Source organism: Cyanistes caeruleus, chromosome 1 (assembly GCF_971803275.1).
Source record: "Cyanistes caeruleus chromosome 1, bCyaCae1.hap1.1, whole genome shotgun sequence".
Lineage (NCBI taxonomy): Eukaryota > Metazoa > Chordata > Aves > Passeriformes > Paridae > Cyanistes > Cyanistes caeruleus.
In genome coordinates this window covers 62,794,130-62,866,218 of record NC_141701.1, presented here as the reverse complement: position 1 = coordinate 62,866,218, position 72,089 = coordinate 62,794,130, and positions in this window count along the sequence as shown.

The following is a 72,089-nucleotide window of genomic DNA, read 5'->3' as shown; positions in this document are numbered from 1 at the left end:
CCGGGTAGAGCTTTGAACCATTTCCATATGTCCTATCACTGAATACAGAGAATAATCAGTAGAAGAGATGATTTCTTGCCTTTCAGAAGAAAACATTTAATGTAGACATGCCACTGTGTATGCAGGACACCTTGAATCCCCTTAGAATATTTTATTATAGAATTTAGAGGGGAACATATGGTGATATGCAGTAACAGTAATAGATCTTTCCATCCCACATTGACTATGTTATTAGCTTGAAGCCCATCTAATATGGCTTTAAAAGCTTAAGCTTCATAGCTGGAATATCTATGAAGGTAGCTGGTCATTGGGTTATGGTTGCCACAGATGACATTCCTTTCAGTTAAATTTAAAAATCAGTAATGACCTGCAGTTGATAGAATAATTCAATGATGAAATGTTTTTATTGCCCTGAATGTATTGTTAAGCTAGATATGTTTGAGGTCTTTTTCTGATTTGTGAAAAACAAAAAAAAAATTATTTCACAGTCATACCAGTCTTGGCAGAGCAGTAATAGCTTTTTTTCTCAGTTATCAGCAGACAGTAGTCCCCTTAGCTTGCTTCCATTGGACACCAACAGCACCTATACATACATATATATATATGCATAGTCAATGTTTTATAGAAAAACTAATTTATAGAGACTGGATTGCTTTGGCTTCCCTAGCAAACAATTCTGAGTTGATATTTAGTAGTTTATAACATTGAATGAGAGCTGGATATTAAAAAGGCTTTTTGTTATCCTGGACAGAGCTTGCTGAAATTTTACATTACAACATTTCAAGGCCTCAGGTAAGCTTGTATCATAAAGACTGTAATTATTGCCAAAATAATCAAATCGTCACATGGGTACTCAGTCTTTATTTTAGTACTTTCTCAAAAACTAGCCTGCTGTTCTGGTTTTGACTGGGATGAAGTTAATTTTCTTCCTAGCAGCTGGTACAGAGCTGTGTTTTGGTTTAGTATGAGAAAAATATTGGTAGCACACTGATGGTTTAGTGGTTGCTCAGCAGTGCTTACCTAAAGTCAAGGACTTTCCAATCTCACATGCTCCCAGAGTGAAGAGCTGCACAGAAACCTAGGAGGGAGTGTGGCCAGGACAGCTGATCTGCAAAAGGGTATTCCCAGTATATAAACTTGGGGAAGTTGGTCAGAAGGAGCTGATCATTGCTTGAGAATGATCTATTCATCAGTCAGCAAGTGGTAAGCAACTGTATTGTGTATCACTGGTTTCTCTTGGGTTTTATCTCCCTCATCTCCTTTATTTTCCTTTTTTTTCCTTTTTCTTTTTTTTTATTTATTATTATATTTTACTTTGTTTCAATTATTAAACTGTTCTTATCTCAACCCACAAGTTTTATTTCCTGTCTCACTGGGAGCAGGGAGTAAGCAGGCAGCTGTGTGGTACTTAGGTGTTGGATGAGGTTAAACCACAACACCTGCACACAGAAATTAAATCAATGGGAAAACAGCAGCTGAGATTTGCAGGACTCTCAGGAGCTAGCACTCTTCAAAGGACAAATCTGGGACACCACTGTGTTTCACCATCCGATGCACTGTGTCATTGCAACCCACTATCAAAACGCTATAATTACATGTCAGCATGCTATGCCAGTGAGATATAGCTATGCTGACCCATCTGTAGCTAAGTTTAGAGGCTTCTCAGTTGTCTGCAATCCTTGCTGCTTCAGTAGACGAGTCTACTCCAGTGATATTGGATCACTTGGAACAGGTAGCAGCAGCCTAGAATTTCTGACTTGAACAAATATGTTACCAATGCACTACTGGATGCATCAATTTTGGTTTTGTTGTTTTGGTTTTTTTTAAGTCATTTACTCAAGGCTAGGTTTGGGGAATAGATGTGAAAAATGTCTGTATTTGGGAAGATGTCTTTTGAGTCAAAGTTCACTACGTAATAGAGTCCTACCAGGAGGGCACTACACAGGTTTGTTGTGAACAGTTGAAATGGAGCCTATAGTCTTTCTGTCCACAAATTCAATACAACTGTAAATGAATAATAAAATGACTTGCAGATTTTAAAATTTCTCTATATGAATCATACCAAATAGAACTACTATCTGATATAAATCTGGGGTAACTTCATTAACTGCTTTTACCTTTGAAGAAACATTGCATAGGGAATGAGAGTTCCTAGTCCACACATACCTGTAACTCAATCTGTAGCTGGTGCAGCTGTAAGGTTGATTCAGTGCTTCAAAGACCCTCCTCTGCTTATGGCTTTAATCATGCACATGGATGAAGAAGGATAATCTGACTGTAGATTTTTTGTCAAATAGGCCACCTCTGTCTTTTACTTCACTCACATCCTGGAAGCTCAGCAAGTCTTTAAATTCCTTGTTTAATTGAGGGCTCTGTACCATATGCTCACAAGTCAGTTTCACTCAGAAAAGTGACCAATATCATAGAAATGATAAATGGCTAGGAAGCTCTCAATGAAGATCATTTATCTTCTCAGTTGCTGAGACTTTTTAGAAGATACATTTCCAAGATACGCATCTGCACTTTGAAACTTGTTATGCCCATTTCTGTTAAGAGTCTTTTCTTGTTATTGTTTCCTCCACTGTTTTTAGAAATTTTAAATAACTAAGTCAAAGGTGAGGATCCTGCCATGCAATGACAGGCCTAAAAATGTATTTTGTTCTATCATATAAAAATGTATTTTGTTGTATCTATGTACTTTAAAATATCGTATTTCATTATTTCAGTAAGAAGATGACACATATGTTTCCAAGAGCTTGCAAGTGAAGATTCTGAGCAACTGCGGTTTAAAGTTGAGATGTAAACTTCTTAAGATAAATAATTCAAACAGAATTTCCAATACTTTCTTCTTGAAATTAAACATATAATAAAAGGAGGTTCCTGTGTAGATGATAAGTTATATTGCCAAATATTGCTTTTTCTCTTTTGTTACTTCATACACTGTTTCACTTAAGTTAAATAACTCGTACTTAATAACATTTTCTTATATAAGAAGATGTTCATGAAATACATTATGATCAAATGAATGCTTCCACTACTCTTTGCATTTTAGAATAAGTTTCTCTTTATCAGATTTGCTGGACACAGTATAGGCACCATAATACCCTAAAGGCATGCAACCTTCTTCCACAGAGACACATGGTAGTGGGGGAAAATAAAGTAATTAAATCAACATGGAATTGGACATGGATCAGGATTAAATTTTGAAAAAACAAACCAAGTACAAATAAATATAAAAATCTTTATCTATTCCTTCTCATATTAGCCAAACCATGCTTCATAATAAACATGGTTTATATAAGGCACTCTCTGCAAATTCCCATGCGCCCCAGAACCACTGCAGAGAAACAATGTCCTGTGGTTTTCTTCCCATAAACAATAATCAGCCTGTCCTGTGACATTTGTCTCATATTCTTTCTATCTCTAATGTGCTGTTGAATGCTCTAGAAGTCTTTTCTGTTACTAACACAGACCTCTATAGGACTTTGTATGACTAGGACCTGAGCTATAACTGAGGCTTTTGCCAGATATATGAGTAGAGGGAGAAGGGGAAGCAGCAAGTAGTTGGGGTTAGCAACACAGTTACTTGGTTCTGAGAACTGAAAATCCTGTTTCCTGCCATTGTTTATTTCACCTAATTATTCAACTATATCAAGAGGCAATCCAAGCAATCATAACTAATCAGGAGTATCTACATGCTTTTCTTAAAAATACAGTTACTGCCCCAAGCACTTTTGAATTAGGTGGCTTAAGTTTTGAAAAACCTTGAGCAAAATCATGTAAATCTGCTTTTGTGATGGACACATCATTACAAGAGCTTTGTTGCAGAGAAAGAAAATGCCCTTATAAAATAAGATTCTTGAAAATTGAAATCGCTTTGTTAAAGTATATACATGTCCAAAAAAAATGATCTGTGGGTTTGGTAGGGGAAAAAGTACCTTTCTTTTTTGCACATAACTTTTTCTGAAAATCATCTGAAAACTGAATAATTCCTTTTCTGTTAATAATCATAATCCTAATTTCATCTTAAATTTGGAAAGGGAACAAGAACCAGAAAAACATTTCTTGAGAACTGAAAACTTGGTATTCCATCAAGTACTGTTACTTGAACATGATAAATGCCTTTGTTTCATCAGTCTCGTGGCTCATCTGTTTTGAGAAGGTATAGTCTTTCCCTTCTCTGATCTCAGCAGCTTCAAGTTTCTTTTGCAGAACATGGAAGAAAGGTTCCTGATTTTCATTCTGTGTTCCAGGCCAAAGTACCAAACTTCCTAAGAGCATAGAACAACTTTACATGATACTTGGCACTAGTTTTAACCCTTCAGTCCCTTTCTAGGTGAGCACTGAAGAAATGAATCCATGGCTTTCTTTGTTTTTTATTCCAAGAGGGCAGCAGTCTCCTAAACCACTCTCACAGGCTTTTTATCTTCGCTGTGTTAATCTGTATGTAACTTCCTCAGGTATCACTGGAGGTCTAACACAGCATAACTATTTTTAGTTATACCCTAAGGGCTTCTTAGTGTGCAGCACATTGGGATATGAAAGCATAATCCAACTGTAAATGAAAGCATAATCCAAATACACTGTATGGAGTATCAATGAGTACTTTCCACAGCAAATACTGGACTTCAAAATGTTGACGTCTCTGTATGTGTCAAGCAGATACCCTTCTTGATTACACATTGATTCCTAAAAGAAACTCTAGAAATTGTTGCCCATTGGCAGTTCAGCAAGGGACTGAACATAATGTGTCTGAATCTATATTGGCTGAAGGACAGCTCCAGTTGAGCACTTCAAGCCCAGCCACCAGATCAACCCTAAGATAACTCAGGTCCTTCCTCACCCAGTACCTCAATCCCCTAATGTAGGATCTGACTCCTTCAAGTCAATTTTGTACAAAGGATGTTTTGAACCACTAGGCGAAATGCTCTATTCTATATTCTAACTTGATGAATAAGACACTAATTCACATTCACCAGGCACATATGCTGATATCCAGCAGCAGAAATACACATCTGGTGAGACACAAACATATCTATTAGTTGTTCTGAGGGAATATACCAGAATGTTGGAGCTATAAAGGCTGTTTCTTGGTATTCTAGTCAACATACTTGGTTGCATGAAAATCTATGAGTGTGTCACCAAGTGTCATGATATTGAAAGACTAACAGAAATATTTGTTGGGTTTTTAATTGTGATTAACCTCACTGCTGTGCTCAGATCATGCAGAAACCAAGTACTGACACTTTGCAAGTGTCACTTGTCAGCTGCTCATTCCACAGGTCTTTCCTGGGAGGAGATTTCAGTAAATTGATGCTGATCACAGATAGACTATGGCATAGATCAGTGATACTAAGTCTATACAGTTATATGCCATAACACCAAACTCCAGAAGATTTTCCATAAAAACAGAAGCCACTACCTTGCTCATTGTGAAGAGGCTATCCTGCTTTAGCAATTCTTCCAGTCTACAGAGGCTTCTGTCAACACTCTGAAATCTGAGATTATGAAATTTCAGTTTAAGTGCCTGCTCTTAGGAGGTTCTGTCTTTTCTATAAGTATTGGTTTATTTTATTTCCTTTACAAAAAATGAGAAAACTAATTTTTTCCCCAGTATTTTGGTATGTCCCTTGGCCCAGCTTTTCTGTAGGTCAGGAACGAAGTGAGTTTCTGATTCTGATAGGATAAAAAGCGGTGACTTCATCTTCCTAGCTGTCAGTCCCTGTTTTCCTAGGAGACAAAATAGTGTCGATAAGACCCTCAGTCTTCTACTAGGCTCTGTCCAATTATAGACTAGTGTAAACTGTTAACCAGCAGATGAAGAAGGGTAAGAATAAACTGTCGTTACCCAAGAGATTTGAACTTTGGAACTCCTGCTATGTAAGGGCGGATTCATGAGGCAGGAGGCAAAGTGAGATTCTAGGTTTTGTTAGCATTTTAGTTGTGGTAAACCTTCCCTCTGGCCAGGATAACCTTTTGTGATGTGGTCTTGCTGGCTTAGAGACACATTAAAGACATTAGAAACAGTTTTCAGGGTGTAGGTGATCAGTCCTTTGTAAAAATTCAGCAGAAATTTTGATTTGTCTTGAGACCACCACCATAAAATGAAGATCCCCAAGACTGTAGTCACTTTTTGAATGTAGGCCAAATTTCCATAGGAGCAATCTGTTCATGCTCTGGTGGTTTTGCCATACATTTCTTTACTTGCTATGTATCAGCACTGTTTTCACAGGATTTTGCTTCAAAACACCCAGATAAAATATCTCTGGAGGACTTTCACTGATACTAGTGATGAAATCACGGAATGATCATTGGATCAAGTCTTCAATAAAAAAAAAATAAAAGTTTTGGTGCTGTTTGTAGACTCCGTTGGAAAAGAAAGTTAAGTAACATATTTGAAATGAACAATTAAAGTAAGATAAATGGTTGCCAATATGTCAGGATGTTGAAAAAATACCGTTAATAGGTATATTATATAAATTGTTGCACAGTACCAGGTCACTTACACATGGCTTGATTTATGGTTTTTCTCAAAGCATTCTCACTCATTTTGAGCTTTAACATGCTCATCAGAATTACTTAAGCTAATCTGTTTGATTGCTGCTATAGAAGCTCTTGGCTTGATGTCTGCTTAGTTTCAGACTTTGTATTCAACAGGCTCTCTAGTTGCCCTAGCAGTATGACTCACATACAGTACAAGGCAAATGCCAAGGTGCTGCCAGTCACAAGAAACCCATAGAAATGGAAGTGAAGTATTTGGTAGTTTCTTTTTCTGACCACAGGGTGTTGATGGAAAGAAACAAGGCAGGACAATCATGCTGCTTTCACATTTTGCTCAAGTGCCAGGAGGCGGTTCTTTCACAGTCACTGCAATTGTTCCTGTTTAACATGGAAGCCTTAAGCCAGACATAATTAGACTTTTTCTTGACAAATCATTTGTGCAAAGTCTTGACAGGTTGAAAACTGAAACGGTTGTGCTGCATTCTTCAGGGTCTGAAACAGACAAGATTACAGAAAAATGAAAGCAAGTACTGTGAAAGGTATAACTTGCAGAAATATGTGTCTAGCGCGAGTACAAAGTCTATGTCATGTTTGATCAAAACAATTAGACAGAATATTGTCTCGTGCCTTGCTGGTGTTATACTACAGTATATTAGTAATAAATAAGGGCTCTTTTTCACTAGATAAATTCTTTGCCAAATGAGATGCAAACAAACACACCAAAAAATATAATATGCACATATCTGATATTACTGCAGAGCAAAGCAAGTGTGTAAGTATTGCAATTTGAGCTCATGTAACAACTGAAAGCTTCTCCTAGTAAGGTGAGCTATTGCACTGGAGAAAGAAAAGCTCCATGCAGCTGTTATCATATATTGTCAGTACACTTACAGAAATATTCACAGAATTATAAAATCATTTAGGCTGGAAAAAAACCTTAATGATTTGCTGCGTCTGAGATATTCATATTCTTCTTATGCAGGCTAGTATCAGTAATAAGACTTGTTCAATGATATCATGATTAGATGGTGCGCATGCAGACGTTCTGAAATATTTGAAATTTTTTAATTACTGCATAATGAACAAAATCCTCAAACATCTTAGTTTCTACTCTTGCTTGCAAATACTATGATTTTCATGAAAATGCATAATTGTAGCTAGGGTTTAACAGCAGATTTATAGTTATAATGAAGGGTTTCATGCAACATGCTACAGGAAGCTCCTCAGTAACGTTAGAATGCAAACTGAATCAGTGCTTTTCATAATGAGTCCTGATTGGCTGGTGAAATAGAACTACTGATTATTCCCTGTAACATTATTTTAGTGTTACTTCACAAAATGTAGCAATTTGTAATAAATGTGTTTGGTAAGCTAGTTCTAAAGCATCACACCAGATCTTTTCCACTTTCCAAGATCTTTTCCAAGGCATTATCAAGAACACTCTGTACAATATAAATGCAGGAAAAATACATTCGCAGTCGTAGGTGATCTTCCAGCTTCTTTATGGATGGACAAAACTCTCTCAGAGATTGTCAGATCTTAGTGTCATGTTCTGCACAGAAAAACAACAAAAGAAGAGAGCGCCTCCTCTTGTAATAAAATAAATCATCAGCTGAAGCTTTCAAGTTGGCTTCAAATTTCTCAATCACACCATGATGTGGTTCTGGTGTACCATCACATGTATGTGCAAAACCAAAACAATATTTCCCCAGTAAAGTGGTATATATGTCTGTTCAAATGTAAGTCATCTCCATCATACACAGTACATGTGCATTCAAAAGTTCTCAAAGGAAATGTGCTTGCAGAGGTCAAAATGCATGTGGAAATTCTGAGTTCCTGCATATCTTCATGTTCTTTGCTCTTTCATCAACTGTGTGGTGAGAGGGAGCATCATGTTCTTCTTATGGCTTTCTTTGACAGACTGTATTAGTAATCATATTTCAGAATTACCTCAGCAATAGACAGCATTTCTTGTTCAATACTTAGAGAGGAATAATGTCTCTAACTCAGTTAATCTTTCTGTTGTCCTGTCCTCTATCAATTCACTATGTGGTTTAGGAATCATGCTGAGTTGTGCCTGTATACCTTTTATCTCACATGACTCTGTCTTAAACTCAATCATCTGCACTTCTTAAACATAAACCAACTAATTCTCAAAAGATTATAATTAACAATAAAAATTCAGGTAGTAACCCAAATTAAATTATTTCTGCCATAAACATTATGTCTTTTCCTTTTGCAGCCGCACAAAAGTGAAATTCTTGTTCATATGAACAAATTTTACCTTTGGCAGCTTGGAAATGTATTCTTTTTGTTGCATTTTTACTGTAATCCAAACTTGTTTAAGAGACAAAAAAAATTTTGCTAAATCTGTTTGACTCAGAACATATGTTTTAGTCTTTGTTGTAGCTCACTCAGGAGTGCTTTTGTGTGTGGCAGAGTGGATTAGTTAGATGCAGCAAAATGTAGTAATCAGTAAAATTATTTGTGATAGTATGTAATTTATTAAAGATTTACTTAAAAACCACATGTTAAAAAGCATTAGGACAATCTCTGCTTTATTATTTTAAGCAGTGCTTTTCACTTTGATTGCAAGTAGTAACTTCTCAGCTTCAGAAGAGATCTTATTTTTTCATGACAAATCCCTCCTGTACTTTTACTCTGAACGCTGCCTTCTGCTGCATTTCTAAAGTTCAATTCTGTAGAGTTGCACTTCCCACTCCTCTTTCTAATGTTTGTTAGCATGGCTGTTCTTAAACATATTGAATTATAGAAACAATGAAAGCAAGGGTGCCTATAGGCAGCTCAGTCATGTATGTCCATGTGAAAGTTGCCAGCACACTGCCTGGGGGAAAGCAACCCTTCTGCCTTGAGATACCAAGATATGCTGTCAGCATTTTCTGGGAGGAAATGTGTTTCTGTTTTAAGTACAATAATGAAAAAAAAAAGAAAAAATAATATGAACATTGAGCTCTGAGGATAGCATAGGGGTATGTTTATAAGCACACCTGGTAAGTCATTAGACCTCTATCATTTGAGTCTGTGACAAATACTCTAGCTTTAAAATATAGAAATATTTTTCATGCCTAATGATTGACATTGTACCTCAGAGTGTCTGCCTACCTGGGGGGAGGTGTAAAAGTTGTGGGAATGGTCCTGTGAAAAGAAAAATAAGAGTAAAATCAAAGTGGCATTGGCTGGGGTTGCAATTAATGGTCAAAGTGATGTCTGTGCATGAAGAGTCACTGAGAATGGCATCTCCTTTATCAAAGACATTGAGTGAATAGGAAAAAATACAATGAATTCTGTACTGAGATATAGATATTCTCTTGGCAGTTTGTAACAGTTATGACTTTCTTGCCAGTGTAGCAGAAGCTAAAACCAAGTTGCTTGGATTAATAAAAAATAAATTAAAAAGGTATTATGGGCTTGATTCATATTATTTTTTTTTTTATATTAATGAAACCCAGTATTTTTTTAAAAAAATTAACTCCTCTCAAAAATAGCTAAGCAAATACACATCTGACCACAGCCACCATTGGAGACTAAAAAATTGTCATTTTCTAGTATGGTCCAGCACAAAGAGTTGCTGTCACTCTTCTGCTGAGCAATGCACCTGTGGATGCTTAACACCAGGACACAAATCCATGGGTTACAGCCCTGCTCATGTGCTTTTCTGCCCTCTGCAGCCAGTGAATTCTATGAGCTATAAAGCTCCTCTGCCATTAAACTGCTGGCCCTGTGAAACAACCATACACCAAGAGGAATGATTTTCATTCCTTAGAAAGCTGCCTGAAGTCTCATTTCTGTCTTCTATCACATCTCACTGAAGGTAGCCTGAATTGGTGTTAAAACTTTGCTGTGGAAAACTGGCTCTCAGTGAGACTCACTCATTGTATTATCTTTTATTTTTATGAGCCTAGTGTTAAAGAAAAAACTTCCTTTCATGTAAAATGATGATATGGTTAATGTGAATGGAGAAGGATGGAAACAGACAGCAAGAGTGTAAAGGAGTAAAGGAAATTATATTGTTTGAAATACAACCCAGTAAATGGGTATACTTAAACCCACTGTTGCATGAAAACTCATCCAGTTTTCCTCATAAGTAAGCTTTAGGAAAATAAGGACATAAATAAATACTAATTTTTTATTTATATGCTATAGTCACCAGGTAGAAGGCAAATTTTCAAAAGCAATATGAACACCTTTGTAAATACAGACAAAATGCCCTGAAATTAATTGGGACGACAGAAACAAATTTCTGTTGATTCTAATGGATTTGGGATTAAGCCCTAAACACAGCCTTTTAACAGAGACAAGAAGGCAGCACAGACTCCAGAGAAAGACAAAAAGACTTTTTTCAGCAGAGAAAATAGGAAAGATTAGTGGAACCTTAGAAACATAAGAAAGTCTATCTAGTAAAATGCTGGTGTGTTAATTTCCATTTTTGTGAGGAAACCTTTCCATAAATAAAAAGGAGAGGGAACAAAGTGGGGATGCTCACCTGTGGCAGGAAGTTGTACTGGTCCCTTGCACACACTACTGGAGTGATTAATTTTGACTAATTTGAAATGTAAAATCAAAAATAAAAACTGATATATCTATGGTCATATATCATGTGGCTATAATAGTTGGACTGCCTGGGATTTGGGAGATTCCAGCAGAAGTCGTGTCCCAGAACTCCCATCATTATGATGTGCTGAGCCAGGAATGGGGAATTCCTGCTCAACACACACTGCAAGAAACATTGTGATTAAGTTTTTGTGGTCTTTTCTCATGCTCCCACCTTATCTGAGCTCGTTCTCTGACAATTAATATTCTTCCAAGCCTGACACAAAGTCAAACCTTAAGAAAGCAAATCATACAGTTGTATCGGTGACAGAAAATGAGTCAGAGCAGGGTGTATTCTGCGTTCTATAGCTCAACTCTGTCCTCTGTAACAGCTCATACATCTGACTGCCAGGGAAGTAAAATATGGACATCCTTAAGGCTGCTAATGACAACAAAAAATTGCTTTATCATAGCTCCTGCAGAAAAATTACTAGCCAAAAGTTAAACCATCTTCTCAGCCTCAAATATAACAAAATATAATTAAATAGTTAAATAAACTATGTTTGACTGGTTTAAAATCATGATATGCATAGTCTATCATTATGCATCATCAAGCAATTGGGCAACAGTGAAATCAATACAGTGTCCAAGGCTCTCTCAAGTAAAAACATTTTTGGAAGAAATTAACACATCTGTACAAGATGTGTCCAATTTTTTTCTAATCTAATGTATTTCGTAAGCATATTTATTAGCAAGTTAGTATTAACTGATGGGAATATATGCATCTGTTGATATGAGCAGTAATGATGCAGGAATCACTAATTCTCCAGTGAATGGTTTGCATTAGCACCTGTGGGTCCTCTTGAATAATCAGTGTGATTAGCTTTTGATAAACTGCTATACTTCCCCAATCTTTTAGCCAGTGGCTTACTCAACCTACATACTGCCTCCTATAAACACTTCAATCTGAAACAATTTGAGGAAAAATATTATTCCCATGGTAGTAGCTCAGTTTGCATTGCTTCTACCAAATAGTTTTCTGAAAGGCATCCCCTGAGCTTACTGCAGTCTGCTTGCAACATTTCAATTGTTTTCTGTTTTCTTTTTTCCTTTCTTTCTTGTTGCTCTAAATTAAACTCTATTGGAGACTGCAGCATTTCATATTATATGAATGCCTGTCAGGAGTTCTTTACTGTGCATGATAAAATGTAAACTCTTTAATTAGCTCTTTTTGTAATAAACATTGGAAACTACTTTAGCATCTTAATCAGTAGAGTTTCAAAGTTTTGGGTTTTTTTTTTACTTGCCTCTGCTGCTCTTTGTTTGCTATGCTCTGTTACTCTGTTGAAAGCTATCATTGCAGTTTATCCCACTTTTTACCAGTTTATCGATGAGCAGTGTGTTTGCCTTTGCTATTTTTAAGTATAATCAAGTTTTTTTTTAAAAATCTCCTAACATCATATCTCACACACTTTGTCAGAAAAAAAATGTGGAAGCACTCTACGGTGAGTTTGCTGGAAACAAGTTGCTCTAATTTATTTAACCCAACAGCAGCAATTAGATATCACAAAATACCCAAGACATTCCAAAAACAAGCATTTACAAAGGGGCTGCTAAGTGGATTGCTGGCTGCTGAAAAATATCAGACATGGCTCTTACCCACAGTTTTAGTAAGCTGACCTGTTTTTACTATGAATGGAATTTGGAACACAGTTACTCTGGTCTTCCATGCTAGCACCCAAAGCAGCAATATGGTGCTAAATACAAGGAGGAAAAGTCAAACAATAAAAGGCGTTTGGAAAAAAAAGCTCATGCCCTAGATGCTTTTTTTTAATAGCTTTTATTCCCTGTACATTTCCAGGCTTGAGCAGTAAGAAAAGAAAAGAATCTGAGACTTTTACAAAGGCCATGCCTTACATATAGTTATGCTGTCTCCAAGAATCAGTTGTTTAGCTGCTGGGATCCACGAGCTGCAGAAGCCCACAGAGGGAACCATCCACCTCGAGATGCTCCTCCAACAACCTGCTGGGCAGACAGGAAGCTGCAGCTGCATCCTGGCCTGCAGCTGCCTCAGAGACAGCTGTAGCACGGCCATGTTAATCTTTTTCCTGTGCTGTCTGAATGCCTGTTGAGCAGGAGAAAACTGGGGTTGAATAACAACTTCTATTTCATTTCATGGCTTACTGACAGAGGCTAAAAATCTGATGCCAAATTAAAAATATTAAAAATAAAATTACTTCTTTGGAATTCTCATTTTTTATGTTCTGCTACCCAAAGCACCTGAAGGAATGAAGGCATTTATATATATATATTATAAGTAGGGAGGGCTTTTTTATTAGTTTGGGGTTTGTTTTTGGTTTGCTTTGGCATTTGTCATTTTTTTTAATATTTTTTTTAATTACAGTGTTTAATATGAAGCATTTAGTGCCTCTTAAGGATTGTCTTAAAAAGCCCAGCAGAAATCAAGTTCATTATTCAGGCCTTCTGCAACTGATAATTGAATAATTACAGTTGAGAAGGGATGTTCTTTCATGGAAATGTATGATAGTATTTGAAAGTGGGAAATTATCCTCATGAAGTTCATCTTATATGAATTAGACTGTCTCTAATTCCTGCAGTGTTGGACAGGGTGAAGACTAGGAGATCATATGAAAGAGACTCCCTAGATCTGTAGCAGCACCACTGTGCCACTTAATACTCTAAAAGACTTAATATTAAACCTCTTGGAATTGTATTTTCTTTTTGTAAAGATTACATTATTCATTTATATCTTGAATATTGTTAAGATAACAAAGGCAAGTTTTTATAGTAAATATAAAAATCTGCTACTTGCTAAGCCAGAAAGCATTTTTTTACTAAGGGATGATCAGTAACCAAATATTCCTGGTCTGTGATATAACAAATACCTCAGCTTTATATATACCTTTCACCTAAGGATTGCCTTCTATTGTGTGACATTACTTCAGCAGTTTGTTCAGAGATGTTGAACCAAATGTGATATTTGAACAAACAAAATATTTTTGGCAATATTATTTCAAATACATAGTTAAAATTACCACAGCTACAAAATTGCTGATGTGTCCTTATAACTCAAGTTCTTCTATCTATTCTATCTATATTATAATACAGTTTTTAATTAGATGTTGATATCACAACTATTTGTTTTCATTAAAAAAAAGACCTAGTGAAAGCCAAGAGTCTGCCAAGCAGTCTGCTTTCCATCAAATTCCTTCTTTTCAAATGGATGTATCTACTGGAATACATGATGGAGTACATAAAAGGCCATCAGAATTCCCCATACTGTTTTGGCTGAAACTGTCCAAAATTATTCAGTCTGAAGCAAATATTTATATGGATGCTTTCGGTCTGAAAATATAGAGTCAAGAAACTTAAATATACCTAATATCTGGAAGGCTTTTCTCTCAGTCTATATTAATAAGCAATGATATGCTTGTCTTTGTATTAACCAGGACTTGACTGACAGGAAAAATTAACCAATTCAAACTTTAGAGCTAATAAATAAAGACAGCATCAAGCCTTTATTCGGAATTCCCTCACAAGGAAAGTGAAACTGAACTTTCTACTGTTCCATTTTTCCTAGTCCCAAAATTAGCATCATAATTTTAGGTTTAGCTGTGATCTGTGGCTTCATCAAGAGCACTTGCTGTTTAGCTGTTTTCACTTGTCAGTGGGAGCATGTAGCATGCAGGCACTAGACATGGGTTATTTGGTTGTTCACAGATAGACATACTTGCCATTCCTAAAATATTCTTCAATGGAAGTTTTGTTTTCTCTTTTTCCTGAGGCTTTAACTCTTGCACTTCAAATTGCCATTTAACTCTTATGCCTCCTTCTACCTTCAGTTTAGAGTGGCTCCTTTTCCCATGAATGTTTAGTACTGGTTCAGAATTTTATATGTTTACAGTTTTAACATGCCCCCCACTTCATGACATCCTCCTTTTCAGCAGGTGTGTCTCCCAAACACAACGAAGTAACACATTTCAGCACTGCCTATTAATTACCATATTCAACTCCTGTACACCCTGCTGCATTTCAACACAGCTGTCTCAGAGATCTAGGGGCAAAGGAGGTAGACTGATTTCTCATTTCATTCTGAGCTTTCATAGCTACACCTTGGTTTAAGTCTCTAAATGTAGACCCAGAAAAGTTATTTCCATAGGAGCTTTAGCATGAGCTGCTGAAAATACACATTGCTGTATTCTTCCTCCCTTTCCCTTCTCTCCAAGGAGAAATGTAAGAAGCCATCGTCTCTAGAACCATGGTAATGTTTTAAAAGCAATAACCACTTCCAGACATGCGCTCAAGACTTAAGGAAGGAACCAGTGATAGACACCCTGAGTTAAATCTTTACATCTCTTATTATGCTTACAGCAACATCTTCACAAGCCCCCTTCCTGTAGTCTGACTATCCAAAGGTGACAGAGAGCCATTTTGTGTCAGTAGGGGGTGCACAATGAAGGATACTTCACTTGAGTAATTAGTCAGTGTTAAGGATGCAAACAGTGTTTTGTTTTAATAAGACCAGAATATTATTCTGAGTTTTACATTTCCTTCATTTACAGATGAAAATTATAACTCATTCCTTATACACATGATTTTAAGTTCATAGCAATTGCTTTTGAAATAGCTACAGTTCATTTTCCTTGTCTCCCAGTTTGCTACTTCTTGCAGCTTTGAGGATACACAGAGTTATCTTCAGGGAAGAGACTGTGAGACAGTGAGAGTTTTGAGGTAGATATTGCTCTTACTACAAGCATGCCAAAAAACATCCAATCAACCTTGAAATTCTAGTCTATTTTAGCCCAGTCTAAAACAATGGACCTTTATAAAGAGACAAGTAAGGCCTGCTTAAGTAAGACAATGAAAGTAAGAGAATACAAAAATAAATCTTCCTTTGCCCACTGTATCCGTGCTTTTTTTGAGCTTTGTTCTGAATCCAACAACTTTCAAGGGCGTCTTGAACCAAACTCAATGCAATCCTTTCTTGAGAAAAAGGGAGTTTTCTTTGGGTTTTTTTCTCTTTTTTCTTCTTTTTTTTTTTTTTTTCCTGTCTTCTTGTATCTTTTACCCTGATCTCCTCAAGAAATCGCTGTTCCTGCTGAAGACTCTGTTTGTTGGGTTTCTCACACTGCTTACCCCACAGGTTTCATCACAGTTTTTCCCATCTATAGACACTCATTGCTCACAGGTAAGACACAGAAGGGAACCCCTTGACCCAGAGCATTCTTTCTGATTCGTGTGAGTTACTGAAGACCAGATGAATATCAGCTTGCCCCTGCTGCTGGCCATCATGCTTTTTGGAGAGCATAACACAAAATAAATCACAATCAAACATGGCACATTGTTGCATCTGTTCTCTTCCTCTTCAAATTCCACGCATAAAGTTCAATGTTACGCTATCATCAGGGGCCTACTCATAACAGAGGCAAAATTGGCATTGTTCATAATGAATTAATATAAACCTCAAAGAGAAATTAAGTTCTTTCCATTTTCTGTCACTCAGGGATATAAGATAAGGCAGGAGAAGGCCAAAGCAAGTGCTTTGGAGGATGTATTATTTTAATAGAGTGAAGCTGTAGATGTGACAGAGTGCTCTTGCATCAGAGTTAGAGGGTGTATTATTTTGCTCTGATATTTCTTGGATCTAAATTTCTTCACTGTCAATGGTTATTTCTAAAGCAATGGGGTTAAACGATATTTGGTATCATTTCTTGAAGACTTTGATCTGATAATTAATTGATTGATGTGCTCTGTCTGTAATAATTGCAAACAGCTATATGGATATAGCTAAAATGCTGTGGCTAAGTACAGTCCTCATTTGAAAAGGTGCATGTTTTATAGAATATGTTTATGTAGTAATATAAATGTATCCAATGCTAATTAGAGCTGGATTGTGGTACTGACTATTCTGAGGACCTGAAAATCAGAAGTCATATCTCTGGATTGTGCCAGAGCATAAAAATCAGAAACTCTCTTAGATACTTAAAATTATATATTGTCTTTGGTCTGGTAAGGTGAGACAAAAATCTGAAGCTATTGCCTAAATGTGGAAACACAGATTTGAGGTTTAAAAAGCGCCACATTAAAAATGCCAGGTAACTCTGAATAACAGCACTGTCGCTATGCACCTGGGTAGAGGTAAAAGGGCAAGACCTTGCCCAAAGGCCACGGCACTGAAGAAACCTGAGAGTAAGGCTTAACACTGATAGAGTGTCAGTACTCATAGGTATAACGAGATCTAAGGCTGGCAGGCTGCTTACAGCCTAAAGGATTGCAACATTCCCAGAGGAAAGGCAGGAAAGAGAAGTGTGAAACATATTGGTTGGGCAGCCTGAGAGAAGAGTTAATCATGATAAGTGGGCCTCTCTGAGATTCTTGGGAATGGTGTGGCTATTTTGGTGATCTGATCAGGCCATTCATAAGTTAAATGATTCCTAAAACCAATGTATCTCAGAAATACTTGCATATTAATCACTTTTGACCTAACTTCCAGAAGGACTTGAAGACCTTTTGACCCAGGCTGCCCTCTTTGGGCTACCTCAAGTTTGGCTTTGTTTTGATGATGGCTGTACTTTGTGTGGACTAATCTGATTGCAGCAGTCTATAATGCTGTATGTTTGTGTGTATGAGCACTCATACACGTGCACATCTGTTACAGAGGAGTCTATATGCAGGTGGATATAATGCAGAGGAAGGGTAAAGTACCTTACATGGTGATCTAATATGACATGTTACATTCAGATCACTTTTGAAAGCCAAAACTAAACAATCAGGTTATTGTATGGAAATGTCAGCGAGCTACTCTGCCTGTGGCTAGTTTGCTAGCATTTTTTCATTATAGAGTCATAACTGCTAGCGTACATGAAACCATAGATGTAACTTTTGATTATTTAAATTATTCCAAAGATAAAGACACTGATACATAGAGTCAACACATAGGCTTATATTTATAACTCTAATAAGGGGATTGTCAATCTCATAGTTCACAATTTAACGTGTAATAACAATATCTTAATGTATCATCAATCTGAACCCAAACCAAACTTCTTGAAATAGACAAGAACTTGTGATACATGTTCCCCACATGTTTCTTTTCTCTTTTAACAAAAGCAAAAAGAAAACCGATCAAGAAGTCATAATTAAAAAAAAAAAATAAATAAATAAGCATTATTCTTGGAAAGAATGTCTCATTTTCTTCCTTCCTTTTGGCTGTTTTCTAGGCTGCTGTAGATTGAAGAAAATAGGAATAAGCATCTTTCGACCACAAACAGATGTGCTTGATAAAGAAAATGTCAGCAAAAATACTAAAGCAATGTGTCACAGCAGCTTTCTGACAGATAGAGGGAAAAGGTAAAAAATGTTCTATCATGTCCGACAAGGTGTTCTTTTTGAGATTTAAAGATCACTGTGCAACTTTAAACATGTTTGTCACTTTGGCTCTGACTGGAGCTATCTGGAGCTTCACAAGAACTTTATCAGCTCAGCATAGGGGGGAAGAAAGAAGCCCATTCCCATTTATCTCAGCCAGGTTCCCTTCAAAGCCAACAAATAAATTACAGTGTACATTTGATACAAATTGATTTCTTAACTCAAATAACAATGTTGTCCTCCCAGTCAGGCCATGTGTCACTCATTCGCGAGCCTGAGTGAAAGGCTCAATCTGTCTGCGTGACAGAAATAGGCCTGACGCATCTCACCGAGGAATGCTAATAACCCCGGCCTGGCCCGGGCCTTTGTGGGCAAGCCGCGATAAGGAAAATCAGCCCGTCCTGTCAAACGCCACGAAGGCCTGATCGCTGTTTGTTCCAACAAGCTGCATAGGCCTCGGAGTCGCCATCCTATTTCATGTAGTAAATGAGAGGAAAATAAGATCCGGCTACCACGGTTAAGATGCCGGTGACTGTGATGAAGCCGAAGTGAAAGGAAACCCCATTGAATATCTTGAACTGATCTTATCAGCTGCTGGAGAAATGAGATATTGGCAGGGGCTGTTGAGTTTCTCACAGCTGAGCAGGTTAATAAGGTTGGGAGGCAGGCCACAGGCTAATTGGATTTGCCTTGGTTTGATAAACAGTGGCAGGCCCATTGCCAGAAAAACATACACAATGTGGCTTTTTCTCTTTGTTTCTCTTTAAGCCATACAGGGGGAAAAAAAAAAATAAGGAAGAAAAGCTGCTTTTTTTCCCCTTTTTTTGAAGCTAAAGGTGTCTTCCTGAATTCCCAGATGAAGAGGCCAACAAAGTCAAACTGTGAAACAGTAGTTGTTGGGTGTTCTGATTTTAATCAAACACCATTTAACCTGCCTGACCTCACAAAGTCAGCTCACATCAAAACAGCACAACTGTAAGGGCTAACTAGAAGCAGAAGGAAATAACAACCTATTGAAGCCTTCCAAAGGCTTAAAATATTCAAAAGGAAGCAATTTTGCAGCCTCATCTCTGGGCAGATGCAGCCTGGGCAAAGCAGCCCACGCAGTCGTCTCCATGCTGCGCCCAGTGCGGGCACCCAGGTTGAGTCCATGGCTGATGGGCAAGGCGCCAGCACCCCTTCAGACCTCTCTAAAATTTGATCCCATGGTCCTTCAGCTCTTGCCATAACCCTGCTTCTTTTCCATGCTGTTACCTGGCAGGATCTGGCCTGGAATTTGCAAGAAGTTGAGGAGCTTTTTGATTAAATACTGCAAAACTGTGCCCTGCAGAGCAGGCAGAAGGCTGCTCCATTACCCCTGTGTTGCTGTGTGGGCTGCTGGGAGCTTCTACCCACACCGCCCAATAAAATCTGCCAAAATGCCAAGACCTTTGAATGAAATGTGGTGGAAATGTGATGCTTTGGAAAACGTTTAGATATTGAGGTTGCTATTGAATGCCTCTGATATAATCCTCTCACTACTTTTTGTTTCACAAAGTTGGGCTTGTATTTTATCCGCCGGTTCTTCTAAATCTTGGCTCAATTTTCACTTTGGATTTGCATTGGCAGGGCCAGTAAAAGGAGAAATAACCAACTGAGAGTGGTGCTGCCTTATTCACTGCAGATACAAATATAGCACCAGGGCAAGGTAGGAATTGCTTAGAAAAACAGAGGAATACACATACTTTAAATATGAGTGTGAGAACACTAATTCACTTTCAGTGTGTACAATACTCCATACTGTGGCATCTGAACATCAGAACCTTTTTACAAAGGTTCAAACTTCGGAATCAATGACCAATGAGAAATGCATGGCAGCCAAGTGGAGAGCTTCTAAGTATCTTAACTTTTTTCTTTTGTGTAATTTCTGGTGCCTTAAGGAAATATATTTGCACATCATCAGATTCAGTGAGTCAAACAAGATGAAGAACTGGAAGGAAACATGTCTAAACTTTTCCAGTATTTTATTTTTCTCCATTCAGAATGGGAACTTCTTTGTAATTTTTTAAAAGAGATTAATTTCTCTGAGAAAATATTGTTTCTCTGTTATGTGAGAAACATAAGTAATGTTTGAAGTCTTGGTTTAAATATGACTACAACAAAGAGCTTCTACTTTCTTCATCTCCATTCTTTAGAAAAATAGTTGTACTTATGAATTTATTATTTACTCTAATTTGTATTTCACTACTTTTTAAAACATACTTTACATTACATATATTATCAGACTTTTTCAGAATACTATGTCAAAATGCGTAATATTGTACATTTTACTTTTTTTTGATACATGAGTAGATATTTCCTGAACAGCTCTTTCCTGCTTGAAATTTACAAGTTTCCAAAGGAAAAGCATACCATTTTTAACAAATATTGCCTGTGCAGGTAGCTTAAAATTTCAGCAGGTTCAGAAGTATCCCTTTTTGGGGCAGTTTAGATTCATCTCCTAAGCTGACTACTCCTCCTTGTACTTTGGGTTTTCTTTATACATTTGCCAAAATAGAATCAGAATACAAAGGAAATAACTAATTTAGAAATAATATTTAATTTTCTAGAAAACAATGTCAATCCTCACTTGAGATGTGTGATCTTGAGGAACATAAAACTAACTCTTCCGTCTGCTAGCTGAACTCTGCCTTACTGATGATGAAATTCCCTTTCATTCTATGGTCCAAAGAATATCTAATTTGTAGGGAGTGAATTGGTGTGAGCAGAACAGAAAGTAGACTATTTTTCCCTCAATGAAATACAGCTAAAGACTGGTGTCCCACCTGCTTACCACATGTTGTAACTGTGGGACCAGCAACTTCTCTAGAGCAGAGAAGGTCCAGGCAGTTCAGAACTTACCACGTCCTTTGGCTCTGGAAGAAAACATAAGAGAAAGGGAATGAATTGCCAGCAGAAGAGTTTCTTAGATCAAGATAATCAAAGAGATTTTCTTTATTTTTTTCTTTTAGTTTTGGTCCTGGAAACGTTTAAGAGAAATTTTCTTTCATGGTAAATAAGAACAAAACCTGTAAATAGTATGGTAACTGAAAAAAAGAAACAAAACCCAATCCCTGTATCATGACGGAAATGAAACCTTTCAGGGAAAATAAAGAAAAGAAAATAATTTGATCTAAACATTGCTTAAATTAAGATTTGGGTTTGTTTTTAAAGAAAGAAAACTCTCTTCACTTTGAATATGTTTCTGGACACCATCCCATGATACAAAATTGTCTTTGTACTTGAAATGACTTATGCATAATAGTTTCTTCCTTTCACATTTTGAGTGTTTTATTATTTTTGGATGCACATCAATACAGCATGTGGCACATGTATAAGGCAGACTGGAGTAATGGAAGTATATTTTCTGCAGTATAAATACTGGCTGGAACTAAGCTGACAAAAACCCTTGTCCAAAATCCAGGTTCACTATTGTTGAAATTAATAAAATTTGCACCTTTCAATAATAGTAGGATCAATCTTCAGTGGCTTTCTAGCCTTACATAAAGCTTGAAATAACACTTCTATATTTGCTGTAGTTGTATTTGGAATCATTACTTGGTCTAGTTTCCTGATATACCAAAATAGCAGTGAACAGATGAATATGAAATAATATCTTTCTGAAATCATGAAATACAGCAAATGAACAATATTTGAGCTACTGGTTTTAAAATTGCATCAAGCCCAAGTATTTAACATAGTACTGATTTTATTAGCTTGCTATATTTCAGGAATTATTTAAATAATTCACAAACTAATGGTTTCTATTAAGACTCAAAATTTATGATCAAAGTTTATCTTTTATTCAATTTTGATTTTTAAAAAATAGACAATACATAAATCGAAGCTAATAATAGCAGTTACAAAGACATCTCATAAAGACTAACATGTGCTTTTACCTTTAATCTCAGTGAGAAGCCCCTTGCCTTTAATGGAAGTATTCACAGAATATAAAATTGAGCAGATGATCACATCCTTAAAAGACGAGGGCCTAAAGAAGCACCTTGTGATTAGTACTGAGTGATACAATATGAATAGAGCTCATAATGTGACACTAAGGTTTTCTTGGAATTATTGTACTACTATTTTTGGAAGGAAACAGATGAATCCAGAACTTGGAGAAAATAACTGTCTCAAAGCACAAGCAAGATATTAATAATTAACAGATACTGTGGAACAATCTGACTGAAGAACATTTTCCCTTTGTATGTGGCAAAATTTCTATGACATTTACTATATTTCATACTGGGAAGACAAAGAAATAGAGGTACAGAACAGATTCTGAAAGTGCTCTTCAAGAGTAACTGTTACCAAAATGTCTGTTCAGTATTTTCATGATCAATGATATGGTGAGGCAACTCTGCCTCTCCCCAAAGCATAAGACACTCCACTTACCTGGTTATACAATAATAAGGTCTCTAGACAAGATTTCCATAGGGTAGCTAAAATCAAATCAAATAATCAAAAAATAGATTGAATGAAGATTTACTATCAAAATTGTTTCTTGTGAGGTATGCAAATGTATCTGGAATAAATGTCTTGAGAAAAATAAATGAAAAAATCATACATAATGTGATAATTAATGCAAATATATTAGTGTATATTATCACAAATATGTAAAAATATATTGCAAATGCAACTTGCCATCCTAACTCTCTTTTTCTTATCCAAATTGATGAATAGGTAAGAGAGAGTCGATAGATTGGAGCCCCTCAGTTACAGAAGATTTACAGCCAGATGATTATATATATATGTATATGTAATGTATATGTATATGTATATGTATATGTATATGTATATGTATATGTATATGTACATGTATATGTATATGTGTGTATGTGTATGTGTGTATATATATATATATATAATAGATTAATATAAATGTTATTTTATCAATATTCCATAGAAATTTGAAACTGTAACAATAGGGTTTTATTTTGCTTACTTAAATTATTTGTAATTTGGGTTAAAGAAAGGAAATAACATGATTCTGAGAATCTTATTTTTGCCTTCTCAAGACACTGCAAATGTTTAGTATGGAGAGTAAATATGTCTCAAAACTCAGATGTTCCATATAATTTTATGAACATAAAATGAACTTCCATAATTTAAAAGCATTTTAGTCTTGGAAAATATGTTCTTCAGCTCCTAGTATAAAGGCATTATTATGTTTTTTGTGATTTATACATCAGTTGTAAAAAATCCTGACTCTCATACACTCTTCTTTCCACAGTCACATCACTTCATTTTCTTATACAATTCTGTGATGGAATAATATAAACAAAGTTTCTATTCCTACTGGTTGCAAACTGATAAATCCCCTTCTTACAGTGTAAATCTCTGCTATTCCAGCTCCAAGTATTTCAAAGGCTGTTCCTGCTTCAGAAAATACAACTGCACTGGATCACAAAGATTTGGTGCTCAGCCCCCACTGTCTACTCAAGACACATACCAGAGGCTTTAGTTCAGACTTGGCTATGATCCTATGTAGTGACCACTGGGCAGAGCATATGATATATACTGTCCTAGGCCCCAGGTTTCAGTGTAATTTTACCTAACAGGAATACATAATTTATAACTCCATAGTTAAAATAAATAAATAAATAAATAAATAAATATAAATAAATAAATAAATAAATAAATAAATAAATAAATAAATATTATATAGTTATATCTATCTCAATATTATTGGTCTACATTACTGAACAGTGTGGATAAGTACAGGTGGATCTGTAGAGCAGAGCAGCTGGTACTAAGGATATGATGTCCATGCATTTTGGGGTAAGAGGTTTTTTTTAACTTTGGTCTGGTACACTGAAGCTATTCATGATTAAAGAGCTTCAGGTACATTTCCTGATGCTGCAGGAAACATCTTCCAAGTTCTCTTTGAGACACATGTTTTGAGCCACAGGTCAGTAAGTAAGGAAAATCGAGAGACTGACATCACAAGCTCCCTCCTGCCCTGAAATAAAATGCTAATGCAGACACACTCTATTTTTTTTCTATACTGTATTCAATTCTTTTTTTCTTTTATGGTGATAGCATCACCATATGTTATGTCAGAAAGATTTTCATCATCAGGGTCTAACTTTTAGTACTGACTTCTTCAATGAAAACACTGGCCAGCATCTTTGTGCCAGACCATTATTTCCCTTTCCAGGACAGTCTGGTTTACCTGTTAGCAAGCTGATTGTTTGTTTTAGGATTTACTTATAATCCCTATCATCTTAATAGAAGCTTCCTATTTAGTGTTACATCAGATTGTCTCTATGATTCTTGACAAATTACTCTTTCATAGAAGAATATCTGAGCTTTCCTTACATGTTATTTTTATGAGATCTATGATATTTTTCCAGTGTAGAAAAAAAATTATTCAATCAATGAAAGATAAAATTAGTTTGGAACAATTTGCTTTCTCTTAATATATATTTCCTTTTCTCCCATTTTTGATTTACCTCTATGTATTATTAAAACTTCCTTCAAAAGATGTTCTGATATTTTCTGCATGGTTTAGATCTAGCAGATAAGTCAGTTGACTTCTCTTAGTCTAAAAAAAAATCTATCTATATATAGATATATAAATATTCATTATCCTACATTTATTTTGTTGCTTATCAATAGACTTGCATTGCAATATGAGATTTCAACTGGATATAAGGATAGCAGAGTAGGGAGACAGGAAGGATTTCAGCCTTGGAGACACAGCTGGATGCAGTTCTGAACAAACTGATCTGATCTCATTGCTGACTCTTCTGACCTTCCTGCTGAGCACGAAGTTGGACTAGATTACCTCTTGAGGTCCCTTTCAACTTGAGTTACTTTGTGGTTCTATGGTCATGCAAATGCATATTTAAAGTATGTTAACAGGATCTAGTCCAAGGATGCACTAGAGACAATAGACAGTTCTAGGACCACAAATATTCCCATAAAATTATAGATGTCTTATTATACAGACAGATTCCATGTCCTAAGTGAAAAAATCTCGACATATTAGAAATTTATTTCCACACACTTTCACAGTGACAGTTTGACATACTCCATTAAAAATCATTAGGCCACTTATCATCAACATTTTCTTTTTCCTGACTGTTGTTTTCATCAATACTAAGCTTATTTCTTCTGACCATCAATCTGTGCTATACTGGCCAATAACAAGAGAGGCATCGTAATGTATTGTTTATTCAAAACAATTCTGAACTTTTATTACGTTTTCAAAGACCTCCTTATATACCATTTTTTTGAGAATCATCTAGAAGTTGTCACAACCATCCTTGATCTGTGGTGTCTGCAGTGATGTTTACCCATCAATCATAAAATAATGCTTGCTTTCTTCAGGAGTCCTCTCAGATGTAAAGATCTGCTTCTGGCAGACAGCATAGAACTCTGCTCTGCATTTTTTATAAATGAACTATTGCTTGTGTTTAACAAGAGGACAAACATCTCAGTGGTAGAATCTGCAGCTCTTTCTGAGATTTACAACTTTATGTGTACTTATAATTCTATTATTTTTTCTCCATAACTCTTATGGAATCAGCTAATTGTAATTTTATTTAGTTGCTCTTTTTGAACTTTTACTGCCATGCTTGCAAGAGGTAATGGAAAACTCAGGAGAGTCAGGTAGCATTTCAGCAGTAACTTTATAATTTATAATAATAGTAACTTATTATTTATCTACTTATGAATAAAAGCAAATATGTTTTCAAAAAAATTCTAGCCCTGTCAAAAAGGATATCAACTGACTAAACAGGCCAGTTTTGCTATTAAATTATTAATACAAACTCTTACTGCATATTCTAGTTTGAGGTAAAGTCACTATTTCCAAAAAGATCTGAAAGCTTCTTTTGTCTGCATACATCAATAAATTAATGTTAATTGGTATAGGCAGAAGTTTTAAATTATAGTTTCAAATGAGGTACAGTAATATATGTAAATTGGAAAAGGAATGAGAAAAACACATCAAGTACATTAGGTGGATACTCAACCACAAACATTGCAAATTAATATGAGAGAAATTGTGGAATTTAAGTGCAAATTAGAAAGTAATTTCTTTCTTCAGCCAGGCATTTCTCCCACAGTTTTCAACACTCCTCCTCTATATTCCATGTGATATTATCAAAACACACCAGATTGCTAATCATATTTCAATCCAGACATTTAGGGTGATAAAATTGCTCCATTAGTTGTCCTCCAAATGCTTTAGACATTCAACCACTCTGCCATACTTCAAGAAGTTAAAAGATTGAAGGTAGAAAACCTTCCAGAAACATTTTTATGCTTGCCTTAGGTAGATTTAACTCATGTTCAAAACATTAACACTCATAGTCTTCACTGGGTGACACACAAATGTACCTCAGGATATGTGGGTTTGTTTTCAATTACAGAAAAAAAAATTCAGTTGTTCCAGAAATTCCTTCATACTCCCTGGCTGGGAATCTTCAACTGATCCAAATCATTCTAGATAATTCAAACTCATAATGTTGGAGGTGTAAGGGTTCATAGATTTGATAGTCAAGCCTGTTAATAAACAAAAAATTAATTGCCTTCCTTATTAACTCACATTCATTTCTGACTAAAAGCCTCAAATGATAGAAGTAAAGTATTCCCCATTTTCATGCTGCATGCTTCAAGTATTGTAAGACATTGCCACAATGCTAGGTTAACACAGTTCATGACACAAGGTCAAATATGCATACAAATGTGCCTTTCAGAGCTATGCTATATAAAATTGCATTAAGCTTCTGTTTGATTCTGAATCTGGGCTGATATTTGAGATGTTACATTGAAACAGAAGCATAATTTGAAAGAGAATTTCCTGGGGTTTTTTTATTTATTTTTTTTTCTGTTAATCACCTTTTGAATCAATCTTGGGGCCAATTTTGGGACATGAAAATTACATTTTTTGGGAAAACAAAGTCAGAAGCTTCACTCCAAAATCACTCCAAATGCTTGACATGGCATTTGATTTATGTAATTAAGTTCAGAATCAATGTTTGGGTGGCTATTCCTGCAGATCCATGGTACATGCTTAGAATGTTATGGTTCTTTTTCCAGAAAGACGTCATCTATATGTGCATCAGAGACTGCTCAACAGGTTCAACAACCTGCTTGAAAACATACATAAGGGAAATATAAGAGCCTACTGATGCACTTTCCTTGCACCAAGTTCTTGCCGTAAGTAGACTTGTAGCAGAAGTCTAGTTCTCAGTTAAATATTATTCTAAAATGGTTGCAATATTTCAGTGAGAGCATCTTATGTATCTTGTCAAGCACTGACCTGAGATATTCCCAAGCATAAAAGTACACAAATATTTTTATAAAATGCTTAAGGAAATTCAAAGTTTGGAAATTCACAGTAATTTATTGAATATTAAGCAAAAGGCTTTTTTGCAGTGTTAGGAGAACAAGAGCTTCTCAGTCTTTCATGATTTTTCTGGTGGTCATAAAATTTTGTTTTGCCTCTGTGATGTTTTCTTGCAGAACTCTGAAAAAGGCTGGGTGACAGCAGTTCCAAAATTAGGTAGTTTTTTCCAGGCTCTCATATCACTGAGGAGAAAAGGAGGACCCTTGTGCAACTATCAAGGTACATATATTAGCAATAAGACAGGTCTAGAATAGAGAAGGGGACTGAAATAAGGTGTGAGATGAACATGCTAAACTAGAGATCTTGCTTTCTTAGTCAACAATCTCTGTTAATTCATTGATAACAGATAAATATTTAGGCAATAAATCACCCTCTCCTTTATACTGGGTGTTGAAACAGCAATGCAGTGATAAGCATCATTGCTGTCTGCATGGTCTCATCTTGTATAGCATCTGGAGTGAGAGGCAAGAGCATAGTGTGAAGTTGTGATGTGGCTTCCAGCCAGCTCTACATCAGTCAAGTATCATGTACCAACACAGAATGAGAGGGGCTGGGTAGTATAATTCAAATGGAGTAAAACACCGCATTCCCCCACCTGGCTCTCCGACCTTATTCTGCAACACTGAAGTAACTGCTAACCTAAAACTTTAATATGGATACTTTCTTCTAAATGGCACCATCTGAGAAATGAGAAACATTGTTTCTGTCATGAAGGGACAAACACTTAACCTGCTGAGGTGAGAAAGTCATTAAGTATCAGCAGAAGGAAAAAAGGATATTGTAGCCCTTGTATTCACTAAACAAAGACAACTAGAAAAAAAAATTATCTATAGATATGTGGTAACACAATTCTGGCAAAATATGCCAGTTTTCATAAAGTGAACTCCACACATCTTGTGCCTGTGAAGAACTTTGCATTATTAAAAAAAGAAAAAAAAAAAAAAAAAAAGCATAATTCAACCTAAAATGCTAATTTCTCAATTTGAAACACATCTAGAATAGGTAGTCCATTATATTTTTACCCCAGAAAAAAAGAAACCATAGGAAATATCTACAATTGAGAAAAGATGTAAAATAATATTTATTAGTATTCAGAAATATCTGTAATGGGAAAAGTAGTAGATTGTGTGTGTGTGTGTGTGTGAGAGAGAGAGAGAGAGAGAGAGAGAGAGGTATTTAGCCTATTCTTCTTTAATACACTAATGTAATCTTTATGGATAATCAGTTATCCAGTCCAACTCCCTGTGACCCAAACTAGTGGAAACCTCTGGAAAACATTCACTAACAGCCTACACATTCATTAACTATTATCAATCAGTACAGTTTTACTTTTTAGCTGCAGGTATGAAAAATGCATGAAGGCAGAGATGAACTCTGGTTTGTGGCATTTGTTGTGAAGCCCAGAAGCAGCAGCAACTCGCAACCTATCATGCATAAAAGTAGAAATAACTTTTATGAGCCCAGTCATGTAAAGCTTGAATAGTCAGATTCATGAAATTCAGAGATTTGGATTAAATTTAAACCATTCTATACAGCTCTACTTTTGATTAGAGCTCTGTGTGCAGTGAAAAAACTCCTATTTGAATGGAACTTATATTTTTAAGAGGTTTGAATGTGCTAGAATTTAAATTGAGTTCCAAGCTTGATCTTAAAATGTACAGTGGGTCAATTTACATCCAGTGTTAAGGAGCAGGGGGTGGGAAGATAGCACTACATTATTTTATATTTTAGCTATCAAGGTTTATAAATATAAGGATCAAAACATGATGGTTTTACTATCTCCTTTTATGAAATTATGAATCTTGAACTGCCCAAATGAAGAATGTAAGATAAATAATAGAAACTCTACAATGTTCATGATTTTTCCCTTTCAAGAAACAACAACAAAAAGTCTTTTCCATTTCTTCTTCTCTTTGCTTCACATTAAAAATGAGTTGCACTGTATTATATATATATTCCAGCCATTTACCTTTTCACTTTTCACCTGTGGTTCACAAAATATAGCATAGATTTAGCAATGATGGGGTAAAAAAGCATTTTGTAGATCAATTTGCATCACAAACTAGTAGCATTTCATGTTTTGTGTGTTTAAATTCTATATAAGTATCAACCACTGTGGCTTTCACATATTTTCTGTAGATGCAGAAAAAATCACTGAGGCTTAGAATTTATTTCAATATCTAAATAAATTCTCAGCTCATCATTCAGATGACTTGTGGACTGCAAATAAAGTCATACAATGCATGAAGAGATTAAATCACACATCTGGACTCCTGCAATGTATAAATATAAATACATACACACACACACATCCCTCAAACCATATAGCTAAGGTTCAAATCCAAGTACTTTGATCTGAGCCTCTCCTTTGGCTGTGGTTCAGACTAAAATAGAATAGCTTGGCTTTTCTTCCCCAGATCTGCAATCTTAAATCTCTAATTTGTAGGAAGACAAAAGCAGACATTCTCATAAATCTATTTAAAGAAGAAATCTCTGGCAAGGTTCTGCCATTTGGGGCCAAACCCTTGCAAAATAGATAGCACAATGTTAATTTTACAGCCTAGACTTACAGTTTAGAAGTCCACTTGAGTAATAGAAATTATTTTTTCTTCAGGATCAGGACCCAGCTGCGAAACACAAATCCTAAAATGATGCAGCCAAGTGTTTAATTCTAAAGTCTACAATTTCTTTCATGGTATAAGTTTATACATTTCTCTATTTTTTATGTCAAAACCTATTAAGAAATTATTATTATTATTATTTTTATTATTACTACTAGTAGTAGTATCATAATTGTCTGAAAATGCAGTCTTTTAAAAGAACAGAATTAGTTAACTTTTTGAAACACAGTGTTTCAAAGTACAGGCTTAGACCTTTTCATATCTTTATGATTACTCATTTGTTAGAATACATCATTAGGTATGATTTGATTGACCTGGAGGGAATGAAGGAATTGATAATTTATGGAATTCTGAAAATACTAAACAAAAAGCCCCTCAAACCCTTTTCCTTTTAAAATAGAAGTACATCAATTTCTTTGTTGACATTTGTAAACTTTTCAATTAATGTTCTACTTTTCAGGAATGGCAACTTTTCAAAAATTCTAGTATATTAAATATAGATATTATCTGCTAATGAAATGAAACCTTTAGGAACCACAGAGGAAATTTCTATACATAATTTTGGTGCTAATTTTGAAACGCTCAATTATTTTGCAACAGTTTGTAAAGAAGGATTTATTTTTATTAGTGCAACTTAGATCACCCAGAGATAGAATACTTCAAAATCCCTCTGAATTTAATATTCAGATTTTTCTGAAGAGTTACCAGTAAGCAAATTTATTTGCTTCTCAAGTTTGTTTTCAAACATGCCTGAAAGCCTAATTTGTATTGCTTTTCTTTTAGTACTAGGGGTTCATGGATCTGCACACTATATTTTCTGCTTAGGATGTTTCTCCACAGTTTTTTACCTAGACTTTATGCTTTTGCCACAGGACTCCCAAGAAAATCTTCGTGATAATATTTTATTTTCAAATTTAAAACACATGTAATAAGCAGTTTAGCTGGTGTGTAACAGTTGCATAATATAATACCTTCTCTCTACAACATCCTTTCTCTCAAACCAATAGCATGCATAAGAGCGACAATGGGGATAATGGTAATTATGGCAAAGCTCTTTACCTGGTGGTCACTTGAAGGCTTGCATTCCTTCAGAAAGAAGACACACTTTGTAACAAGCAGGCAGCCAGGTTGTTATATTTATGTCTGCTGGCATTAAGGATGAAAACGTCTCATTAACACCAAAATTCTTGAAATTTGAAAAGAATCAATATGTTCATGTGCTAAAGTTTAACTGGTTTGTATAGAGAACATCCTTTCTACCCAAGTAGTACCCAAATATGTCATGTATAATGCAATGGCATTTTGGGGAGAATTTTGACACATTCTAAGAAATCTCAGTTACTCAGAGAAACTATATGATGAATTAGTAGATCCTCTTTCTGTATAAATGAATTACAGGCCCTTTTTACACTCTACACCTTAATTTGTTCAAAAGTCCATTGCCTGCCTCAATAAACCCTGGAAGAAAAGTATGTTTTCTTAATGCTTTTCACTTTTCCTGAAGATATAGTGATGAAAAATATAACAATACTTTGCATGTGCCAGCAGTGAATGAAAGAGAGACAATTAATTGAATTAATCATATCATCTGATGTGTGATTCATGTGTTTGTCAATGGTTGCATATATTTTCTAGTAAGGTTCTTCCAAGGCTATCATAATTGTATCTGCTTTCTTTCCTAGATTTTATTTGTTTGGTTTTCTTTTTTGGTTGGATTTTTTTTGTTTGTTTTTTTGGGGAGGAGGATAAGTTAACCCTGGAACATTGGAACAGTGTTTTAGTCATCATTTGTACAAAACTTTGGTATGTGCAACATATATCCACACTTTCTACATTTTGTCAGTTTAGGAGTTGATGAAGAAGTTCAGGAAGTGTGGACAATGCTGGCTGAAGAAACTGGTAGGAGCTCATAGCTGCCCCAGGGATTACAAGCGAGATATGAGGGAAAGTGAGGGCTATACCTGTAGTAGAAATATTTGGACCAGGAATGCACATGAAGGGAAGGGCAAAATATCAGTTGCACAGGGAGTCCTAAAAATTGTGAATGTCCACAGCTGAGAAATTACAGGAGCTAGCAGGACAAAAATTGGCACAAGGGAGAGAAAGGGGTGCAGTCACAGAGGCAGATTGAGCTGTTTATCAAAATGAGATAAAAAAATGGCAAAATTATATCAGAAGAGAAAGGATCTTGAGTGGCACGGGATGTTCAAAAGTGGGATCTACCTACCTTTCCACAGGTGATTTATCCTTTCCACCTGTTAAAGCTACAGCTGAAGTAAGTTTTCACCAGGGTTCACTGCAGGCACTGGTCTCCCTCCTCCAAGTCTAGAGAAGTCCTTACCCATGTGAAGAGAGGCTGAAGTAACTCAGCTTATTCAGCCTGGAGAAAAGCAAACCAAAATGAAAAAACTCCAGACATCTCCAAATTCATTGATGATATTCATTTTGGACAACCAAACTGCAGTCCCCAATTCCCTCCTATAGCTTCCTTCGGCCTCCTCTGAAAATCGTTCTGTATCTTAAATACTTATGCAGAAGGCGTGGGACAGCACAAAGGTCGAGCAACACTCAAACATACTGTTTAGTAGTGTTTTAGTTTAATAAAAAATATCAGAAATAATAAGAAAATGCAAGTTTAATATCAAGTAATAACAGCAAAAACTGCAGCAATCTTCCAGTGTGATCTTAACTGGCAGCTTTGCTATCAGGACAGGACGCAGAAAGTGAGACTATAATAAATTACATGAATCAAAGTCGGATTGTTTTCACCAGCTAATAATTCTGTGAAGTAATATTTAATCTTTTCAGTGTGGATTCTCCATTGATTTATTGCATTATAGGCATTCAAGAGAAGTCATTTCAGGGATGCAGAAAGAAAATGTTTCTTTTAAGTGTATCTTATAGGGAAAAAATGGAATATGCCTAGGTAGGAAGCAGTAATTGAGGTTACTAGATATCAGAGAACAAAGTAAACTGGTGTAAATATTTTGGAAGCAATGCACCTTGTGGGCAGGCCCATAAGCCTGTAAACATGTAAGCCTGTCAGCACAAAGCACAAACATCAAGAAATCATGGAGTTCCAGTATGAGGATGATGCACTCTAAGACTCCTCTTATTTTCAAGTGAACTCTACCTATATATCAAAGTCTATGAGATTAATTCTATTTGAGGAGACTCTTGAAATGATTTACCAGAATGTAATTCCAGTTATGTTATCATTCCACCCTAAATTCAACAAACCCAACACAGGACAAAAACATGCTTGAGTCCAAAGCTTTGGAGTTTAACCACATGCCAGGGAGATGAATTAAGTAATTGCTACACTTTCCTGTCTTTTTCATCCCCCTGCCAGAGACTGCCAGGCTTACATCAATAAATCTCCGATAAACCTGCACTGTTTTTGAATACCTTTAGTTCTTTTTTTTGGCTTTGTTTAGTCTGATAGGGTGAAAAAAGCCAACATGAAACCAAGCCAAAGTAACCTGAATTCAGCAGTGGCTGTCTTAATGGCCCAGACCTCAACCCTCCATATAACGGGGTTGTTTGCAGTTCAGTAATTACTGCTGGAACCCTGGGAATGTTTTTGGATACAGCAAGGCTGGGCATCTTCTACTTTCTCTATGTCATCACTCAGGAATCAATATCTTCATTTGAATTTATTGTGTCTTCCCTGCTGAATCCTGAACTTTGTGGACCATTTCTTATACAGACTCAGGGAAAAAAAGGAAGGGGAAATTATTATAAAAGTTGATGACTTTCTAGTACAGACTACCAACTATGCATGGTAAAGCAAAATTTACTGAGGTAGAACCAGAGACACAAAATATTTCCACAAAAATAGGATTCTATCTCATAATATTAATAAATACTTCTGAGAACACATTAAAATAGAAATTTTTGAATAGAATTACCATAAAGGTGTAGATAACATATATATATATCTTGAATCAGTCCATCTACAATCATAAATAGGCACGTACATACTACACAGCACTAAGCTGCTCCCTGCTCCCGCAATCAGGGCAGCTTGTTTGTAAAGGAGTTCCACAAACTGACTGCAATTCTTATAAATAACTTGTTGTTAAGAAGGCAATAAATAAATTTTATATAAAATAATTTTATCAAAATATTAATTGAAATTGAAAATCTCCAAGAATAACATGTCTGATGAACAAAATGGCTCTTGTCCCTCCCTCCCTTCCTTCACTCATTTGAACAAATACATCTAAAATGTCTTATACAGGAAAATAGAATTGTCTTATTCAAACAGCTAACTTAGATACCAGCTGTTTGAAGAAAAAAATATCATATGACTTATTTAGAGAATAATACCTGTTATATGTCCTTAGACTTTATTTTGCTGAACAGAAGTGTTTTGTTTTTTTTTTACTGGTAGAAAAATGATAATATTAGTTGAACTTTAAATATAAAGACCACTGTTAGTTCAATTACTGTCATATATGGAGTAAATGTAAGTACTCTAGCTGATTTCAACCAAAGGGGGATCAGAGATCATATAAGCATTGGACCAAACACTTGAAACAAGCCAGCCAGCTTAAATACTAACAAGAAGACTTCCACTAAGTTACATATAAGAAAAGGCTTTGCCAGAATAAACTAGAAACAGAGTGATGCATCCTAACAACATTTTTACAGATTCACAGAATATTCTAAGATTGTGTCTTTGCGCATTACAGTCATATCTGTAGTTTATTATATCATCTGTGGTGATATAAGTAGGACTTTGATATGCCTTGCTCATAGTTGCTGCCTTTGGAGAAGTAAAATAGCAGGAGTCAATACATACTGCCTGGGATTTGTTTATTTAGAGTATTTGGCCTACGAATCTGTAGCTCTACCCTAGAGAAAAAGAATAACCACAAGCCTTGGGCAAAGTCTTCTTTCAGTGTGGTAATGATGCTTAGATGATTTCTATTAATGCTCTTCTATGTATTTGTAGCATACCATACACTTAATACAGTATCATGGATTGTTTGAATCATTGTTTGGATCTGATCATGGATCAGAACAGATTTAATGCAGTGAACAGTTCCCAACCCTTCCACTGTTTCGAGTTGTCCCTTTAAATCGACAACTGTTTCAGAAAACTTACTCATGAGATGTGCCATTCTAATGAGAAATTGAAATACATGGTTTTTTTCATTCTTATCCCTTTTCTTCCATTTGCAAGATCCAATAATTCATGTAAACAGCTATTTTCTTGATGGAAAAGGAAAACGAGGAAGGAAATCAACTTAAAAATGTTATTTTTCTGTAAGTTGCAGTGCTTCTTGGTATTTACAGGCAGAAAGGAGGCAGCTGCATTCTGCCCCAGCTTGAATTCATAAACCTAACTTGATCGCCTTCTGAAGAATTTATGAATCATGGTTAATAATCAGCTTTAGGCCCTTCTGAGGAAAGAATCACATTTTGAAGCTACAAAGGTCCACTAAATAGCCCACGGGAAATGACCCTGCATCCCATTAAATATAAAACCTCACTATTGTAGGACTCTGTGTCAAAGGGAAAACGTTTCAGTCTCTGCTCCCTTTAAGTGTCAGAGAGCTCCCTCTGCCTAAATGCTTTATTAAGATTGAAGAAACATACCAGATTCCTGCTTCTCAGGGAAAACTGTTTTCTTCTTCTTGAAAAAGTTTTTTCCTTTTACTTTGGGGGAAGAAAACAAATCATTTCCATTCTTCATTCCCATATATTCATTATGGCCCATCTTTTTTTAAAGCACTTATCTTTCTTTTATCTATTTCATATGCCTGTGGCAAACACCATAGTTGTCTTCTTTCTATTCCAGGAATTGGCTACAGTGTATTCTTTATCTTAGTTAGACCAGGTTGCTATTTTCCTATTTAAATGGAAGATATGGATTGAAAGTCAGATGTGAAGGTCAGAGAAGTGGTTCTTAGATTATTGTGATTTAAGTATTTTCAGGCCACTTTTTGCCTGATGGAAGACACTATCACAAGCTAATTATTAAGAAATAAAGTGAAATTCACATTTCTTTTAATAACATATTTAAGTTTCCCAGTCATAATTGGCCCACCAGCTGGGTTGTGTCTCTTCAATTGCAATAATGGTATTGGCCACAACTTCTTCAGAAAAAGTAATTGAAAAGGCCTTCATGTTTTTTTTAGGGAACATACATACAAGTTATATGAAAATGAAAAGAAGACAAATTGAACAGATAGACCTGTGGCTGTTGATTACCATTAATGTGTGTGATTAAAGAAATAAGAACAACAAATTATGATAGATAGGAATATCTTGTCTTTCTCGTCTTATGAAGGGGAAAGTTTAACCAAATTATTTTCTGATACAATCATTCTGACTTAAGTCAGCTTCCCATAGCCTATGAGCTATGAGTTATAAAATTTCTTAGCATAACTGATGTCTGTTCAGAAGTTCCTTAGACTTTGTATATTTGACATGATAGAAATAGCCCCCAAGAAGTTATAATGATTAGAAAAGCCAGTAATGCTAGCGAGTTACCACCACCACCAAAAGCCATAAATTCTAATATCAATATAAAAAAAGTTACCTTCAATCACTCGGGATATGACAAAGTGTCTTCATTGTGAGAAAAGGAAAATGGAATGAAAAAAGGGGAATGCCAATATTGTATGGTCTGGAAAAGAGTATAATTACATTCTGATTCACTTATCTGAAAAATCTAAAAGAAGAAAGAACTCTGGAAAGTAGCCAGTATGTGAGATTCTTCAACAAATTTGACATGATCATACAGTATTTTAGCTACAAAAACCAGCAAAACAAATTTCAATTTCCCACACTGAGATTTCATTTTTGAAAGTGGAGGGGTATCTTTTTATAGTTGCCATGCAGCCTTACTTTGAATATTGCCTGCATTTCTTTGTATGAAATTATAAGAAAAATGATGAATATTTCCATTAACTTTGAAAAAAAAATAAAAAGGGAAAAAAACCACAACAAAACTTATAAAGGAAATAAAATTAACTGAGATGGACAAAAAATCTCATTGGCATTTCAGCAGGAAAAGAGCTAAGTACCATGCTCTGGCCTGTCAAGAAACCATTTATACAAAAAAAAAATAAAAAATAAAATAAAAAAATAGGAAGATGAGATGTCTTATGAAAATGTTGAATGTTTGTTTTCTGACACAGAATGAAAGGTCTGTCTGCTTTGGAGATGGGCAGGTTTCTGAAAATCTCATAAATCTCATAAAATATGTAAACACAAATGCTTATTTGTAAATCGCTTCTCTCTATGCATCAGCTTTATATGATTTTTTTTAACACAAAGTTGATCTTCAATTATTTTTGAATGGCCTGTTGGCTTTGCTCCAGTGAACAGTCACCTATTTTTCCAGCCTGAAGGAATAACATATTATTTTAAAAAGGTCCATATGGTATATGTTTGGTGAATAAATTCAAAGCCTGTTTTGTTTTTTTCTATTCATGTCTCTTGTATTACAAATATTTTGCATGAAAGTTATAGAATAGATTGCCAGAGTGTCACACTCTTGACAAGTGGAACATGCAAATGCAGGAATTCACTGTAGGTATAATCCAATGGTAATACTGAAAATGCTAAAATATTTTTAAAAATGAAGTCTAATGAAATAAATATTAGTCTAGTTGCAATGATTATACTTCCAAATATATTACAGCCACCATATTGTATATATAAATCTTTCAAGTGTGTTTCCTCCTTTCTATGACATTATTCTCAGCCTTTGCTCCTCTGAGTTCCTAAGGCCAATGGCTAAAACTCTGGGAGGGGAAATTTTTACAGCAAGTCATCAGCATGCCAGGAGCTGGTTGCTGGTGATGATGACAGTGTCATCCTCCCGATAACAACATATGCTTAGAGCAACTTCATGTGTTTACTAACATATTCTACACCTTGCTCTATCTTAGTTCTGAAAGTCCAGGCTGCATCCTGGACTTTCCAATCTTTTTATGTACTTACGAGTTTGACATACAATGGGTGTTTGTCCTGTGCATGCTGCTTCCTTTATTATGATTAAACCAGGTTTCATTCAGGTGACATTCCCGTGGGGAACAGTTTTTGGGCAGAGGTCAGTCGATTATGAGTCTGGAGTCTTCAGTCACCATCCCTCTATATTTTCAGGAACTTCTCTATCATTCCTTGTCTTTACTCATTTATGTTACATTTTATTGACAATGCATGTCAATCCATGACAAATGGATTCCTCATTCCACATAAATATTTGTTATTATTGTGTATTAATTACAAAATGTACAGAACAAAAACAACTGTTCTAAGTTGGGCAAGAGCTAAATCAATGCAGGTAACTATTACCTGATCATTAAATGATCAAAAACTTCTATAAGGTAAAACCTTATCTCCAGGCAGGCTAAGACAAGTCCACATCCTGAAGTCTAGAAGAAGCCTGGGACTTCTTACAGGGAGTAACAACTCTGAATTTATGGGGCTAAAAGGCTACACTGAATAAAGAGGGAACTGCTCATGAGCATTAAGAACAAGAGCTCACAGTTGATATTGAGCAACAGTGTAGCCACTACTTACATCTCTTAGAGCACTCAGTAAGTCACCATATAAAAAATCCACTTGGGAGAGGAGAAAAATTACGAGATGGAGTACGAAACTGGAGTCTCTCCAGCTCCTTCCGAAGTATAATTTCTTGGAGACAAATCTGGTTGGAGACAAGCAGCACAAAACCTGAATAAACTCACAAGCTTTTCAACCACGTGTCCACCAAGAGCTCAGCTTCTTCTTCTGTTTATTTATTTAGGCCATTAACCTAGCCTGTGAATTTAGCTTGTACAAAGGAAAAAAAAAAGTGATTTGTTATTGCCCAGTAATTACTCCAGAGAGATTTTGTTTTCTTATACCACAGGGCTGTGATCACTATTAGCCTTCTGTGCCATGTACAAAATGGTTGAATCCTACCTCATTGTCCCTTATGCCCTTCCTGTACTGAGGACAGCCTCACAAATATGTCATGTGCTCTGCAGGACAGGGCAGAAATGTCATTAAAACTTTACAGACACAGGCACTATGACTTCATGTGCAAAACTCCAAGTGCTTTCCTGGTGCCATATATATTCCATTATAAACTATTAACGACATAGCTAGCTATTGCACAACACATACTTAAGTGTATAATACAGAATCTATGCATAGCTTTAAAACAGAAATGGAAATAAACTTCATTTTATTACTGGTGCTTAGCTTCTTTGATTAAAGCCAAGCTGTTCTTCAGTTTCTGCGTTCACACAGTTACATTTGGCCCAAGGAGGATGCACGAGTGTTCAGAACAGGCTTGCAAGGAGTCTGATAAAATATGTACTTGCTTGTTCAGTTCCTGGGCTGCTGATTCAAGATCTTTGGAAACTCCTTCTAACAGAAAGAATCTTACTTTTTTATTTACATTTACATTTAAATATGTTTATATTTAAATTATCTTGTGGATACAGATGGGTCCAGTTATCTAGCAACAGCAGAAAAATAAAGCCATGTACTGAGAATTGGTCACATAACTTGAACAAGAATATTTAGCTGTTATTCAGTGCTTTACACTTCTAGACCTCATTGTGCTTTCTGACAGTGGAAACTGAATCACAAAATAATAAAAAAGCTGTACAGCATCAATGCACTTCAAGATTTGATAAAGGTTTTGGAGAAAGCACCAGTTTTTACCTTCTGCTATAAGGACCCAAAATGACAAAAAGTATCACAAAAAATGTCTGTGGTTGAAACAGAAAAAATATTCTATTTCATCCAGGAGAATACCTGAAAATGCTGCCCACACTACCTTTGTTTGATAACACTTGTGCAGACTTCTTATTCCAATATTTTTAAGTTCAACAAGCATTAAAGTTTTAGGAAGAAAACTGGAAAAGAAAACTCTTAGCTATCAAAATCATTAAGTATTGGTTTAAGCATGTCTATGGTGAAAGCATTTTTAAGACTCATGAGTCCTTTTCTACATCAAAATAAGTTTTTCAAACATTTCTGTGAATAAATCATAATATTTTATGATTTATTCCCAAAAACTTTGAAGCAAAAAGAAGGACCCTCAAATTTCCCACAGGTGAGGAAGGGGTGAAAGATTTTTCTTCAATGTCTAAAAACAGCTCCTTAATAGACATACAGCTCATTTGCTTAGACAAAAACCTGGATGTAACTCTAATAAACTGAAGCTACTGAAAAGAAAAAAAAATATTTTCTACATAAAAGGTTATTTATAGATCTCACCTGGGATTAGCCAGTAATTTCTTTCATATGTGAATCAAATGCAAGAAGAACGGAAAGTAATTAAAATATGATATATTACATCAAAAGACAGACGTTTAGAAGCACATCTGCAGCCTACCTATGGGAAAGACAGAGAGAAAACTGACACAAAAAATGCCTGCAAATGTGAACTGAGCAAGTATCCACATGTTACCAGCTCAAAACATAACTTACATTTGACATCTGGATTTTGTGAACGGCCTTAAAAATGAAAATAAAAATATGAAGTGGTGGAATATAGTCTGGAGCTGCAATTCTATATCTTGTTTTGCTTATCTAAGGTTCTACAAGAGAATGCTCATCATTGCAATCCTGACAATGTCATTGAAGATAATTACGCAAATGTAACTTTTCCTACGGGAGTGCATCGTGTTGAAAAATCAGCATGTTTTTAAACTTATTCTGTGCTTTTAGATGAAAAATTCTGGAAATACAGAAAGAATTCTTTCTGAGACGAGAGTAAACAATAAAGACTGCTGGATTTCAGGCTCCTTACAGTGACTGAAATGATCGAGTCCCAGTTAAAGGAAACATTTCAAAACATGTAAAATGATCATGGTGCATGGCACCACCATGGCTGTGGTTCTGACAGTTCTCACATTTCTATACACAATGAATTTACAGCATATGACTGGACTGCTCTGGTCAAGAACATGGGAATCCTGTCTGCAAGTGGAAGTTACTTATACTTGTAAGAGAAGTTATGTGAAGTGAAGTTACATGAGACGTGATTATACTTTGTCAGAAGATTAAGTAATTCAATATCACACAATGCCAAGCTATGTGAGCCCTCCAGCACAGTGCCGACATAGAGATATAAATGATTTTTTTTTATCATGTGTCCACTCTGTGCTAAGATTGGCATTTGGAAGCAGGCCAAACTATAAGACAGCTCCAGAGTGAAGAACTGGAAGAAAAAATTTAATCCAGAAATACTGGATATGCAGTGGGCAGTTTGGTACATTTTGTGATGAAATACAAAGCAATATTTGCTAAAATAAATTTCTCAGCTTTTCTTACAAAGTCTAGAAAACAAGGGGATTTTATCTTTCAGGTAACGATCCGTAGTTTTCATACCCTGTCTCTTTATTCTCTGTTTGATTTTTTTGTTCATAGATATATTCTCTGGAACAGGAATGGGAAACTGAGAGGGAAAAAAAACTACATACTTTTACTTCCCCTGTTTTTATAGCAGTAAAACTAAATAATAAGATGCCCTTTTTGGCCACATTCTACCTAATGTGTGGCTTTTCCACAACGACAAGATTTAAAAGATTTGGAAATCTTCTGTACAGTAGTTTAGGGATTCTGTAAATATGAAAAAGACAGAAAATGGTTTTTGTGTCAAATATTCTATATAAGTTTGATATTTTTAGATTAATCTGTAAATAAAATAGTTGTATAAGAATCTGTTTTAGAAAGATAATTTCTTCTTCATTCCTTGACCTTATATCATGAAAACATCTTATCTGAGAGAAGAGGAATAACACTTTAAGTTGGTAAGATTTTTTTATCAGAATGTTTAAAATTTATTTTCACACTACACATTAAGGGTCATATTTAGAACACTTCTTTCACAAATATCTTGTTTTGGGGCTTTACCTGTAGTAACACCAGTAATAAAAATACTACACTATGTTAAATCTACACGGCTCCTATGAGAGATCTGTTCCTGCTTTCCAAGTCATTTCCTATGTCTAAACCAACAGGTTAACTTTGTGGAGGTCTCTGGATCTCCTGGTTCCACCAAAGTTCTGAGACATCTTAATTAACCCCACTCCCCACCTCTAAAAAGGGGGAAAACAAAGATTTTAAGAGGACCCAGCCCATCTACAAGGTAGCTAGAAGAATTCAAAGAGCAGTTTTAGCAGAGGTTCCCTTGAGCTGGCACCAAATAATCTCCAGTCAAATATGCACTGATGAAGACAGAATGCTATGGTGATATTAGCACTCTCTTCCAAAATGTGTAAAGTATAATTATATAAATCCATATATAATAATAAGGAAAGAGAGAATATTTGAAGTATATAAATGTTCATATATAATACATTAATATATAATATTATATCAATATTATACACCCCTTCATTGTGCTGAACTCATGCAAAAATGAGCTGATCCATGACAAAGTATCCATGCTCATGGAGGAAAGAGGGATTTCACCATTCAAAGGATTGTTTTTTGGGAAACAAAGATCCATTCTCACAAGTTCAAACCATGTTTTTGAGCCAGAGGAAGGGCACACCTGCAGTATTTATGCTACTATTGACTGTTCTCATCTGGACCTAGAAATAATAAACTAATTTTGACTGTACCAGCTGTGAGTTTCTGCTAGGTTGATCCTGTCTGGACTCCAGGCACCCACTAAACCAGCCTTATCCCTCCTCCTCACGTGGCAGGAGAGAAAATATGACGAAGGACTTGTGGGTCAAGGTAAGGACAGGGAGAGTTCCCTCACTGATTACTATCATGGGTAAAACAGAATCAACTTAGGGAAAGTTAATTTAATTTATGGCCCTGCAGCACTGCAGGAGGAGGGAGAATGGAGCTGCATTACACTCTATTTCTGCTGGTCCTTCCTTCTCAGGCGAAAGCCTCCTTACATTCTTCCCCAGCTACAGCATGGAGTCCCTCCTATGGGAGACAAACCTTCACGAAACAATGTGGGTCACTTCCATGGGGTGCCTGTTCCCCCAGGAACACACTGCTCCAGCATGGATCCCTGACAGATCCACAGAAAATTTACTCCACTGTGGGCTCCCCTCTTCACAGGGACACAAGTGCCCCCAGGAGCCTTCTCCAGTAGGGACTTCCCATCACAGCCTCCTTTGGACATCCACCTGCTCTGGTGGTCCTCTCCATGGGCTGCAGGTGCATGTCTGCTCCCCTGCAGAGCTCTGTAGGCTGCAAGGGCACAGCAGCCTCACCACTGTCTGCACCATGGTCTGCAGGAGAATCCCAGCTGCTGCACCTGGAGCACCTCCTGCCCCTCCATCTTCACTGACCTTGGTGTCTGCAGACATTATTATTATACAAGAAAATAATTGATAGACATTGATTTACATTTTTATTATTTTTCTATAGCATGACACTTCAGTTGAGGAGAGGTATTGAAGTCCTATAGAAAACCTTGATGGAAATAGGACTAGCACTGTTCCATTTAGCAGGGCCATGCCTATAAACTTCAGAAGGAAATAGCCCATTTGTATTATTTCATGCAAATATATCAATATTTATCTTTATAAAGAAAAGGAAGGACACAAAAGGCTGTTATTTACTATTATTAGCATAATATTACTAAGAACAACATGTAGTGGGACTGATCATAGTCTTTTTATTAACATGCATTTCAGAGATATTCCAAATTATCTTTTAGCTGGTTTCCTTATTAATTCAGCTAGAGAAGACACATCATTACAAGATTAAAATGGCATTATTATTGCTGGGTGAATATGAAGCTTACTAGAAACAATAGTTGTTGTGACAACAATCATTGAAAAAGAAAATTAAATACGTCTAAAAGTACTACTGATAAGGCTGTAGTCAGAACTCTCTTTTTTAATCTACATTATAACAAGTAAGTATTTTTTTCTTTCATGTCTCTAAATTATATATATAATAGACTAAATTGCACCAACATTAGTACATTACTGCAATTCTTCACTTACTTGAAAGTAGGAAATATATACAAATTATCCAAATATAGTATATCATGACTCTTGGAAATACTCATCTACATGATTCATGAAAAAGAAAGTTGTTTCCAGCAGGTAAGAACAATAAAGACAAAGAAATATTTTGCAATGCAAATAAAAGAAGATGAAAAAAACCAAGTACTTCCATCAGTCTGACTATAAAATCATAAGACTGCAGAGTATGATATGCATTAAGCATAATTATATACAAATGCACACTTTGAAAATGGACATCAAAAGTCTGTTTATATTGCAGTCAAATTAAGCACATGTCCCAGTTAATATTAATAACTTCCTTGTTATATGAGTGTGTTTTCATTTTAAGAGCATTTTATTTGTAGTCTGCCACTGATCTGGGCTCTGTTTCAGTTCTTACACCAAAACTACATCAGTAGACTGCTGCTCTGGGCAGAGATTTCTTAGCTTGTCTGCCACTGCCTCTTCTAAATGGGGTATTGCAGAGCTATACATGTGATCTCATCTAAAGTCCTCTTATATCCACTCTCCGAGCTGACCAGCACCTGTACAATTGGAGGAAAAGATGCATCAGAAAATACAATAAAATAAGTCAGTGGGACAGTTAAAATAGGCTAAACATAGGGGAAAAGGATGCAGAAAGGTTGCTCTGTGATATAAAAAGCTTGGAGTTAAGTGCTAACATAATTTTTTTCACAATGATTCCTGGGCAACAAATGATTCCTGGTCCAAGCCAGACAAGAAACCTCCAAGGAGAAAAAAATTCTCCTGGTCCTGAGTCAGTCCATATTGTTGAAGTGCTACTCTGGAACATGCTTCATCTCCAAAATTTTGTGTGACTAATGAGATGGAAAAACCTCTACTGTCTTGCAATACTTACAAAAGACAACAAAATCTTCACTGGAAGTTTGGGAATGATTTGGAGGCTCTTGTTTGAGTCACAGCAGAAATGTTTTTCAAACATTTTCAAAGATTAGAGAAAGAATAAAAAAAGTCAGCATGGGCAAACAGCAGAGTAAGGAAGTCTATTAAAATTTAAAAGCAATCCTTCAAATACATGAGGTTCAATCTCAATAAAGACTAGAAAAGAGCATGAACTTTAGTAGTTTAAATGTAAAAACATACTAATGCAGAAAAAACCTTAAATCTTATCAGGAGAAATGAGTGCTTGGATGAGATGACAACAAATATTACAACACAGCAAAAAACTAAATTAATATTTTGAATCTTCCTGCATCAGGTAGGTGCTTGAAGATATATTTTGTTGTTTGTTTTAAGCCAGAACTTTTTTTCACAAACAACACAAAAGAGAATAAAAATATCACATTTAAATGTCAGGAACACAACTCATAGGACAACTTGATAAAATGAATGATTTTACAGCATCAAAGTCAAATACATGCTTTCAAGAGCTTTGCTGAAATTCCAGGAATAAATTTCTGACTTATGGACTGAAGTATGTACCTTCACACTTAAAACTGGCTTTATAGCAAAAAACTAGAAGCAGACTTAGTCTGGAAACTCACTGATCAAAAACCTGTACTGTGAATGAAACAGAAAATAAGTTGAAGGCTGAGGCCTCCACAGACATTCTTAAGGAAACTAAGTAGCCATGGTATAAGAGAAGACTTTACCCTGGATAAATGAGTTGCTATAAATTATCATCACTGTATCATCTGTATCATTATGTCACTATTATAATCACTATAAATTAGGAGGCAGTGGAAAAAAATGAGGTTTTTTTTTAATACAGAAGAGAATTGACTAGTGAAGTTCTGAATAAACTGTCATGTAAAGAAGATGAATAGCTATATGAAAAAGTTTGCTGATCATAATGATTCATTTGGGATATTGAAAAGAAGAGTTGGCTGCAGAGAGTTGCAAAAGGACTGCATAGCCCTGAGATATGGGATGATAAACTGGAAGATGGGATTTAATGCAAATAAATGGGATGTCCATATGGAAAAACAAATGTAATTTTATGATGGGTTCTATAATGATGGGTTCTAAGATGACAGTTAACAGTCAGGAATGAGATCATAGACTATAACATATATCTTTACACAACTATCACTTCAGTGTTCACTAAAAGGAAAAAAACCCCAAATGTTAAGGCTTAATAGGTAAAGAAGAGAGGACAATAGAAAATACTATTGTTTGTCTATATAAATCATCATTACACCTGCATTTAAATGTGTACATCTGACACTCTTGTCTGAAATGAGATACAATGGAAAGTCAGGAGTATGTACAAAAACAGCTTCCAAGTGAGGAAATGTTAAATAAGCTAGCATGGTTTGAGTCTGACAGAAAGAAGGGAGGTATGATGGCATCCATAAGTTCAGAAATGGAGCGGTGTAGAGACAACATCCCCTTCAGTACCAGAACTATCTGCAGCCAAACAAAAATCACAAGGTGACAGGTTCAAATTTCCAGACAATATGGAATATTAGCAGTGGTAATACCCGGTGGAAAGGCAGTGGGATACGACTACTTACGTAGATTCTAAAACACATTGGAAGAAAATATAAAAGATGTCAATGGAGTCTGTAAGGAATGGAGATAACACATCTACCTCTTAAAGTTTCCTAAATGTGCAACTGCTGGGTTCAGGGGAATTTCACAATATACTTGTCATCTTCTTCCACTTTTTTCCAGGCATCTGCTTTTGCCTACTGTCAGAGACAGGATACAGGACCAGACAGGCTTTTGGTCTGATCTGACACAGCTGTTCAGATGCTCTTAGTGATAAAACTCACTGTTCTTCATTATGAAAAATAAAAATATTTGATTTTTTTTCTGTTATACATTCCATATAATAGTCATGACTGAGTGCTCTATTCCTTTGCAAGTGTGTTTGAAAGCCTTTCTCTTGATCATCATATACTGAATGCAAAAAAATACTGTAGTTTCTGTCTCAACTACACAGTGCTGTTATATATTAAGAGTACTATAAGACCTTAAAAGTGTGTTCATTGTTGTGGAAATCTTTAAAACTTGGGAAGGATTTCCAATGCAGTTCTAAAAGATTCCTGTTTTAATGCATTTGCAAATCTGTTTTGGTGAACACTCGGTACATCAAAGAAAAAAAAGGAAAAAAGAAGTAAAAAAAAGAAACCTTTGCAGGACCTTTATATTTAGCTTTGCAGAACAGTGAAATGGTTTTTTTGAACCTTAATACTCAACTGCACATGTGCTCCTGGTCTGAAAAATTTGTAATGTCCAGTGGTTTCGCTTAGGTTTCCCATGTAGGTGGCAGTTGTGTGACATTATCTACATAGAAGTCAAAACTCATTTTTATTTCTATAGAAAGCTTCAGAATAGATAAAATTTCTGCAACCAGTGATTATATAGACTTCTGAAATAATCCTCATTTTAGTAATTCATTCTTCCTTTCATCTTTTGTGTTTAGTCAGATGACATTTCTCTTATGAAATATGATAGCTCCCTTATTTTTAAGGAGATGCAATGCAAGAGAAGATTAAAACTTTACTCAGTGATGTTACTCTTATTAGGAGAATGTTCCAAGGCAACATATTTATACTCGTATGAAACTCCTCATTTACAGATCAACATTTTCAAATTTTGAATGAATTTTCTACCATTTTCCAGCTGCATTACTGTCTGCTTTTAAGTGACATCATTAAGAAAGATTGTATGTGGAAAAGAGGGAAGTGTAATAAGAACAGAACACATGATATTGGAGGGATTTTAATTGCATAGTTATTGAGTGCAAAAGGAATATGTGAAACCCAAAGGAGATAGTATGAAGTCATAGCGCACAACCGGATACTACTGAGCTTACTCAGCTGTCTGTATGGGAAGACATTGTGTCATAATGTCATGGAAAGACACAGAAAATTTGTAAAATATTTTTAAATTTTATATAGCATGGAAATTCTTGGCAATTATTCAGATTTGGATGGATATTATTCTTCTGGAGAAGATTATAGCCTTCTGTCACAGGCTGAAGTTTCCTGGAAAGCATCTTAACTTCAGATTATATCTTTAATGTCTTTACCAGATATGCCCAGAAAAAGTAGTGGCTTTCAAGTAATACTCTCTGAGGCACTTGCAATGTGGAAAACAATAAAGTCCAGAAGTTCTGCTTTGCCACCTGATGAAAAAGTGAGTCGAAAAACTACTCTATAGCAAACAATGTAAGCATCTTGGGTAACCCATAAACTCCATTCTGCACCATATTTCTTCTCAGCCATAGAAAACATTGCTTCCAAGAGAAAACAAAAATAATTCAGAGACTGGAAAAAATATCAAATAAGAATATGCAAAAGAAAAGCTAAGGGTTTTTGTATGTTATATAGAACTCAAAACTACCTTAAATGGCAGGTTAGTGTGAATCATCCTACTACCAGCCACTGTCAGTCACTATGCTCATAGCTAGATCTGAGAGCAAAAGGTACTTTTTATTCTGTCATTGGGCACGTCAGGGCAAGAAAGATTGTCATAGAGATAGGTGGAATATAATGTCCATCAGAGAGGGTGGAAGACTAGAAACTCCAAGTTTTAGGACAGGAACAGCATCATGACTTGCTCAAGTTGGCATGTTTTAGACTTGGCACAAATTCTGCCTAATTTTGCTTTATATTTTATAAACACTGTGCACCCAAAAAGCTTGGAAAAAAAAGCTCCATTAGGAGCTGGCAAACCTCTCTCTAGGTTTGGTTTTTCATACCTGTATTGAAATAAACCAACCTGTTTCAGATGTTTCTGGGCTGGAACTTTGTTTTTACCATTAGAGAGTCTGATATTGTATAACATTTCCAAAGAGGTTTTGTGTGGATGTTCTCCAGTGCAGAGATGAGCACTACGGATGTGCAGTGGGAAACAATTTAAGACATGGCTGCAGACCTTGCAACTGAAATTCATTTTGGCTAAATCTAAACAAGGAGAAGGGTTACAGAGGTCAAATGTAGTTATGTAGTATGTAAAGAGTAGAATGAGCAAATAATTGAAAGGCTTTTGAAAAATATATAAACAGTCTGGTAGAAAGACAGACTGGAGGGAGTTTATACAAATAAGCAGAAGAAAGTTAAAAGGATAATTAGAGGAGCAAAGAAATAATATTGGATGTCAAGTTGTATGGAATATTTCAATTAAAAGCTCTTCAACTATATCTGTAATAGAGACATAAGTTCAAAGGTTAAATTGTCCCATTAAAAACAATGATGGGGGATTGAAGACAGGGCGTAAGGAAGTGGCAATTTGTTAAATGTTATTTAGCTTCTGTTATTACAGCTGAAGAAGAAGATGGAAAACTGCTTGGTAGAGGAATTTTGTTTCTCACAAAGATAGGCCAGCTCCTAATGAAGTCCAGGTAAAACTGGAAGTAAATGAGTCATTTATCTGCAAATGTACATTATCCTGGTGTCATAGACAGAGGTGTAGAAGATTTAGGAAATATACTCTAATTTTCTATAAGTTAGGGAAGTTATAGCTTATTATCAGCATTTTTTTGTGTATAATCTTTGTGCAAAGTCTCATAAAGCACTGGAGTAGCTCAAATGCCTTTACAATTATTTTCCTTCATGCAGTTTATCCTGGGCTTTTCGAAAGTAAAGTAGTAGAAATTATCCAGGTTAGTGGCAGATTATATACCAAGGCACACCAGTCAAATATAGAGGTAGGAACATGCAATAAAAGAGCAGAACAAATCCAAACCTCCACTAAAGAACCATATGAAAATAAGTGTTGGGAAAACCTAAGAAGATTCTTGCAAAATATACAGAAATGTATTTCCTCAGATCAGATACCAGCGCTGCAATGAAATATTAAAGCTTTGAGCTAGAAGACTATCACAGCATATAAATGAATACATTAACCAGCTCAATTTATAAACTGTGAGTAAAATTCAAGTAGAGTATCATATTCAAAAGAACCGGAAGTGTTCATATGGCATAAGTTTTAAAATCACACCACAGAACAAAATCACCATATAATGAGATGAATTAGAATACTTTTATGAGAAAGACAAATAGGAATAATACACAACACAGAGTGACTGTAAAGACTTGGTGTGAGTTTTCTGTCATTAAATAAATCTTGAAAACAGAAGTTCAGCACCTTTCTAAAATTCAGTATTAAACATTCTCCTAAGGACAGCTGGACATTCAAAAGTGTCTCCTATTAAAACAGTTGAGTTTCTCAGAGTTTTGAATATCTGTCAGTTTGAGTGCATCATCTTCCTTAACACCATTTTTACAGTGTAGAGTCAGATCTACACTGCCTTCGACAGCCCTTTTTTGGCATTTCCACCTTTTATTGCTTACAGGCCATATTGACTTCATCAGCCTCTTCTCTATTACAGCTAGTATCAGCTAAAAGAGTTTTGTTTGGTGAATCCCATCTCCTCTTTATATTTTTGCACCACTGGAAGCTATGAGCTTCCATAGAAGGGAGGAGCCTTTAGGACACGAAATGAAAAGTGAATAGCTGGAAAGCTGTCCAGAAAGCAATCTTCCCCTAATTATAGGGGTCTAGACAGCTAGAATAGCACATACAGCTGTGAATCAAAGAAATAGTAACAGTCTCTGTCATAGACACTGTGGGAAAACTTTCCATTAACAAATCCTGGGCCTTTAGGAGAGCAATAGAGGAAAACAGGAAGCTTTTTTGTAATTTGATTTTTCTTTCTGTAATAGTAAGATGTAGAAGATTCACATTAAGAATCTCAAGCCTCGTTTTTGACTAAAACTCTTCACATCTCAGATGCAATACCAATAGATTTATTTCGGCTCCAATCGTCATGGGCTATATATCCCTTATATATTCCTTGCTAGATTTACACAAAATATACCTGTTTCATCAGGGGAGTTGATTATTGCAATTTCTTCTTCAAAAATCTCTCGGGTTTGTCACATCAGCTCTGAATATGAGAACTCAACTGCTATATTGCTATTCAGATGAATGGAGCATATTATGCTATTCCTCTCTTTTGTACAGTAACTGCTTCTCAAAAAGCTGATTTACTATCAAATGCCACATCTTTTTAAAGCTCTTACTAATGTGGGCCCTGGTTCTGTTCTTTAATCTCATTTTGTCAGGTGTCTTTGCCATGTGTGTCTCCTATTATTTTAATACCATACTGTCATCTCTTTGGAAGGTAAACGTCTTTTGCTTTGTTTGCTTCAAATTTAAGATGGTTGTAAATTATGTCACAATGTATATTTTTATGTCTTTATGGTGTTTAAAATTAGAAATGTCCCAATAGAATGAAAGGGAAAATATAAAATTGTTATCATTACCATCATAGCAATCATGTTTGGTGCTTCATTGTTTTAGATGCAAAGAGAGTACACAATCACCAGTAACTTATTAAAATTATTACACCTACACAAAAAGTTTCTGTATTTCAACAAAACTCTCAATAGGAACAATATATGCTAAAATGCAAGTCTTGAGCCTTAAATCAGATTAATGCACAAATCTGCTTTCATCATAAAAGGAGAGGGAAAAAAAGCCCTAGAATTATTTTCCTTTTTCTTGCTACATATCTCAAGCCACTACTGCCAACCCATCAAATGAAAACTGCATCTTCTAGAAGCTAAAATTGTGAACACTACAAGTCATGTTGCAGTTGACATGAAAACAACCATTGCTGGCATATCTTGTATTTTTACAGCTGACTATTCTCTCCCTGACATTTTTAGTAAAGTTGAGCAATATCCAGATTCCAGCCTTGATACCAGTCGGCACAGCAACATTCATCTTAAGATGACATCTGTTGAGAATTTTTCAATAACTTAATGGTTATAAAGCATGTGAGGAGGGGGATAATAGAGGGATTATGACATAAAAATGCTAAAGCCCTTGTGGGGGAACTGCTGCACATAAAGTTTTGATTTGGTAATTCAAACTAATGCAGTTTGTAGTTCTCTAGAGAGAGGGCAATAATGGTGCACAATATGCTCTTAAACACTGATGCATAACACATTGTGCTAGAGCCAAAAGGCACTGTACAATATCATTATGGTGCAGAGAGAGGTAGTAACTTTGGGAGCTGCTTTTACAAAGATCTGAACGCACAGGTAACAAACAATGCCATTCCTCTCCTTTCTGTGCTCCTTAATCTATTCATTTGGGCATCTGAGGGAAATGTGGTATTTATTGTTAATAGGACAAAATGATAAAGTTAAAAATACAAATATTTTTGTCATGCAGTACATGCAGGCTTACCTTATTTTATTTTTGGTAGATGAATTAGGCAGGATTAAAATTTTTTGTTGCTTGTCTTTGAATGTGGTGAAATAGGGAATGGGCATATTTGGACAAAGCTAGAAAAAAGACAAAATTGAAGACCTGTTTATGTGTAATAAACCCAAATTAAGTGCTAATGATTTAAGTTTTTAAGTACTGAATTAAGTACTAATTTTTGGGAATAAAAAGCATGCAGAAATTCCTAAAATGGAATAGAGAATTATTATAAAATTTATAAAAATCTCATGCAATGTAAATATAATATGATTTTTTATTATTTTTGCTTATTTAAATCAGTGTGAATTTAAGGAGACAAAACCAATATGCTTTAATGGTAAATTGTCTGTATTAGAACAAAGCAATATAAATAAAAAAGCTCCATATTATCTGATTTTCTAGAAAATGCATATATAGATGACTTTCTGGCTCATAAGGACCCTATCAAGGTTGAACAACTCCATCATGCCCTTCCTGTAAACATGATAGCTTTTTGGATTTTTTAATGAGTCAAAAGTTAAAGAGAAAGGTCTTCTTATTGAAAATACCTTTTCTTCTGAGGAGTCCTATAAGGTAAGTAAGTATTTTTGTGACTTTGTATAAATGGTGATTCATCTCATCTTCCTTTCATGACTTAAAAGTCAGTTTTCCAGTGGAGTTTGGTTGATTTGTCTAACCATACTTAATGGAACAGTATACAGAAAAAAAACAATCAATCGCATCCCAATGTGCTTGTCCAGTTGGATGGAACTAGTCAGATTCCCAGGGGCCTATCTCCTTCAACTGCCTCTGAAGAAGCAGCCCAGACAACTGGTTCACCTCATTCACAGAAATTCTGTGTTAAGGACTGAGTATTGAAGTTGTGGGAAAAAACCCCAAAAACCATAGAAAAAGATTTGCACTCCTGCATGCAGGTGTCAAGTGTCATTTCAGGTAGTGAGGTTAAATCTCCTGGATGTCTGCTGCTGCTCCAGACAGCTGTATCTTTCCTATAAGTCCCAGGTCATAACAGCCCTCTCAATGCTGGTGTGCCAGGAAACTGGGGGAGTGTAAAATGAGTTAGAGTCTGCTGTCGCTCCATTTCGCTCATTCCAGCTCTGCGGGGCCTCTGCCATAAAGGGAAAACCAGTCTGGCCTCACCAAGGGATCAGGCTCTGAGGTGCTGCCCCATTTTGAGTGTCATACCTGTACTACACTATCTTACACCTCTCTGTGGTCTTCCAGATCTCTGCTGCACAAATCCTTGTTTCTCTCCAGTGGGCTCCGGAGCCACAGGAGTCTGTGTAACAATACATCATTGGCTCATTGTGCTCAAGAGGCTTGTGCTTTAGGCACAGCTCTTGTGCCAACAGGAAGCTTTGCAAAGGCGCCCACATCTTCTCAGAGAGAGTTATTTATGTGCCATGTGATTGAACTTAATTTAAATTAATGTCTTTTTGGTATCCCAGTGAATATAGTGGCCAACGTCTCCTCTTTTGTCATTCAGCTGCACTCTGGCATTTTCTTCTCACACATTACTGGTGACAGAAATAAGTTTTTAGGTTCCTTTCCTTTGCAGTTGTTTCCATGTTTCCCAAGAGGAGTCTGATCACAGTTTTTTAAGCAAACAGAAGATTTTCTTTTATTATTTCAAGCCAAAATATTTGTTGGGAATTTTCATTTTCAGCTCAAGTGTCTTTAAGTTTGACCACGCCTCAATGAATGAGAAGCTAGCAGACAGTGGATACCCAGAAATGAAGACATTGATTGATAAGGTATCACCCAACAATAGTGTAAGCAGGACTCTGAGACTCCCAAATTCAGTGTTATAAGGCAGCTGTGTGATTTAAATAGGCTTTGATTTGGAATAAATTAATTTTGGGTTCATATGTGGTAGTTTGAACGTTCCCCACACGGCCTCCTCCTGTCAGGATCATTGTTGGATTCGCTACTTCCCGTCACAAACAGTGCTCACATATTCTCATCTAGAGCAGAGCAGTACTAGCACATCTGTCTGATGAAGTAAAGAAATTTGTGACTGAAAATCTATGATATTACAGACTTTTCTCAGTGGTACAGTTCCCCCCTTCTGTCTTGAAATGCCTGGAAAGGTGTAGGAATGTAGGTTTTGCAGATCTGTTGGTGAACAGTAGTCCTTCACTCATGCTTGGGTCCACAGCTGGCAAAGATAAGGTTTCATTTCCACTGTTCCCTTTTGTTCATGAGGACAGAATGCCAGGCAGCAATGTCTGTTATCCTTCTCTTGGCCATTTACACTGTGCATGCAAACCAGGAGGTAGGTTTGGGAAAGCATAGGCACTGCTCAAATGATGCAGCAAGATAAGTCATTTGCCAAAAAATAATGTCTTGAATTTTATCCTTTTGCCACCTGCAGATTCTGGGACATCTACTGAGTGTGATATATGAGATTCATATTATCACTGAAAATAAAATGCTGGTATATAAATTACCATTTTAAAAAAAATATTTAGTGACACGTCTACCAATTAAAATACTCAAAATTCTGCTCCATGCTTAATATATAATGGGGGAAATTACATGGAATATATGTAAATCTTTTTATGTTTTCTTTATATATAGTATCGTAATCCCTCGAATGAGAATTTGCTGCATTGTTCCATTGCCAAAGTGATGTCTACAAATGAGGGCTCAGGGAATTGCTGCAGGCTTTCTGATGAACTGAGCCAGCAAGCCACTGTGGACACAAGCCTGAGTTTTTGAATGAAGAAGAGGATTTACACATGCAAAGATATTTGTCTCTTTTCCCTTTCAGATTTCCAACAAACAGCTCCTCCTTTCATTTACTGGCAATAATTGGAAACAAAATGCAAAACCTAAATGTGCTTGTGTGCTCCAAGTCTTCTCCATCTTTTTCAGCGATATAATTTGTTCTGTTAAAAGATGCAATTCATCTTTACAGTTGTCACTTATGAGATAATTAATACAATAACTTGAAATTCATTATTTTAACCGTCTTCTAAACTCTTCTAAAAATACTTAAATGCCATTTTGCAGGCAAATTAGTTGTGACACTATCTATCTATCAGGGAGACTTTCAGTTAAAAGTTTATACAAATAAATATATTCTATATGTTATTCTTTTCAAAGAATGTTTGATCTAATAGCTTCTAAAGATGGAATTTTGTTTGATTTCCTCGTTGTTTAATACCTAAAAGAACAGTCTGAAAAAGACGAAAGATGTATTAGTTTGCTTAGCTACTTAGCATTAGAAGACTCAGTATTTTGTGAATTACAGAACAAGATTCAGTTTAAAGGATGATTTTTTTTTTTCCTATTGATTGCCTCCCTGCTTGAAAATACTAAGTGGCCTTAAAGTGCCAAGGAGTTATAAGAAGTTTAGAAGTTTAAATTAATATTAAATACATTAAGCCTTTTTTTCCTACGGAAAAAAGGAATAAATTCAGTATAGTTCCACATCCAAACCCTAGCTATTTAATGATATGTGTAAGATATCTTATATATATTAGTGATATATAGTGACTTGAAATATACATGAAATCAACCAAAAAAAGAAAAATAGGACTGCCTTTGTCCCTGTACCCTTTGTGTCTGTGCACGGCCATCTCATGTGCTGTGATATGAAGTTATGCGACTCCATTAAACTTTTCACCCCTTATCTCTCCTTGTGCATTTGGATAGTATATATTTAGATCTGCTGATATAGGTGCAGAGTAGAAAACTCTTCTGAATACATTTTTATAATAATTTGTATACGTAAGGCCTTGGTATCTATAGACTTGGGAAAATTATTATTAAATGTTAAGACAAAGCAGCTAGCAATGACTAGGAAACTTTCAAGGTCATGGCTGCTGAAATAATTTCTTGTATACTAAAACCAGAATTCAGTCACTTCTGAAAGAGCAAAAGATAAAACATACATAGCAGTTTTTCATCACTTTTGTGGATTTCCTTTTGTAAAGAAATGCTAAACTCTAGACTCCTTACAGTCAATCAGAATGCAGAATTCTTTTTCAGAAATTCTTATTTTATTCTACCAGAAAGCCCTATTCCCTCAGAAATCATTTGTTAACAGCAGCTGAGCTTTGCTAGTCCACTGTCTGAGGTGAATCCAAGATCAGTTATGGTTTGAACATAATTGTGAGGTGTACAAATAACTGTTTTTAAAGGCAGTATTCTCACTCTAGTTTATACTCAAGGTTTTATAAATGAGGTGATATAGTAAGAAAAGTTTGTATTTAAAACTCTGAAATGGAAAATGTCCCCCAAGTCAGAAGGCAGGACCCACTCTATCAAGTTTATAATTAAGCAATAATCTCAAGAAACGCAGTCATTACCAGCCTTTAATGACTACTTTGTTGGTTAACAGCTCAATGTGAAGTTGAGGATTGTTAACACTCTATCAAACTTCTTGTTAAGTGTGCTAAGTTTTTATTTAAATACACTTGGATCGCAGCTGGAAAGCTGTGGGGGGAATCGGACATTCCCAAGTGGCTAATGACCAGGGTTTTTTCCATCACTCAAAACACAGGGCACATTCCTTTATGTTTATATAATAGCTGTTAACTACAGATGGCTGGTGCCACCCGATTTTGGTACTTTGTGTGACCTTAGTCATCTACTGTATCTGCAACCAGTTGATGCTCTTTTTCTGCAGAGCTTTTGTGGAATAGCAGAAGTTTGTCTTAGAGCCTTTTGGAGAATCCAGCCAAGAAGATATAATAATTACCAGAGAAATCAATAGTAACACAAGAAAAGTAAGTACCTTTCCAAATGTTATGACAGCCTCTGCTGAATCAGATTTATTTTGGTGAGCCAGAAAAGGAACCATTTTGCCTTGTTGGTGAGGTGACTAGAAATTAATTTTACAAAGTCTACTGAACTAATTCAGCCTAGGGGCATCAGCTGTAAAGTCATACCTCTGAGTTAATGTCAATTTTTCTTCAGAACTGCCTGTGACTAGCAGCCATTTTCCTTTGTTTCATGCACTAGCAAAGAGGATGACATTTTATGGTTTATGATACCTTTTTGGACAGGTAGCAGCATTTACACTGCAACTGAAGAACCCTTAAATTAGCAACATGGGTCAGACTTGCTGAAAAGCAACAAGGATAGAGGATGACTGAAGTGATGTCATACATGGGTTTGTTGACTTTGTTGAAATACCCACAACAGTGGTGGAGTCAGACAAATTCTGCCTAATCAACCCGATAACTTATTATCAAAAGGATCTATTTCTTTGTCACGTCTGTCAGGGTAATCCGGAATTCATTATCATATTAATGTCCTGACTGGGCTCCTCTGGACCTCTGAGTTTTGTTTGTTGAAGAGCTTCCTGGGGCGTTTGGAGAAACAAAGCGCACTCTCTGGAACATGAGGCATTCAGAGCCGCGTACAGATGGGCCCGGGCTCTTTGTTCCTCTCTGCCTGGGAGGCTGTTATGGGAAGCAGCCAACCTGCAGTCTGTCACAGTGAACATTGTCAAGTCATTGTGTACTTTTAATTGTTACTATGTACATGGAATCTGAAAGGTCGCTCTGGATATATAGTACAAGTGCACAGAGCCCTTTGCCAGACCAAACAGCTGTCCTGTGGTGTTCCCATATTCAGCTCCAGTCACCTTTCCCTCATTGAAGGATTCTTCTGACAGAGCAATTAAAACATACGATTTATTACTAAACAGTCAATAAGGAAATCTTAGAAGTGCACTCTTTCACCACTTCACTGTTTCCCATGTGGCTGTCTTAACAGGTCCTTTTATATTTAAGCAATTATTTCTGCCCCAATGATATTACAGACCCGGCAAGATTAATTAAAGAGCCGACAGCAAATTACAATAACAACCTCAAAATACAATTGGAGAGGTCAAACTGTATACCAAATTCTGTTCTTAGACACTCCTAGATAAAATAAAACTCCCTAAGTTTGTCTGGCCCGCAAGAGATGAACTACATTCTTTTCTTTATTGAGGATACGTGAATATTTCTTTAGAAGACTTTGTATAGCTTCTCATTTTTATCTGCAGCATAAAAGATTCAGTCTTAAAGGAAAACGTAATTGTATATGGTGTGAATAATCCTTGGCTGTAGAAGCTCTACTCACCAGGGAGTCTACAAGCCGTGTTAAGTCTAGATATGCTAATATTTGTTTTCCCATCATACACCTCAGCTTTTGTTTAGAAAAATATGAATGCTTGCTAACTACAGCTGAACACTAATAACAGTGGTGTTTCTAAATTATTTTTCAAGTAAATTAGGTTTATCAATATTATGCATGTAAATACAATAATTAATAAATAATTAAAGATTATTAGGTTCAAGATGTAAATGCACAGAGATTTCCATTTCGTGCCCACTCTGCTTAACCCAGATGTGCAAAATCTGAAGAAATCATACAAAATGTATTGTGAAGAACATTGTCATTCTCATACAATTTTTCTGTATTAAAATTTGCTAATGAAACATTTCCGTGCTGCATATATGTAAAAATCAATAAATATGTATATAAATTCATATTTATACATGTGACTATGTGGGGAAAAATACTATATTTAAGATTTTTAAAAATAAAATTTAACATGCAAAACTTATGTTTATAATGAACAGGAATAAACTGTAATCTAGGTCCTAAAGTTTTAGATATAGAGCTCTTCATGATTAACAATACAGTGTGTAGTCCTGAGGGCCTTCTTCTGAAAATGCACATCTAAATCTATACAGAACCGGGTCATCTTTAATGGTACTGATTTCCAACTCTTTGGTGGGGGTGGAGTCCTTTTTCTCTTTCCCTTTTGTTTTCCTCATGAATTTTCCTGTTTGTTTTCCCTTTTTCTTACCGAATCAAAGAATGCTAAGGTTGGAAGGGTCATCTGGTCCAGCCTCCCTGCTCAATCAGGGTCAATCTAGACCACATTGCACAGAAGTACCCTTACCCTTATCTGTACTTTATCCCTTTTTCTCTTTTTTTTTGTCTTGACTGCAGAACAAAAAAAATGTGGTTTAGTATGGTAACAATATATGATAATGAAAATAACCTTCAGAATTTTCCAATACCCATTTCAGAAATCCATTTATGACAATGAGATATATTTTTATGATACTATTGTTGTCATTTCTATTATTAGTATTATTGTTATTCTTCAGTGCTTCTTAATGATCCTGTTTATAGAAAGGAAAACAATGAGACTTATACAATTAAATCTGAGAAATTTATTATGATGAAAGCCTTTCCAGATAACATTACTAATATCCATTTAGCTAACTAAGTTTCCCAGTTACTCTCTGTTTACACAAATAGTTATATATTTCTGTTGTCTGTTCAGGTGTTAGTAACAGCTCAGTTTCCTTCATCTACATCTCTTGGATGAAGATAACTAACACATCACCTCAGCTTGGAAATCCTTTTCATTGCCCTGGAAAAGACTGAAAACCCTTGCTTTTCTGACACTGCATTTAAACCAAGTTCTCTATTACTCAGTTCACTGTGGATAACAGTATCACAGAGAAAAAATTAAAAACACCTGTAGAAGTTCCAGTACTAACTGCTACAACCATTACCTCTCAGACTTGAGTTTAGACATTAGTTTATAGAACTCCTTACTCCAGTTTCACTAAAACCTTCTTCTGAATAATAATAAAAAAAAAAAAAAAATAGTATACTCCTCAAACTGGGATCATGTCTGAGTATTCCAGGGAAATCACTAGGTGACAATAAATAAACCTATTGTGAACTTTAGTTTAGAAGTTCTCAGTGCTGATCCAGGAACCTCAGAAGGCACAGAAATACACAAAGTACAAGGCAAAGCAGGGCAAAGCAGGACGCTGTGTAATGGCTGAAAGAGTGGGTTTTACTAATGCATTTCTACTCAAGACACATTTTATATATATTATTATGTTATATATTATTTTATATATATCACCTCACTTGCTTAATATTTTGCTTTTTCACAAAAGAGAAACAGACATATCATGAGAAATTTTTTCCATAATTTGGGCTGGTTTAGTTCACCTTACCTATCCCCTGGAAAACTCAATGGACTGAAAACTCAGTGAGTAAATCCATGCTGAGGTTGATGAACCTAGGGCTCAGTCCATAGGAGACCAACACTCAGTGGAAACAAGAAATGTCTCTTCTGTGAAAAGTTCCTCATAGACTTAAATTGTATTTGTCTTTTTTTTTTTTTAATATTATTTGTTACAGTCTAGAACCATTTCAAATAACCCGTTTTTTTCAGAGACTTGATAAAAACCAATAATGAGCACTTACAATATCTAGGGTTATATCCAATACAATACCTTGCTTAGAGCTTACCATAGCCTTAAATTCCCACTGGGACTGCTCTGCTCTTGGCAGTTCATAACTCTGGTCTTCTTCAACTTTTTTTTCTGTGAGTTTTTTTTAATTTTAAATAACTCTACAAATAGTGAACACTGTAAGACAGGTACGGTGGGGTCAGCAGTGGCAGTGCTGATGTGCTCTACTGCTTCCTGCCAAGATGTGGGGACAGAAGAGGGATCCTGGGGTGTGCTGCTGACCATGGGCTGCCCCAGGTGTCCTCTGCTTCTCTATTCTGCCTGGCCCAGGAGAAACTGGTGCTCACCCAGCCCTCCTCGGAGCCAGTCTGGGGGCCAGACAAGATGCCAAGAAGAAAGAAAGGAATATTTTTCTGTCATTTTACTCCACTGCACCATCTCTCTGGGGAGCTGGAAGCATACCACTGCCAGGACATAAGAGTAGGCAGGCACACATAGCCAGGGCCAGGAGGAAAGGCAGGGAAAAGGGAAGATTGCTCTGTCTGGTGGCAGTTAGCTGTCAGATCAGATTAGCTGTATCATGAAACTGTGTATTATGGCACAGCTCCAACATAAACCCAAGGCTGCAGCACTTGAGTGGGATGAGAAAGCTTATTTGTGTGTTCCCATGTTCGAGACATGATTCCACTGTGCAATGGACTAGTGAGCTGATCTATGTAAAGAGAAATATAAAGAAAATGAAGGAAAAAAAAAAAAAAAGCAACACAAAACCCAACCTAACACACAAAAAGTATTATTATTTTGAACACTTTGGAGTTTTGATCTATTTTCTACCATTCCGTGCAGTATTATCATGCCACAAGGGAAGAGAAAATGGGACTAGGACTGTCTTCAACCACTGCTGACACCTGAAATCCATTACTGTATAAATAAAGTCCAAGTACATCTGTCCTTATAACTAAAGAGCAGTTAAGTTCCCTGACTGGGAGTGTCAATCAGGCAACTGTGAACTTATTTCTGTGGTGATTATTACATCTAGTAATAGTTAATTTTATCTAAAATTATACTACAATTGAAAAGCAATTAATGAAATGGACTGAAATTTTTAAATTGAAAATCACTTTTAAAACTATTTCAGTTGAGGACAAACTAGTTATATGAACAGTGATGGATGCTTACTGAATTTCCTTAATTTTCCAACTAAATGATAGTTACCTGTATGGACACACTATAACTCAATGGCACAGACATCATTTATTGATATAAATGATGATGATAAATGATGATAATTTATAATAAATCATATGATGTGAAAGACAATATTATGAGTTAGCTAAATAATTGCAAAAGATATTTAAAAATATCATCTGATATAATACCATTGAAAGAATTCACACAAAATTTTTTTCTTTCTCATTCTTACTCTGACTTTAATAATTAAGGTCCCAAATTAGTCTAAAATTAACTGTTTTGCTAGCATATAAATATTTCATAAACGGCGCATTTGTCTTAAAAATGGAAGAATAATATCTTAAAATAATTAAGGAATAAGCAGAGAATATGTTCGAATATTTTTGTAATGCTAATACACACAAGGATTAATAAAGGTCTTACTGGCAATTTTATTCTAGTTGACATACTTTTGAGACACCAAAAAAACTCACCAAAAAATAGCTCTTCCCCAAATTTTACAACTGTTCTGAACAGTGTCTAGAAGTTCTTCAGCTACTATTTCTTGAGCTTTCAAAATATATGGTTATTTTCTTCTCTGTTCATGCTCAATCATTCCACTTTTGGAAAGACCCAGCCTCTCTTGCCGTAAGTGCCATCACTCCAGTTCCACTGGTTTTCTGTCCATTATTGCAAATCTTCTATATCCCAAATCTTCATTTTCCCCTGCTCATCTCCTCCCATGAAGTAGTTTGATTTTCCTTCTCCCTTTCTAAATAGTACACATCAAGTGTTCACCCCTCTGTTTTAGCTTTTCAAATTCCCTCAGATGTAGCTGGATGTCCTTCCACATGTGCATCTGCTTAACATGGAATTGATGCTGTCCACACGACAAGGCCACTGAGGGTCAATGATATTCCAGCCTGGAACTGCAAGGAAAGACAGACATCAACTGTAATGAGCAGGAACTTCTGGGAAAAAACTTTCTTTTCAAGCAGGCAGAAAAGGACAGGGAGGTCTGCATTTTTCTGTCAAAAGGAAGGGGAAAGTACCAATAAGAGAAAATGGCAAAGAGCAGACTATATAAGGTATGTTTTCCATGTTAAATGTTTCTTGTGTAGATATTGAGGAGAGATGGAAAACACCCAGTTCATGAACAGTGAGCTCTTAAACTCCTTTACTGGAGGGAAGTTTTGTGTAGTCAGCATTTAGATGCTTTTATTTTTATTCTTAACCATGTATTCATTCTAAATCATGTTTTAGATCCACAGTGGTCTATATGCATATACATCTTCTGTTAAAGATCAACTTGATGCTAAAAAATCCAAGGCAAATATATGATATAGAAATGGACCAATTAAATGTTTCAAAATAAGTTACATTTAACACACATGTTGTGAACAAGTATGAAAGATTCTGCTATTCAAACCAGTTTCTGTTGAATATCATTGAATCATATTAGTTCACAAATATGTCTTGCTAGGATTGCAGAGTTAAAATGTATCATTACGACCCCTTTCCAGAAGACATTTTAAGCTATTGTATAATATAAAATATTGCATCATCCTGAAAGTATAAATAAACAAGATTTGTTATGCTAGTCACAATGCTAATGCATAATAGTCCCCACTTTTCAATTTCCTGATTATTACTTTTCCAATTTATCTAATCTTTAAAATCAAAGGCGAATTCTTTGCTGAGCATCCACCCTCTCATATTTTATTTAACTTCACCCTTGTTTCTGCTTCGTGTCTGCCAGCTAGTGCAGTTTCATTTCACTTCAATCCATTTTCTGTCTCAAAAAAAAAAAAAAGAAAGGGTAGGTAGATAGATGTAAAGACTTAGAGAGAGAAAGAGTGGAGAGGAAAAAAAAAAAAAGAGAAAGAGAGAAAAAGCTTGCAGTGGACAAAATATATCTATTAAAAATTAGGCTAAAAATAGTCTTTCATGTGCAGTGAATGTCCCTGAGGTAGATTAACATTGTTGTGAGCATGTTGCACTAGTCAGTTCATTGCCTGAGGAAAGTTTGCGGGCAAAATTCATCTGCACAGCTAGCACACTTGAAAGACTCAGGCACAGGGCTGTGTTCATGGTCTGGCAGCAACAAAACACCTGCTTGAAGTAGAGACAGAATAGGAAGCTGGATGGAGTTCAAAAGAATCAAATGATAATCACACCCTGATTAACAGAAAAGTGAATTACTGTAGTCCTTTGTCAATAGCTGGCCTATTTGCATACTATCTTGCAATGCCCAACAGGTTAGAACTTTTTAGTTACACATGATCAAACATTAAAAAATGGAAGGAAAAAACTTTATGCCTGTGTAACTCAGACACATTGCATGCATATTGTGTGTGTTACATCTTCTTAATGCTATCTAGTCTGATGTTGGCAAGTGCACAGATAATTCCACCCACTGTCTTTCCTCCTTTTCCCATTCCCCCACCTACCAAATATACCAGGCAAACAAGAAACACAGCCTATAATTTTGTTTGGCACAATTTTTTTAGTATATTTGACAGCAAACAACTGTATATTAAACCAATTTGTTTCAGCAGATGAAAGTGAGTAATTTTTGATTCAGTCCATTAGAGCTGCTCTTGGCTATGTGAGCTTTTGGAGGTTTATCAGCAAAAAAAACCCTGTAAAAAACTACAATGCCAGAACATAAAACATGGAATGTACTACCTTAATTTCATACTGGATGCCTTTTGTCTCATAATTGAGTTTTCTGTGCATACCCTGGGTTTTATTTTAGATTAGTTTCAAAACTGAACATCGTCATGATAAAATGAGCCCTTCTGTATTCATATCTTTACATTGCTAATAAGGTAGTGAGGCATGTCAAAATGGAAATAGAAAACATAATAAAGCCAAATTAATACTGTTGCGTGTTGTTTCCCTTTATATTATAAATTTAGTCTTGCTTCATAGGTATTAACAGAAAAATATCTTACTTTTCTGCAGCATGAGGAAAGTCCTGCTTGACCCCATCTTTTGTTTATTCAAAAAATAGGCAAAGCATGGATTGCCACTTTCCCAGTCAGTGTCTCTCCTTAGTAGGAAAGAGTTTGAGAAAAAGTGACCTCATGGAATCATCTCCCTACAGTAGTTGAGATATCAAATATGTTATGGCGAATATGTCGCTTGTTCTTAAAAATGTTCAAAGCTTAAGACTCTAGCCCTTAGTTTTTGATATTCTAAAAAAACCTACCTACATCTGTTATTCTAATTTAAATATAAGAATGCTTTCCATTGCACCTATGACTTCTTATGTTGCTTACCTTGGCCAAGGAAAAGAAATTAATCAGTTTTTCAGTTCAATAATCTTTCATTTATTAGGAAATTAGAGATTTCTTTCCATTTTCTTCTGCAGCTGGATGAAGACTAGGAGCTTCAGTCTTCCCCCATTAATAATGCTTCCTAAGTCTCTAAATTCCATATTTGTTTCCTACATATGACCTCCAGCTGGTCCTGTCAGGGTTTAGAAGTGGCACAGCAGAAGGATGATTTTATGTGTCTTATGGGTCTTCATTTTCCTTTTCTTGTTTTGCAAGAATTCTGAATTTAGATTAATATTTATCTTGTGACACCAAATGTCTTTGCAAAATTTTCATATGACCAGTTTTCTCCCCATGTTGGTTTTCAGTGGATAACTATCTCCCGTGTTCAATAAATATGGATCTATTCTTTCTTTTTTGCGGCCAGTTTGTCTAGTGTTACATGACAATTTTACAGTGTCTTCCTGTTTTCTAAAGATTTTGTGGTTGTGTTGCTTCCAACTCACTTAATAAACGTTCCATCATCTATGTCACAAAAGAAAATCTTGAACGGGACAACAACGGATGGCATGTTTGATTTTATCAGTGAACCATAATCTTTTCTATCTTTTCTTTGCTGATACTGTAGCATTTTTTAAAAAAAAACGTCTTTCTAAATGGCTTAGGAAAATGCCATGTACACTATGTTAAAATATTTCTATTTTAAAAATGTATCTACTGCTTCTACTTTGTCTGCTACTCTATAATAGAAGGAAATAATTTGCTATTGACAAATCCTTGCTTTTCCATTACCTTCCAGGTTACAAATATTTTGTTGGATTGGTTTTTTTTTTGATCCAGTAGTTTTCCGAGCACTGAAATTAAACTGCAAGATCTGTAATTTTCTTGTACCTCCTTTTAGAATTCCTATCCCGTTTTAGAGATGAGCAGTTCATCTGCATTGTTCCAGTCTTGAGTATCGTTCCCACACTTTGTGTTCTCAGAGATAGTTGCTAACAGCCATAAAATCACTGTAGTACTTTCAGTAATTTAGGATGAGGTACACGGTCCTCACATGCTAAAGTATCTTCCAAACAACTTAAATGGCAAGTGCTCCTTGAGAACATGGTCAAGTAAATATAACACAGGAAAAGGAAGACAAAGATGGTTGTCACACTTGATGACTTCTAAAATGCAGATTGCTCAGGCTTAACAATTTGTGAAGGTATGTTGTTAAGGAAAGGTTGTAGGGAAGAGATACTAATAAAGTGCTAATGCCTCCTCCCCTAAAACCATTATTGCAACACTGACATTATTAAATGTCATTAAATGTCATTTGATTTGACGTCATTGCTACAGTTTTAAATAATATGTTGAAGGAGAATAAAGATGTGCCTACAGTTCTCTGTCACTCTTGCCTGAGTGACAAGCTGATCAAAGCAAAGGGTGCTTGGAAATACCTAGTGGATATGTCACTGCTGTTATATTGACTGTAGAGAACTGTGTTTTAAAAATTAGCATATGAGGCCATTTTTAAAATCAATGTTGTTGCACTGCTGACATAGACTTCCAAACCAGCAACATAGGCTCAGAAGAAATATCTGTGCCATATCACATTGGCTCCCCAGCAGGCAGAAAAACCACCAGATGTTTAGCTATTGTCTTCAAGTTGGCATTCTAGATTGTATTGATAAAAGAAATCTTTATTACGTTTCACATTTTGAGATTAATGCATAAAAATAGTTTTTAAAAGTTACAAAAGTTACACTTTTGTAGCCATTGTGTAACTCTCTGTATCTTTTGAGCTACATTATTTCATTTTTAGGAACTCAAGTCACAAATTTCATCAGCTTTGGTGATTTTCCACAAATTTTCTACAATTTTTGAAATAAAATAAAACAGAATGGGCTTTTAAAGTAAGACATGGTTTGAATACCTGTTCCTGATTAGTTCCAAAATAAGGTTTTTCTCTTCCCCTATCAATTCAGCTTATTAATATTTCTTTCCTTGTCCTTATTTTTGAACTTATGGAACGATGGACTTACAGGCAGTCAAATGTGTCTCAAATTGGTTATATTTATTGGTGACAACTCTTTTCATGAAACAAAGTACTGGAACAGCTACATGCAAAGACATGCCACAGGTGAAGAGAAGCTTCTTTCTTTGGAACCTCTTTTGGGAGCTGAATGGCTGCTACAGCACATCCCTGTTGCCCCTCTGTGTTTTGTAGGATTACATTTTTGCCCAATCCTGGCAAGTGTTCAAGGCCAAGTTAGATGGAGCCCTGAGTAACATGATCCAATGGCTGGCATCTCTGCCCATGGCAGGGGGTTGGAACCAGACAATCTTTAAGGTCCCTCCCAACCCAACCCCTTCTATGATTCTGTGATAACTACTGGTAGCCCCACAAAGCCATTACAGAAAACTCTAGAGCACACGTGGCTACTCTGGGGCTTCTAAGTAATACTACCATCATTATTACAACACAGGCACTAGTGCCAAGCATTGCAAGACCTAGAGAAATAGAAGAAAACTGTAGACACTGTGGTATGCACTCTCTCTGGTAGTCATCTCGCAGTATTATTTCCAGATTCTTTTCCTGGCCTGATTTATTTCCAGCAAATATTAGAACTCAAGCATTCAGGTGTGATGGCTTGCTTTGCAACTTCTATTATTGGATTTTACTTGGAGCTCTGGCTGTGTTTATTCAAATGGGTTGAAATTATCCTAATGGATGTGACCTCTACTACTGGCATTATCAGATTCCTGAGTACACTACTTTCCCATCACTTGAAGCAAGTAATCCTTGTTTCCCCTGCCTTAAAAAGGTTTTGATTTACAACCAGGCAGGCTTTTGCAGACATGATGGGTTTGCAGTACAATATCTGGACAATGTAATTTTTTATTAAATGGCTTGGCTGAGAACACGGTAGAATGATTCAAACAGGGCAAGCTGAAAATGAAGTTTTCAAAGGACCAGCTTTTCCTCAGCTTCTTAAAACAGTCATATGTGGGTCATACAAAACATTACATTGCACCTGTTAATTAAAAACTGTTGCTACTTATTCCAGATTTCACCTGTACTTCTGCATTTGACTTGGGGAGGGAGTCTAACCATGGAAACTCAGATGCTCAAGCCACTAGCCATGGATATTGTTCAGATTGCACAGCTGATTTGTTCATTTCTGCATCCAAATGATATTTACTATTACACTTCTCTTTTAAACATCCTAATTGTGAACCTACTTCTCGTTCCATGAATGGATGAATCAGTCCCTGGTGTAACAGCACCTACAATAAGAAAGGGATAACTGAAGACCTTTATGCAGCCTGAGTTTGTAGATATCTGTGTACTGCCTTGTCAAGCTGAAGTCCAAGATTCAGAGTCCAGAGTGAGTTTTGTCCACACTTTTGATGAGCCAGACCCATTTTCTTCTTTCTTGCCCAGAAACACAGATACAGAGGCTTGTAAGTGGAATACCAAGGAAACAGGAGTTATGAAGAGGCTATTCTGGGAATGCAAAGTCTGACTGGGATATGAAATTCTAATGTCTTCTGCATCATGCAGAACCTCCTGCTGCCACAGCAAGTGTTCCACCATGTCAGCTATGCATGGTTTACATGGGAATGCTGGATTACTGTAGCTGCATAAACACAGAGCCCAAATTTCTCTGACACAACATAGACACCTACCTCATCTAAGTCCAGTCTGTTAACTCATTTATTTAATTCCCAGATGAGCCCCCTAACACTGAAAGACTTGGAATGGTCTTATTCATTCTTTTGGAATAACACCAAAAGAGTATAAGTAAAGAGCTTCACTTTAGAGTGTCTCATAGTTTTATATGAGTACAGATTAATTTCTTAAAAAATGTGACCTAATCTTCCTCAGCAGATATTGAATGTAACTAGTATTCAAATCAGTTTTCATATTAATGGAGTGCAAATGCATGTTAATTCAGCAGTATGTCTGAGCTCTAGCATGGACATGAATCCAGTTCAATATCAATTCATTCATTTCCTCTCCAAGTGCAAAAGTTTCCCCTTTCTTCCCTCCTGCATCTGCTTATCTAGTTAAACCCTATCAAGATTTCTGTAATTCAGAAGGGTATCGGGAAAATCAAATGCAAATTTTGAGGATGTCTAGCTTAGAAAAGATGGCACTCAGGGTTATCTAAGCAGTTACACATTTTTTTGATGAATTTTTTTATTAGAATTATAAGCAAGGCATTTCCAGGTATTTTAGAGATAGTACTCTATACTTTCTGGACATGATATCCTTTTTTGAAACAGAGTTATTCTAATAATGGAGAAATGCATGACAAATTTATATATTCATAATAAATCCCCATGTGAGAATTATTTACATGAATGAAGAAAATATGCTCATTTTATTTATTTCTTTATATTCAAATTAAATTTACATTGTGAAACTTCCTCTGTTTATGCCATGACTGAATTTTGACCTTTCCATGTGAAAACACTGTAGTAGTCCAAGTAGACATAGGAATTTCCTGTCATCACATAGAAATAAAATACAAATGGTACTGCAGAGAATTTTTAACACGAGTCCAAATTCTGTCACTAGTCATCCATACAATTTTTTTAGCTATGTCTTTACACCTGAGCCAAGAATAAACACTTTTTACCAAAAAATTAGCAAAAAGCCCTCTTTTTTGTTTTCCCCTTTTTTTTTTTCCTATATTTTGGGGTTTTTTTTTGACAGGTGTAGCACATAGGAGCTACACAGTAAGGTTCTCAGTTCTAAGAGACAGTGCAGAGTGAGTTCATTCCTGAGACTTGTTATTCTAGACATGCAAAAGCTCTTAAGTTAATAACCAAAATGAACCAAGGTAACATGACTGCAGTAGCTCACAGATGTAATATTTTATAAGGAAACTAATTGTTTTTCATTCTAAATTCTGTAGAAGAAAAGAGCTTTAAGAAAAAGAGGCAGTAGCACCAGATGATCATAAAAAAAGGGGTCAAGTGAAAAGGAAATTTTTCCTACAGATCAATCAGTACACTTGGTGACCCACACAATAAACAAGAAAAGCAGTAAAGCATGGATATCACTCCTGCCAGGAAAAGCAGTGCTTTGTAGTAACAGCAAGAAAAAGTTCCTTGCTGTTAGTCCTACTGCAAAGGGAATTTTATATTAATTTGTTTCACAGCTAATATTCAGACAGTTGCAAAAGATGCCACTTGACCACCAGTACATAACTTTCACTTTAAAAAAAGCGTTGTAAGGGAAAACTAATTAATCACCATTTTTTCCCAAAAGACACTAAATTAAACAACAACAATGAAAATAGAAGCAAGCTAATCTTATTCTTCTGGGATTAATAGAAATAAATAATTAAGCTATTTTATTTTTTTTTCTATTTTAAATATTACCTATTTCCTTAAGAGGTTTGCACATTCTATTTTCGGTCTCATTTTATTTGCCTTTAGGAAGCACTAACCCGTCTAGGAAGAAAACCTTTTAAAAGAGATATTTATACTCAAACTTCAGAGGATAAAGACAATAGAAAGTGCAAAAATCAACTGAAATATTTTCAGAAATAATTTAATTCTCATGTCACTGCTGACTGACAGCTCTAATAAATTCTTACATTTTAAGCAGACTTACATTTCACATGCATTTGCTCTCCACTGCTGAGCAGAGTGGAACATCTATTGTCAAATGCATAAAATAACATTAGAAATGCAAACTTAATGTAGCCAATGGTAATGTGTTATTTAAAACTTATGAGCCTGAATAAGGGCTTATTTTCTCTAAATTGAAATTTATAGTTTCATTTTAAAGTACTAACTTGAATATTGATGGGCTTCAGGCATACTGTTATAAAATGGGAAAGAAAAACAAAGCAAGTAACTATGAGGCATAAAGCTGCTGTTATGGTAATATATGGAAACTTATATAAAAAGTGGATCCTAGTTACCTGTACTAATAGCAAAAAACATACAGAAGAATTTGTGCAAGTGGTATAGGGAAGTCATACTTTCCTGCAATATATGTCAAATCTAGGTTTAGAGTCACAATATTTAAACACAGATGGCTATAGAATAGTTTTGAAATAGGACCAGAAAGCAGGTGATAGTTTCATCTCTCTCTTTAAAGCTTTTTTTCTTGACATTTTTTTTATCCAGTTCCACTCTGATCAATGAAAATGAAGAACAAAGGCATTGTTTCTCTGTTGCTTTTTGGCAGCAGAATTTCTTGACACTGGATGGTAATACTATACATGGCTATAGAAAAGCTATTTAAATTGACATGAAGCATGAATCTTCTTCAATTCCAAAATAAAAAAAATACCTCTCTGTCATATCTTGATTTTGCAGATATTTTAAATCACTGAAGTTTTTTTCCACCTCATTTGTTCAAACATATTATTGAGCCATATATACATACTTCAGAAACAGTGCAGTATAGTTTAGAGTATACAAAAATAGTTTAGAGCTTACAAAAATACTAATCTGAAAGTCTATAGCACTTGTTATCTCTTGATGCAAATATTTTACAAAGTAATAAAAATTTACAAAATACCCCTGGAAGAAGTGTTTAAGATTCAAAATTTTATGATGATTAAGAAAATGGTAGTAAGAATTACCTAATTTTTCTAAAAATCATGTATTGGACAACTTCTGAATTAAAAAAAGAATTCAGTCTCCCAGATCAAATGCTTGTAATTCAGTCCTGCAGATGGGATTCTGCAAATTAAAAATGCCAATCTCCATAGATCAAAAGAGATAAATTTCATTAAATACAGGTAAGTACTCAGAAGATCAATGTATTTTTAAACAGCCCAGACCAAACAAAACTAATC